General features: G+C 42.6%; 3 protein-coding genes across 10 annotated transcripts in view; 2 read left to right on the top strand and 1 right to left on the bottom strand.

Annotated features, from left to right (window-relative positions):
* Nucleotides 1-3,770, bottom strand: part of klhl36 (kelch-like family member 36) — a 4,936-nt gene extending 1,166 nt beyond the window's left edge. The window contains exons 1-8 of one of the 5 annotated variants that reach the window (XM_031737979.2): nucleotides 3,424-3,770; nucleotides 2,818-2,895; nucleotides 2,158-2,352; nucleotides 1,833-1,955; nucleotides 1,143-1,364; nucleotides 750-1,055; nucleotides 318-545; nucleotides 70-227 (exon numbers count right to left, since the gene is read on the bottom strand). In XM_031737979.2, coding sequence (XP_031593839.1) covers nucleotides 70-227; nucleotides 318-545; nucleotides 750-1,055; nucleotides 1,143-1,364; nucleotides 1,833-1,955; nucleotides 2,158-2,352; nucleotides 2,818-2,895 — 1,310 coding nt within the window. In that variant the 5' untranslated portion in view covers nucleotides 3,424-3,770. Of the gene's footprint in view, nucleotides 1-69; nucleotides 228-317; nucleotides 546-749; nucleotides 1,056-1,142; nucleotides 1,365-1,832; nucleotides 1,956-2,086; nucleotides 2,353-2,463; nucleotides 3,363-3,423 lie in introns of those variants that run through there. The other 4 variants (XM_039614332.1, XM_039614331.1, XM_031737980.2 and 1 more) reach the window with 4 other exon arrangements.
* A 3,950-nt stretch (nucleotides 3,771-7,720) lies between these two features.
* On the top strand, nucleotides 7,721-22,182 carry cotl1 (coactosin-like F-actin binding protein 1). Its single transcript, XM_031737984.2, has 4 exons — nucleotides 7,721-8,144; nucleotides 8,957-9,039; nucleotides 16,472-16,629; nucleotides 20,643-22,182. Exons 1-4 carry the CDS (start codon nucleotides 8,068-8,070, stop codon nucleotides 20,751-20,753), a joined length of 429 nt encoding a protein of 142 aa, XP_031593844.1. The 5' UTR covers nucleotides 7,721-8,067; the 3' UTR covers nucleotides 20,754-22,182.
* A 17,345-nt stretch (nucleotides 22,183-39,527) lies between these two features.
* Nucleotides 39,528-53,873, top strand: meak7 (MTOR associated protein, eak-7 homolog). Of its 4 annotated transcripts, none has more exons than XM_039615793.1 (9): nucleotides 39,528-39,674; nucleotides 43,051-43,200; nucleotides 43,473-43,736; nucleotides 43,814-43,958; nucleotides 44,059-44,270; nucleotides 47,927-48,113; nucleotides 50,339-50,457; nucleotides 51,412-51,591; nucleotides 53,052-53,873. In XM_039615793.1, exons 2-9 carry the CDS (start codon nucleotides 43,057-43,059, stop codon nucleotides 53,175-53,177), a joined length of 1,377 nt encoding a protein of 458 aa, XP_039471727.1. In that variant the 5' UTR covers nucleotides 39,528-39,674; nucleotides 43,051-43,056; the 3' UTR covers nucleotides 53,178-53,873. The 4 variants fall into 4 exon arrangements, with proteins under 4 accessions (XP_039471727.1, XP_031593850.1, XP_031593851.1 ...); XM_031737990.2 differs by lacking the exon at nucleotides 39,528-39,674 and adding an exon at nucleotides 41,207-41,294; XM_031737991.2 differs by lacking the exons at nucleotides 39,528-39,674; nucleotides 51,412-51,591 and adding an exon at nucleotides 41,207-41,294.
* The last annotated feature ends 16,939 nt before the right edge of the window (nucleotides 53,874-70,812 follow it).

Here is a 70,812-nt window from a genome sequence, read left to right as displayed (position 1 = left end):
GTAAACGCAGTCCTCACAGCTCAGCTATCAGAGATATTCCTCAATAAAAGAGGCGGAGTCAGCAGTAACCTGGGCAGTCCTGCCACGTAAGACCAGCAGTCCTCAGCAGGGCAGTAGACCTCCACTGACGACAAAGCTCCGGTGTCATTCCTCCCTCCCACAGCGATCAGGTACTCTCCCACGGTCCCCAGGTAGAAGTCCACGCGCCGCTGGTTCATCGAAGCACCCTGCAAAAACACGCTGTTCGTGAGTCTGGGCTGCTAAACGACCTCACACTATCAAAGCGGCTGAAGGGAGGGGACTTTTCTACACTCTACCCTGGTCCACTGGTTGTGGCGGGGGTCGTATCTGTACAGAAGGTTACAGGCAGCGTCTCCACCGTTGTCCCTGGACGAGCTCCCGCCGGTGGTGAAGATGAAGCCTCCCAGGACTGCCAGGCAGTGGTGGCTCCGCTGGGCCGGCAGCTCAGTCTCCACCTTCCAGCTCCCCGTTTCAGCGTCCAGACAGGAAACGCTAGCGCTAAGCTCCTCCCCACGCTCGGAAACCTCAAAAAACAAGAGAAGTCTAGCTGTGAAGCTTCCAGGTTTCACTTTTCAGACAGAGGTGGAGACGCATCTTTATATTTTAAGTCTCAAGATTAAAATACTAACACTCAAATCACATCACAGTAAGTGTCAGGTGTGAAGACATCAGGTCTAAAGCAGGTTTAACATGATGTTCACGTGAAATCATGAAATCAGCTTCTGTACCTCTCCTCCAATGAGCAGCAGTCTCTCCACTCCCCCCCTCACTGTGGTGCGTCCAGTTTGCAGGAGTGGTTGAGCGCTGGTCCTGGCGTGGTACGCCAGCGCCTCCTCCACCAGGGCCTCACAGCCGGCCTCCTCGGGCAGCAGAGCTCGCACGTCCGGAAGCACCCTGCTCATGAGGTCTGCCACCGGGATCAGAGAGAATCGGATGTGGGAGAGGAGCTGCCTGGCGTGGGAGGTCCGCTCGGGCGTCTGGCTGAGCCACTGCAGCGAGGCCTGGAGAAGCGCCTGCTCGCTGTCGTGCTGAACCTGGCGATGAAGAAAGGGGCTCTCAGAATGCTAACCGTGCTTTTGATTTCAGCTCGTCTGCTGAGCCGTGGTGAGAACTCGTCTCACCTGGCCACTGGAGAGGTAGGAGTTGAGTTTGTGGAAAGGAATGTTGCGCAGGAAGTCCGGGGTGAAAGAGAGCGTGGTGAAATGTTTGAGGATGAAGTGGTCGATGAAGGCGCTGAGTCGCTCCAGGCTGTAGAGCAGCGCCAGCTCCTGCAGGTACAGGTAGTTGTCCTCGCTCACCTCCGTCTCCAGGAACTGGCAGCAGAAATCCACCGCTCGCCACACCTGAACAATGCACGAGTTTTTATAGGTAACATTAATTATCACCAACAATTGATTCTTAACAGTTAAACAGGTGATTTTAACAGGTGATTAAACCTCTCGCACTACAAACACAGAAATTCTTAGACATATTATTTTCCTGATAATTTAGTTTAAATGCTCCAAAAGGAGAAGTTCAGTCAAACAGGTCACCCCTCTAACTTTAAGCCTTAACAGTATCTAAATTGATGAGCTATAACAAAAATCACCTACTGTATATTTTTCATGAAGAGAAAACTACTCGTGGAGACCATTTTTTGTACCAGGCTGTAAACTATTTTTAATATGGGAGTTTACTGAGATTGACTCACTTTTAGGGTCAGCCCCAAGTGGCCATCATAGGAACTGCAGTTTTTGGCCCTTTCCCTCATCAGCCCCAGAAGCTGCTGCTTGGCCTGCATGGTTAAACCTAACAGCTCGCTGGTTTCTTACCTGCAGGAGGTGAGCAGCTTCCAGCACATAGTCAATGTTTCCTCCGTCCAGTGGCAGCTCGCCGCTGTACAGGAAGTCCACCACAGCCTTCAGACCCATGAAGGACATCCCGACCAGCTCCACCTGCAGACAGGAAGAACACGTGTGTACTTTATTCCATTTACAACTTCAGTACAACCAAGATAGAAACAAAGGCTCCCACAAATGATCCACATTGTTTTTAATCTGACTTTTTAATATATTATTTTACGTACATACATAAGCTAATTTCCTGAAGCATCCATGAAACATCTGAAAGCTTTTTTTCACAGCGTCGCCTGCATACCTCCTGCTGGTGCTCCTCCTTCATGCCCAAAGTAAACATAGCATTGAAATACGGGCTGGAGACCGCCAGCAGGGCTCGGTGAGCGGGGACGCGCTCGTCTTCAGCCACGAGGACCACGTCGCAGAACTGGCTGTGCTGCCGCTGCTCGTCGAGGCCCTGCAGCAGTTCAGCGGCATGATCCACCCAGCGGAAAACCTGCAAACACAGCACAACATCACCCTGATCACAACTCTTTACTCCAAACGGCTGTGTCGCCGACAAAAAACAGCAAAATCAGCGCCTGCTCCCAGGAGCCTCCTCAGAAACCTTGTTGAAAAGAACCAGGCTGCCTTTCTTCTTCTTTTTGCCTGCTTACTTTTGCACATTCCTCCTGATTCACACCCCAGATAAAGCCAACTGCTGCCAAACTTCAGATGGAAGTTTCTTGGCACTTGCAGTGTTTATACTGTACAAGCAGTAGAGAGAGATCTGCTGAGGTTTCCATCGTCTGATTTTGTCTCTCAGGCTAGAAATGAGCTGACTTCTCAACTTACCAGAGGGATGAAAACAGTCCCCAGATCCTCTGCACTTTGGATAGACAACTGTCTACAACTATTAGTCGATTAACCTGAAGCTACTTTACAGACCATGAAATTAATTTTTAACAATAACAACACTGACCTTAGACGATTCGCTAATCAGCTGGGGTCGACACACTCGGCTCGATTTGTCCATTACATCCCCCCAGGAAGGCATCATCTAAAGCGCACACACACACACGTTTTACTGTAATTCTTGCAACTATTAACTAATTAATAAGTTACTCAAATAATGCATCAGATTGATTAACTGATTCAGTTATTTTCAAGGAAAACTGGAAGAAATGTTCTCTTTGGAGTTATAAGCCAAACAAAACAAGAGATCTGAGGATATTCCCTTCAGCTTTGACACTGATGTTTGATTTATTGCCCAGTAATAAAGAATTTCGTTCATAAGCGTGTGGGGGTGGCTGCTTTTAGTTTTACTATGTGTCTGGAACACGCTCAATAATCATGTTGGTACAGGACCTGTAACAGTTCATGAGATGAACAAGTCTTTGGTATTTGATGTGAGAGCTGAACGAGCACGCTGGAGTCTGAGTCTCATTTGAAATAGGAGCTCTGATGCTTTAGATCACAGATATTATGAACTACACTCAGTTGAGGGTTCACGGCCCTTCCTAAACACAGGAAGTGGAGACAAGCTAGAGCCGCGGCTTTCAGGCCTTTAGCGAGATGAGATACATACAGCTGAAAAGCCCAGACGAGAAGCCGTGTCACTGCCTCAGAGCCACTGACAGCAGCGCTTACACGCGGACCTGAGGCGGGTCAGAAGGCGGCTGGCTCCTCTGTTATTCCGTCAGCAGCAGCATCTATGGGTCCCGCAGGACAGCCGAAGAACAAACTGCCGCATTTTATCCAGGAAACAATAAAAATGCTTCAAACGCCGCTCTTCGCCCACCGTCTTCTTACAGAGACTTATTGCCGGTGACACATGCTGTATTGGACCACAAAAACAGCTGGAGCAGGCAGCCAGAGGGACATAGCTTAGCCGCAGGTTAAACATCAACTGAACTTCCGGTTTGACTTTTCAGAATACACTATTGGTGGTATTTATTTATTGGTGGTTTACGGTTACAAGCTATGAGCTTACAGATAAATAGAAAATATATATTTATGAATATTTGCTAATTTTTGTTGGAAGGAAAATATGTACTTATTTTGTGTATTCAAAAACCAGAGGTCTCTGAGAAGCTGAAGAGATCTTGAAATCTTTGGAAACTTTTGGACCTGCATCAAATGATAATAATAATAATAATAATAATAATAATAATAGTAATAATAATAGCAGTAGTAGTAGTAGTAGTTAGTTCGATTTACCAGACAAGACTGAAAGCTAAACTCAGTGTTCAAAATTTTGTTTTATTTTGAAGTCAACGACTTTCGGCCGGATGTTGTTATTTACATCAATATGTCTGTGAAGGTTCTCAGTCATCCAGGTCATCGTAGTCAAAGGAGTTTGCAAAGAAAAAGCGTCTGGACTTCTTTAAGTTGCTTGAAGACGTTTCACCTCTCATCCGAGAAGCTTCTTCAGTTCTAAGGTCAAATGGCCGAGAGTCCCAGATTTAAACCCAGTGGGAGTATCCCCCCAAGGAGGGACAAAGGACCCCCTGGTGATCCTCTAATCACATGCGCCCAGGTGTGAAAGCGGGTGTGGGACCTAATCAGCCAGGGTTTCGGGTGAGCTCATTGTGAAACCTGGCCCCACCTTGTTATGTGAATTCCTGAGGTCAAATGGCCCAGGATGTGAGTGGGCGTTAAGGCGTCTGGGGAGGGAACTCAAAACTGGATTATAGATGGCAGACAGATGGTGTCGTAAACCACCGCCTCTGTTCAAAGATGGTCGCTCACAGTGGACATAGATGGCCTCTTTCACTCCTCTTTCAAACCATCTGTCCTCTCTGTCCAATATGTGAACATTGGCATCCTCGAAAGAGTGACCTTTGTCCTTAAGATGCAGATGGACTGCTGAGTCTTGTCCTGTGGAGGTGGCTCTTCTATGTTGTGCCATGCGCTTGTGAAGTGGCTGTTTGGTCTCTCCAATGTAGAGGTCTGGGCATTCCTCGCTGCACTGTACAGCATACACCACGTTGTTAAGTCTGTGTTTTGGAGTTTTGTCTTTCGGGTGAACCATTTTGTGTCTGAGTGTGTTGCTGGGTCTGAAGTACACTGGGATGTCGTGCTTGGAGAAAACTCTCCTGAGTTTCTCTGATACACCGGCTACATAGGGGATGACAACGTTATTTACATCAACACTTTATGAAGCCCATTGAGTGACAACGCCAAACGGTACTGTGCAAAAGTCTGGCGCCACCCGTCTTTTCTCTACGTTATACGAGTATATCGGGAAATAGAAAGAAAGGAAACACGTTCCTAAAGATCCCCTTTCAAAAATATTACAAGTATAGCTCCTTTGAAACAAAAGGAGGTGGTTCAAGACTTTTGCGCGGTACTGTAGATAAACAGCTGCTAAATGAATGAATGAATGAATGAATATATTAAAGAGATAAACGGAAGCCTATCGGGTGGCAGGACTGTCACAATGACACCGTTTTATGACACAGTTAACCTCGATTAATAATCTGAAAGAAAACAATATTAGTTAAACAATGTGGGCATGAATGTCTGAGTGCAGCACACTGGTGACCTGTCCAGGGTTTACCCTGCCTCCTAAATTTATCAAATAAAGTTTGTCCCGTTCATGGAAAATGAGTTGAACAGAGAAACGAAGCTATTGATAAAAGACATGATAAGATCATTTATTTTTATTCATTTATTTTTATGCATAATATATTTATTCTGAATATGTTTGGTACACAGTTAAAACATGGAGCAATTTTTCCTGTTGTGATGATCTTTTACATCATAGAGTTGACTGCACATCAGCTAACTGGAGACCAGGTAGGATCAGGGTGCCATATGGGAGGAACATGAACAGGTGGATGAAGTGCGATGCTGTGGGGAATGTTCGGCTTCGGCTTTCGATTACTGTGATGCAGTAACTCCCATCATGGCAGCAGTGTTCCTTGTGCAATAATGTTTCTAGATGCAAACTCTATCACAGCAAAATCTCCAGTGTTAAATTAACACTACAGAGTGTCTATATGTGTCCACACTGTTGAGTGTTAAATGAACACTTTTGACAGTGTTGTATTTTTAAAAGTAACCTAGTCAGTTTTCAAGATTTACAATGAATAAAACTGAGCAGTGCTGATTTTCTGAACACTGGAAAATAACTCAAAATGTTAGAAATATTCCAGTGTTAGAAAATCAGCACTGCTCTGTGTTAGTCATTGTAAATCTTGAAAACTGACTAGGTTACTTTTAAAAATACAACACTGTCAAAAGTGTTCATTTAACACTCAACAGTGTGGACACATATAGACACTCTGTAGTGTTAATTTAACACTGGAGATTTTGCTGTGTAGTCCACAGCAGCCACTTCTTTTTTTAAATCAGTGTTTCTGGTGCAAAAAGTAGCTTCTGTAGTGAAAAGCAAATCTATGAAAACTCTCCGAAATGTGATGTTTTGAACTTAAGGCTAAAAAAAGATAAAAGTTATGAACAGAGCACCATTGCTGTTTGGACAGCTCCTTGGTAGAAAAGCTGCTCTGAGAACAAAGGACTTTACAGTTTCTTTAGCAGTGGAAAAAATTAAAGGAAGCAGTTCTGTGAGAAGGCCTTTCTGTCATTAAAGTAAGGACACAACATTTATCAAGCTGTCATATTCATATTTAGGATGTTTAATAAGGAGAGAACATTTTCTCTCTCTCTCTGCAGCCTGCATGTAACAGCAAGTGCAGACTGTGAGACAGACAGATGGAGATGAAGCTGGAGAGACAGAAGACATAACCAACCCCCCTCCTGCAGTCTAACATTGGACCGTGTGGTTATTGCTGACCGCTGAGTCTAAGTTTGCAGGAAAGATTGATGAAAGCTTGTGACTGACTGCAGGTCGACCAGCAGGTGGCAGGATGATGCAGGCACAAACAAACCAGGAGGTACACAGCTCAGTTGGGCTTATGCCAGTGTCAAAGAGTAGAGACTGGCAAGAGGAGAGAGATGACCTTTGACCTCTAGCTAGCCTTCTATTTGATCAGTGGATTTAATGTTTTAAGCCCAGCTCCTAGGTTCACGGTGTAAGTTATGTGAGTGTAATGACCAGTGGCTTTGTGTCAGACTAGTACCTGTTCCTCAAATTAATTCATCTGCACTCTGCTCTGTAAAGTTGCGGTGGTAGATAAGAGAAAGACCGGAAGTTGATCGTTTTAACTTAAGAATAAAAGTATCTATTTAAAATAAAAATGAGCAAATGCCAAACAAAAGCAAAACAGTTGCTCTCATTTTCATGTTATTGTATACAGCTTCCATTTTTACACCTTTTCCTTTGTGAAAGTTATTTTTATTCTACTGAATCATTTTTGATACACTGCTACTTTTTTCATGTTTCTTCAGCACTTTGGTTGTCAATGTTGATAAACAGAGCCAATAAAAATAATCATTCACTGTAAGAGCAATTAAATAAGAAATGTCAATCTGGAATCAAATCCCTAAAAGATATATAATGTGTAATATTAGAATGAGAGAAAGAGAATTAATATTTATTTATTCCCTCACTTTAACAGGAAGAAATCTTCAGCACAACCAGGCTCACACACGCAGAACCAGGATTACTGCCCACGTGATCCTGAAATATACAGAATTATAGAAACAGAAAGTTTCTGTTAATTCAAAGAAAATCTCTTGTGGAACTATGTCCACAAAAAAGGACGTTTTACCTATAGTGATTACTAATAGAAATCTATAATAATATTATTATTTATAATAATAACATTTCATGGTAATGCAAAATGTGAAATGGCTAAATTTGGTTTCAAGTCACTTTTGAGAACTTGCTGCCTTTGATTTTATTTAGAAAATCTCTTCCGGAAATTGTCGCTGCCTGTCGCGGTTGCCTTGACAGCGCTTCTTTTGCTAAACGCTCATTGACCAGGAGGAGGTGAACACAGCGTCTGGGGGAGCTTCTCTGTCTGTCTGCTGGCAACCTGATTGACTAACATCACCCACGCCCATAAAGTGGTAACATACAGGAAATGAACCGAGCTGCTAGAAGAACAGCCGTCTTTTCCCGCTGAATCTGACCGGTTCGATCGTTCCAGTGCAGTGGTCGTGATTTCCGACTGAAGCCCGCTTGTCACGCTATCGGTTCTAGGTCTCTGATGTGTAGCATCCACTGTGCAAGTTAGCCGCTTTAGTACCGTGTAGCTGGCCCTCCCTGGTTCAGACCCATTCAACGCTTATTTTGCCTGCCTGACACTTCTCCATCCGAAAAATGGCAACCCAGATCGATAAAGAGGCTTGCAGAGAGGCTTACAACCAAGTGAGGGACGATAACACTGACATCAATTGGTGAGTGTGCGAGCACGGTTACTAACCCATACTCCATTGAAGATTGTGACGGTTTTATATTAACGCTAAAATTACCGAAAATGAATGACACACGCACATAACCCTGCACCTGTCTGGTGGTATTCTAGCCGCCATCTACTTCGGCGACCAATAAAACACCAAACAGAGTATATATTTGATGTGGTGTTAGTTAAAAATGTATTTCACTCTGTCTGTTACCGCCCACTGTTCCGTCTTTTCAATGAGGAAGAGCGCAACATGAAGAGACGGACTTGCTTTTGAAAAAGTTCACATTGTGTTTAAATAAGCGTCGTTTGAATAAGCGGATACATGCCGAATAGAAAACTAACTAAAAAATGCTAATAAAATGTCGTCAGCTGTATGATTGGTGGCGTTTACTTCTGCACTTCTGCACCAGAACTTTAAATTGCTCTGTGATCCTATGCAGTTACGCCTGCTCATTGCGAAAATGCGCTAGAACGGCACATTGCGGACTGTTTCTTGTAGAAAAACTGGCCAAAATACACGCAGCGTTCGCTGTCCTGTCCCTCGGATGTGGCTGATCTGTATTCTGACTGTTCAGCGGTCACACAGCGCACTGTTATCAGGCCCGGCGGGGCATAAGTAATTTCCTTTGTCCTGTATTCAACGGGGAAAATGTTATAGTGGTGACACTTGCAGATGGCTGATACACAGCTGCCACCTTCCATGGGCGTCTCAGGCATTTTTCTGCAATGGTTGTTGTTGTTGTGTGTGTGCATTATGCGAACTCATGTGATCCTGCAGTAATTGGCCCACTGTGCTCCTTCCAGGGCTGTGTTTAAATATGAGAACAACATCATCGTGCCTGGAGGACAAGGGACCGACTATGAGGACTTCAAGAGTATGTGCACAGGTAAGACTGAATCAGTTTTAAACGCAGGGCTGTAGCTGTGTAGCTGGCTGCTGTAGATTTTGTAAAACAGCCTATATATCAGGCAGCTTGACTTGGCGGGACACTAATCTTTTAAGACTCTGTGCTCCATCACCCAATGAGCCTTGAGCCTGTGACTAGGCTGTCAGAGCACTTAGCTGTGTGTTCACTGCATTGCATAATCTTTTTCACAATATCTCAAGTTTTTTACTACAGGGTGGCCTACATTTGACTATTGGTGCAAACTACAGTGGAAATATGTGAACTTTTAGCTTTACTCCTTCAACGATCTGACATTCATTAATATTTCACCTGCCTCTAACAAGAGAGCCTCCAAGCTTCTCCCAAAGCACAAACTCCCATAAGCCGCTGTGGTGTAATGACTTGCAGTGTGCAAACCTTTTATGTATAGATTTCAAAAAAACCTATCTCACTCCGGTGAAGTTCCCCTTTAGAGAGAGTGAAGCATCTGCTCAGATGATGGGTGTGGCAACTGCTAATGCAAGCTCTTTTTGTCTTTAAAGCCTCAGGGCCTCCTGTGTCTCTCTGCTTCCTGATGTCTAGAGCTCACATTCCTATGTTGAAATCACTCCTTTACAACAGTGCTTTACATGTAACCGCTCAGCTGCTGCGTTCGCTATTGGTTCCTGTTCAGTGATGACACGCGCATCTCCCTCTGTGGGCTCGTTTGCCTTATTTAGCAGTGAAGTTGTAACCTGCAGAAAAAAAAACCCTGTGCGTATGCGCGTGTGTGTGTGTGTGTGTGTGTGTGCGTGCGTGTGTGTGTGTGTGTGTGTGGGAGGAGCTGCCGCAGACTTGAGTTTAGTGAGTTTAGATCAACTCTTGTAGAATATTGATCTTAAACTTATACTGCAGCAGGAAGTGAAAAAAGAAGATACTGCATGCTGGGGTATTGTTTCGCCAAGATCTGGTTCCTCATTTCTTTTGTAGTTTAAGACTTTTTAATCCTAGTTTCTTCTGAGAAAATGTAACCGCAATCAATGACTTATTTAGTTAGAGCTATATATTATTGATTGCATCCCACTAAAGGATGAGCTCTAAGTAAACTCTTCACCATGTTGTAAAGGAGATTTTCACTTTTTAAGTCGTCCAAATATATATTTTAAAAACTACAATCAACTGTAAGCCAAAATGAATGCCTGTATAACCACCAGAAGATGGATGATTCAGAGGTGTATTGAATTTTCATCTTTCTGTGCATTACTGTGCAGTTAAATTCAGGTGGTTCTTGTTTTCAGAAGATGAATCCTAACCAGCTTGTTAGGTGAACTTCTAGGAAGTATGTTTCACACTGTTAGGTTCCCCTCAGGATGAATTATGAGCATAGGGTGATCTGTGTCCAGGCATAAATTGGTTAAATATTGGATGGATTCCCATCAAACATAGTTCAGAAAGCCACGATCCCACCAGAGGATACATTTTACTGGGTTTGATCATCCAGATTTTACTGTAACACCTCCAGCTAGCCAACACTTTTACATAGCCCTAAAAATATTTGAAGATCTGCTGACTCAACTCGGAAAAAGGTCTAGTGCAGACATTCATAGCCCCCAGGGGACAAATCATAATTTCACTGCAGTTTTCTGGACCTTTAATCCGTCTATGGATTTGTATGGATTGCTGTCTTAAAACTAAAATAAAGATTTCTTTTTGTCTCATCAAATGTATTTCCACCTGTGTCACGGTGGTGCAGTGGTGTCGCCTCTTTACGAGAAGGTTGTGGGTTCAAATCTGTCGCTGAGCACGAGCTTGCAGCTTCCTCCCACAGTCTGTAGGCATGAATGTGAATTTAACTGGTGAGTGTGGATGTGGGTGTGAAGCTTCTCTCTCTCTGTGATGTCCTACCCCCACATGCTGCCACGTATCTTCCGGAAATAAAAGAAGATGCACATCTGTACATTTTTAGCAATTTCCAAACCTGAGGTCTGTCCCCCTCGTGAAATGAATGTCGGCTTTGATTCGCTGGTGATTTTTCCAGTAGGGATAAATGTCTTTGTCGCTACTGGAATGAATTGCAATTTCTTGACTCTTTGGCTTTATTGCAACTCTGAAGTTGGTATTTTGGGTTCAATTTATAAATAATCTTTTTAATCAGTTGTGTACAAATAGCTCAAAGTGCTAATTATAAAAGATGGTGTGAACTCATTAGGGGGATTCCAGCTACCTCGACCTCACCGTCCTCAGGCCTCGCTGTTAGCATAGATTAAAAACACCAAATTTGGACACCGGCGACATGCTGGTAACACCACTCCTTGCCAGATCCACCTGACACCGTCCACAGGAGACGGCTCTGGTTGCTTTCAGAGGGACCGGACGGGTGCACTCGGGAAGGCAGGGTGTCGCCCGCCAACTGCTGAAATGAAGGCACTTAGTGCAGAACAACCTCTGTCCCGACAGGTCACTGTTTTGCCTCCTCATCATGTTGTAGTTTCAGTGCAGATTTGTCTGCAGAGTCAGCATGGCTTTAAAGGAAAGATAAACCAGGAAGAGCCAGGCAGAAGGAGGAAGTGGGAGGGTGTGGTTCAGCGCCAGGTCGGGTGAGGATTTGTGTCTGTACCGGTTTTCTCTCTGGTGGCTCAAACCATGATGAGAGCCATGACAAAGAGTTCATAAATATTGGTTCATAAATCGCTATATAGGAATATGTTGGAAGTGAAAGAGTGAGTGATTCACAGACATGCTAAAGTTGTCCGAGTCAGGTGACTGCTTGTGCAGTGAGGTGTTGACACGAGGGATGTCCTCTGTGGCTGATAAGACTGTTTATAGTGGCTGGTCCTGTCCTGTATCAGCTGCTTGAATGTAAAGATAAGACGTTTGACTGTGAAGACTTTAACACAGCAGAGACTTAAAATAGCCAGGTTTACATTTTCAAACCATTTCATCCTCAAATCAAAGCCACTGAATTTCCTGCTGAAATGCTTCCTCATCAGGACATCACCACTTAATAAACCTAAAGATAAAATCACTCAATGTTGTGTTTTTACAAATATTTGATTGAAGATATCAGAATACACACATCCAACCTTTTCCACTTCTGATCGGATACACATCAGTTTCAGTTCAGTTCAGTTTTATTTGTCATATGCAAGTTAGCACGGGGTCAACATTGCAATGAAATGTGTTTGACGAGCAGCAGACAGTCAGTCAGCAGTGTAGTAAGAGCAAACTGTTTATAAAATATAGTAAAAAAACAAACAGTGTCTTTGGGTCGATACAGAATACTGATCAGGCACCAGTGTCCATCCTAAACTATATCCCTCACTGGAAATCATTCTTTCATATATATATATAAGGTAGCAAAATATAGCAATAAATATGGAAAAGGACATAATCACATGCAAGTGCAGTTAAAGTTTCCCAGCACGTGGGTTAAAATGATCATATCCTAAATATAGGATTGGTGCGTCCCAGCAGTGCAAGGAAGTGAGGAATGTCCTTTCAGCTCTTTATCACAATAACTTCACACAGATAAGCACCACATGTAAATTTGTTGATATCAGCCAACATATCTGACATTCAGCCAATATATCAGTGCAACCTTTTACTCTCCAACTTCTTTTAGAGAACCGAGGTGTACGTCAGGATTTCTAATGAACCATTTTAAACTTTATTCGAATAGAAAATGAACAGAGTTTAGCTTTTTTGCTGATGGCAGACTTTTTATAAAGCTGTTGGCATCCGATACTCCACTCCACTGGTGACATTTCCAAACCAATAGCTCACAGGTGGAGAGCTGCAATAACAGGAAGTTGAAAGAATCAGAAAACTTTATTAATCCCAGAGGAAATGATGTAATCACAGTCTTGGATGAAATTAAAGTGAAATTAGAGGATGTGGAATTCAAAGGCACTGTAAAATATTAGGGACCTTTACTTTCCTGGCACATGCACAGATGCAGTGCGCTGTCGTCACAGAAAGGGGTGACTTTCAAACAACTTTTAGTGAAAGTCGAGGAGAACGAGCCTCGGATATTATCAAACCCTCCCCGCAGCCAGCGGCACTCACAGAGCCGGGTGGAGGGACGGTGCTGTTGATGCTTCAGGGCGCTGTTGCATCTAAATGCTGCCTGGTGGAGCTTTTAATCTGACACTGAAATATTTTGGCTGTTTTTGTGCCATCACATGCTTCCATCAACTTTTATAGATATTCATTCAGTCTTGAATTGGTTTGCACCTGATTCTGTATGTTTGCAGTGCTGTTATTCCCAAAATGAAACGGCTCTTTGCCCTGCAGCCCACAGAGAACAACATCTGGAAGATGGTAATGAGTAATCTGTGGAGCACCTGAAGGCAGGGCGGATAAGAGTGTGTTTATTGGACAATGTGTTGACATCCTGCAGGAGTGATAAGGCGTCTGCACTTTCCTTAAAATTCAAATAAAAGTCATTTCCACATTCTCTGACTTCTTAGACCAAACAACAGTCCAGCAGAGTGGTATGCTGGATTTATGCCTCTGCATTGGTGTTTGCTTGTGGCTCTTTGGGCCTTAGAGAGGGGCATTGTGGGAATTCAACCAAAGCAGATGCCGCACAGATGCACTTGGTGTGCAGTTATTTCTAAAAAAGCAAACGGCAGGTCAGCTGACGGTGACGATGGTGTGGTGCTGATTGGTTTGAAAAGTTGCTTTGAACAGCAAACGAGGACTATTTAGTTCACCACGAAGAGGAAGAGAGGCTTTTTCTTCTTTTTCTTTAAGCACGTAAAGACACGTTTCACTACTAACACGTTGTTAATACTTTCATATTGCATTGTTCTCCATGCTAGTAGCTAAACTACAAGGGACTACAAGAAGATTAGTCGTCATTACCGGTTCTTCCACATTTTTTTCGATGCTGTCCCCTTTTGACTGCACACGCCTACAACATGTAGATGTGGGTCCCACAGCTACAACAGGGGTGGGGAACTCCAGGCCTCGAGGGCCGGTGTCCTGCAGGCTTTAGATGTGTCCTTGATCCAACACAGCTGATTTTAAATGGCTTTATTACCTCTTCAATTTGTCCTGAAGTTCTCCAGAGGCCTGATAGTGAACTAATCATTTGATTTAGGTGTGTTGACCCAGGGTGAGATCTAAAACCTGCAGGACACCGGCCCTCGAGGCCTGGAGTTGCCCACCCCTGGTCTACAACATGCAGATTTGCAAAGGAAAACCACTGGTCTTCTCCATATTTAGGTTTTGCTATTTTTTTTTTTTTCTGGTAAGAACAGAGAAGACCACCAGTAAAGGAAGCATCTCCAAAAACGATATTTGTATACGTCTTCTGATACTTGTTGATTTATAAGCCAGGACAGAGAAGTTCCTGTGAAAATTACAGATCATGTAGCTATATCACTGGTCTCTGTCCTTCAGCCATCACTTATCATTTTGTAGGTAACGATGAGTCCTAGCAGTCATTCTCAGGTGGCTTCTTCAGAGTTTAAATAGGTTTAACTTTGTATTTGAACCACTAAACTTCCATGCAGTTATGGTTTCTGTTTGTCAACAGAGATTAAACTCTGATAGGTTCTGTGATTGTATTAACCATTTCAGTTATTTTCCAAGTACCAGTGCCAAATATGTGTCTTTGGGTTCTGGACTGTTAGTTGTTGAAAGTTTGGGAAAAACTGAACCTCCAACTTTTCAAACTTCTCTGGAGGGGCAGCCAATCAGAAGAAAGTTTGCTTAACAGAAGGGGGAGGAGCTAAACTGTTTGTTTTTGTCAGGATGGATTGAGGGGTAGCACCAAGGCCCATTAAAAGATAAATAAGGACTATTTTTGAGTTATGAATAGAGTTCAGAGTAAATGTATGGATGGCAAAGAAACCAACCATGATTTTATCAAGGGAGCTGGCCTCTCCCTTAGAGATAGGGTGAGAGGTTCGGCTATCCGGGAAGGGCTCAGAGTAGAGCCGCTGCTCCTCCACATTGAAAGGAGCCAGTTGAGGTGGTTCGGGCATCTGACAAGGATGCCCCCTGGGCGCCTCCTGGGTGAGGTGTTCGGGCATGTCCCACCGGGAGGAGGCCCAGGGCAGACCCAGGACGCGCTGGAGAGATTACATCTCTCGCTGGCCTGGGAACGCCTTGGTGTTCCCCGGATGAGCTGGAGGAGGTGGCTGGGGAGAGGGAGGTCTGGGCTTCTCTGCTTAGGCTGCTGCCCCCGCGACCCGATCTCGGATAAAGCGGATGAGGATGGATGGATGACTTGTCATTTTGTCTGTCAGGTACCAAAACGTAATGAAACATGCATCTTGTAATTGACCACATCTTGTGTTAAGGTCAAACATCAGTCCAAACAGGTAAAATGTATTCACTTTAATATCCTCTGAGGAAAAGAAAACAATGAAATCCTCAAATGAAGAAGCTGAGGAAAGAAGGGAATTAGGAAGGAGTTGGAGGTTTTGAGCAAAATGTTTGTATGGCTGTCTCTGTATATATCTGTACATATGACAGATAACACACTGTCTATATAAAGTTAAAGAGCTGACCACAATGGAATAAAAAGCTTAAAGACAAAAAAACCCCAAACAGATCAGTTAATTTCATTAAGATTTTTTTTTTTTTTACCACCAACATTTATACTTGATTTTTATTCTTAGTACAGAAATTCTGAATTGGTGCATGCCTGAAATTATTTGTCCATCCATTCAAATGAAGTGACCGTTTCTTAATCTCTGCTCAGAATCTTGAGTTAGCAGATGAAGAGCACATTCATGATTTTCTTAAGATTTGGTGGAAGCTGCATCTGAGCGGAAACCCAGGATCCCGAGGCGGCGCGAGTCTGACAAAAGAAGCAGCAGCAGAAATGTTTTCTCGTTCTTCTCGGCGTGCTTGTTTGTATTCGGGCGTTATTCTCAGATTGCAGTGGACCACCGTGACAGTGACAGGCGTGGTCACTGGGAGGTTTGCGACACAACCGCAGGGCTCACAAAAGATTTTACTCATCTAGTCTACTGACCTGAATACTCCCCGGCTGCACAGACGCGCTCTCACAAAGCGTCCCTCTGGTTTGGAGTGCTGGGACTGTGCCACTGGGACAAAAGCGCACAACTCTGCACAGCAACACTTGAAATGTAAAACTGTAGATGAAAGCACAAACTCTTCAGTTACAGTATTAACTGAGGCCAGTTTTGAATAGGCTAGTAAAACTTTGAGTGGATAGCATCGGGTCACTTCCGTCTTAAATAAATAAATATCCTGTGATGTGTTTGCAAATATGAAAATGGCAATAAGTTATTATGTCCACATGACAGCAGTCCAAAATCTAAAGACCATTAATGCTTAATTTGTTGTATTCCTTTGATTGTGCTTCTTTTATAACTCCATCTAGTCAGTGCGATCCTTTCTTCCTCACTGATTGGTTTGTCGATGTATTCGGCTTTAGTCTGTCTTGACTCATGCATTCCCCGTCTTCCCTCAGACGACGCTCGTCTGTTCGGCTTCGTCCGGATCACGACGGGAGATGCCATGAGCAAACGAGCCAAGTTCACCCTCATCACCTGGATCGGGGAAAGCATCAGCGGGCTGCAGCGTGCAAAGATCAGCACGGACAAGACGCTGGTCAAAGACATTGTGCAGGTCAGTGACTCTGGAGAAAGTAGCAATTAAAATAATGGTTCCTTTGGGGAAACTGGTGGCTTTACGTTCGCACGATGCTGAATTCGGTGGAACAAAAACAACCGGAAGGATAAATGTGTTATGCACTCTTTGTATTTCTGAGGTTATATTTAAAGGTGGACACGGGCACTCCGAGCCAGTATCAGTTTTGACAGAAATTTTAATTTAGTTTCAGTCATAATGTAGACATCTGAAGACTGTAGTCGTCCAAGTCTAAAGTTGATTCATCCATCCATCCATCCATCCTCATCCGCTTTATCCAAAGTCGGGTCGCGGGGGCAGCAGCCTAAGCAGAGAAGCCCAGACCTCCCTCTCCCCAGCCACCTCCTCCAGCTCATCCGGGGGAACACCAAGGCGTTCCCAGGCCAGCCGAGAGATATAATCTCTCCAGCGCGTCCTGGGTCTGCCCTGGGCCTCCTCCCGGTGGGACATGCCCGAACACCTCACCCAGGAGGCGCCCAGGGGCATCCTTGTCAGATGCCCGAACCACCTCAACTGGCTCCTTTCGATGTGGAGGAGCAGCGGCTCTACTCTGAGCCCCTCCCGGATGGCCGAACTTCTCACCCTATCTCTAAGGGAGAGGCCAGCCACCCTTCGGAGGAAGCTCATTTCTGCCGCTTGTATCCGCGATCTCGTTCTTTCGGTCACTACCCACAGCTCGTGGCCATAGGTGAGGGTCGGGACGTAGATCGACCGGTAAATTGAGAGCTTCGCTTTTACACTCAGCTCCCTCTTCACCACGACGGGACGGTGCAGCGTCCGCATCACTGCAGCCGCAGCACCAATCCGTCCTGTCGATCTCCGGCTCCCTTCTCCCATCACTCGCGAACAAGACCCCGAGATACTTGAACTCCTCCACTTGGGGCAGGAACTCATCCCCGACCCGGAGTGGGCACTCCACCCTTTTCCGGCTGAGAACCATGGCCTCAGATTTGGAGGTGCTGATCCTCATTCCTGCTGCTTCACACTCGGCTGCGAACTGCTCCAGTGCGAGCTGGAGGCCCCCACCCGATGAAGCCATCAGAACCACATCATCCGCAAAAAGCAGAGATGAGATTCTGAGGCCACCGAAGTGGAAGCCCTCCGCCACTTGGCTGCGCCTTTAAAATCCTGTCCATAAAAATTATGAACAGAATCGGTGATAAGGGCAGCCTGGCGGAGCCCATCACTCACCGGAAACAAGTCCGACTTATTGCCGGCAATGCGAACCAAACTCTTACAACGGTTGTATAGGGATCGAATGGCCCGTAGCAGTGGGCCAGACACCCCATACTCCCCAACACCTCCCACAGGACACCCCGAGGGACACGGTCGAATGCCTTCTCCAAGTCCACAAAACACATGTAGACTGGTTGGGCAAACTCCCATGCACCCTCAAGTATCCTCGAGAGGATAAAGAGCTGGTCCAGTGTTCCGCGACCAGGACGAAAACCGCATTGTTCCTCCTGTATCCGAGGTTCGACTAACGGACGAACTCTCCTTTCCAGCACCCTGGCATAGACTTTCCCAGGGAGGCTGAGGAGTGTGATCCCCTGTAGTTGGAACACACCCTCCGGTCTCCCCTCTTAAAGATGGGGACCACCACCCGGTCTGCCAGTCCAGGGTACTGCCCCTGATCTCCACGCAACATTGTAGAGGCGTGTCAACCAGGACAGCCCTACAACGTCCAGAGCCTTCAGGAACTCGGGGCGGACCTCATCAACACCAGGGGCTCTGCCACCGAGGAGTTGTTTAACTGCCTCAGTGACCTCGACCCCAGAAATTGGCGGGTCATTCCCCTCATCCCCAGACTCTGCTTCCTCCTCGGAAGACGTGTCAGTGGGATTAAGTTGAGTTGATTCAGCTGATTAAAATATAAAGTGTATAAGTTTATTATGTTTTTACCAGTGCGACTTTACAGAGTGTCTTAATTTGCTTGTCCACACTTCTCTTCCTCCCATGTGTTGACATTTTGTTGTGTTGTCATGAGAAACGGCGAACATGGGTGCTAACTTACTTAAGCTAATTAACTTAATTAGTGCTGATTTATTTTAATTCATTGTGTCAGTACTTGTCATTATAGTTTTTGCCCTCACACGTAAGACTTATTTGGCTATTGTCAGAAGAAAGGGTCGTTGACGACAACTATGATGAATTATTGGTCAACAAAATTAACACTGTTATTAGGTAAGACTATTAAGCGTGACGTAGAGCTGCATATATGAACTGTACAGCTGCAACGTGAAAAACTCGGATGCCCGCTAATGACCGTTTAATTAGTAACAGACTAATAAAGTTCTTGCATTTAGCTCGAGCTAGCGGTGGTGAAGCCTAGCAAGTGACCTTTGGACAAAATTATTAGTATAGGTGGAGGTTTGGTTTCTGATGACCGTTGTTCAATGTAACCTTTATTTGGCTTGTGTCTTTGGGGTTAATGAGCCCTCCTGTGGGGAAACCTCCCACCAGAGGAGGGTGGCAGTCAGTCCATGCAAATGAAATGATGCTGAAAACCAAGTGATGACATACGGAAATTCAAGGGAAAATATTTTCCTACATAGTGAAATCAGGAAAATGATCCAAAACAAAAACAAACAATGAGGTTACAGGATACGGTCTGTAAGGGACATGCTGAATTCAATGAAGTGTGCATAAACTTTTCTAAATCACAGAAGAAATTCAGCTTTTGCCGTAGGATTTCTGTAGTATCACAGTAATGTAGTTAAAGCTGTCTGTGCATTCATGAGTTCTTAAGAAACGTCAGCTGTTAACGGCCGTTTCAATGTGACAAAAAACAAACAAATCCAGTGGACTAGAAATGCTGCACTCACCTGTAGCACAACAACACAGCACATTAATGAGCTTAAAGGGTGCGGCTCCATTTACCAATTACCAAAGAGGCTTATATGTTGGTGTTAACAACATCAGAGTGGCCAAAACATTTTTAGCTTTGAATTCACGCTGAGCTGATAAAACGCGCCAGGTTGCTCAGGACGAGCAGCCAGTTCGTTGGCAAACAGGAAGTCGATTCAGCTGTGGTTATTACTGCAGAGGAGGTGAAGAATTACAGGATTAAAACCAACAAGATAGTGTTGAAATAACACCTCGGTTCAAAAATAATATGGCTTGCTGAAACATGTGATTACCTCGTGCTGATGAGCTCCAGCAATGGAACATGCTGCATGACGTGTTTTGGATGAAGAAGACTGCGTTAGCTGTAATAATACAGATAATATCAGTGCCTAAATTAAACTTGTTTTTGACACTTGCAAGAAATGAAGCATTGCTTCGCCAACCTACACAGGAGCTGATGATAACTCAGGGGTAGCCTGTCTGCAGCTGCTGTAAGCTGCTTTGCAACCCACCTCCACTCCAGAACCTCCTTTATATGCTGTCTCAGACAGCTGCTTTCCCTCCTCTTATGCATTCAATACATCTTCATGGAGGGGCGGGGAGGTCCAAGATGAGAGCCGTGCTGCCAAATACTGAGGCAAATGTCAATCTTAATACCAATTTGTCATTAACTTATTATGTAATTTATTTTTTCCCCCTATTTCCAGCTTACCTTTTAATTTGTATTAAACTGTGAAGAGTTTATTGATAGTCTCCTCATAATGTGCATCTAAATACCAGCTGCTTATCGTAGGGATGCACGCCTATATCAGGCAGATGATATGGTGTTCATTATTGTCAGCAGGTCATATGTATGATGTGGCATAAGCATATTGATGGCTATCGCCAAAATTATTTCAAACATCTCCATCAGTATCGCACCAGAATTTCACATTCAAAGCTTCATGTTTTTAGAAGATTTTAAAGAAAGTTGTCTCTTAGATTAACTGCAGGACTTTATGAGCAGCTTTTAAGAGAAGTATACATGCGGTCATAAAATATGCTCGAGTAAAGTCCTGTTAGCTTTGTGTGTTCTCATGTAGACGTCTGTATTCTGGTAGCGCTGGTCTTCTCTGATCTTCTCTTCGGCCATTTTCTCTGTGCAGAACTTTGCCAAGGAGTTCATGATCAGTGACCCGCGGGAACTGGACGAGGACTACATCCGCACAGAGTTGAAGAAGGCCGGCGGAGCCAACTACGACGCCCAGGCCGAGTAAAGAAGTGCCACTGGAAGGGTCGGGGTCAGGGGGGAGCGGCTGTGGGTGGCGGGGTGGGGTTGGGTTGTCTAAATGGGGGGGTGGGGAGTGTTGGGACTGGGCTGCTACCTCTCGGGGAGAGGGCAGGGCAGGATGGAGAGGGCACTAGTGACAAGTAGACCGTCACAGGAAGCTGAACCAGCTTACTTAGGAAAAGTCTCTTTGAATGTGTCCACATCTGTATCAGGGTGCTTCTATGATTGTAGGATGAACAGCTGGAACCAATGCAGCTGCATAACAGAATATACAGGTTAACCACCACAAATGTGTACTTAAAAGCAAGCATATAAGCACTCTCAAAGGTGTCCTCTCCTTTCTGACGCCCTGCCCTCTCCCCAGTCAGCTCATGGTTGGTTATCTACTGTGCTGTGCGTTGTCATCTCACGCTCCTCGTCTCATCTGTCGTCTGGCTTCAGCGCCATCTGACTGAAAGCGAAGGAGGAAAATGTGGAAAACTGGAGGGCTTCACTTCAAAGATGCTGTGAGTGTGGCTCATGTTATTAAGACTGTTCACCGATAAGAGCACAGCAGACACCCCTCGCTTGCAGGCATGTGTTAGACACCAGAACATGCTCGTAGTCTTAATACACTGTACCTCCAGGAGGAAGAGATCTCCATTTTCCCAACAGTATCCTCAGTGATGGTTGGCGGCTTGTTTTGAGCAAGCTTAGCGTTTCTGCTGAGTACACATTTAACCGCCTCTTCATCTCCAGCCAGACAGCTGTGTTTGGATTACAGCTTCAGAGTTCACTGTAATTGATCCTCCTCTCTTCTTCCTCGTCCTCTGAGCTGTGGAGCCTTTTTGTCCCTCTAGTTTCTGTTTGTCTTTATCCGTGTCAGCTGAGATGGCAAACAACCATGTTCCTGGCTTTACCAGAGGCTTTGGCCTGTATTTTGTTATAGAGGCACAAAGGAATGACTAATATATTGATCTCTAAGCATCCGTTGCAGTCAGCTATTGGCTGTTCCCCTCAACCTCAGAGGATAGTGAAAAATGGAGGTCTTTTCTTCTGGTGTCTCATCTCATCATCTACCACTGAAAGGTATCCGTGCATACTGTAACCTACTGTGTTTGACTGCCTTAGTCTCCCATGGAGAGAGGGTCATCATGGGAGCTTGTGGACACTACACTGTGATTGGCTGTCTTCTTTTACATGTGGGCGGGATGTGGGTCTGAGCCCGTCGTCCCGACCCAGGAGCAGCCACATCTCGGTTGTAGCATCTGTTTTTATTTAGGTTCAACCCTCCCTTCCCCCCTCTAAAAAGGATAAAATAGGATTTTATTTCTTTGTACTTTTCTTGTTTTTGAGATGAATTTTATTTTCTCTGGAAAGTTTTACTTGATCATTTGTCTTGTTTGGTTTTTTTGTTTTGTTTTTTTTTTTTTTTTAACATTGGAACAGATTTTCAAAAAAAAAAAATCATGCAAAATTGAAATAAAACAGAATGGGCACAAGATCGGTCATTTCAAAATAAAATTTGATGTTTTTCCAAAACCTGCTTCTCAAAGTGTCTTTTGTGTCTCTTAAGCTCCATTTTTATTATGACAGTAACCCAGCAAACACATCTATGTTGGCCCAGAGTCGGTAGGTGTGGGTCAACAACAGGACTGTGCGTGGAGGCCAAGACCACACTCATCCCACATGGGCCCAAACTGGGTGTTCCCACACAGGGCCCACGCCAAGTTTGCCCTGTTGGGTCCTAATGAGAACAACCCACAGTGGGCTTGTCCACAGAAAACCCATATAGGGCAAGACTGGACACATCCACCCACACCCAGTCCACATTTCCTCGGTGACATTTTAGTCTTGTTTGTTGTTTATTAACATTATGTGAGTCTTACCATTTTAGTCCAGTTTTCCTAGACATCAGTCACTCCTGGTATCCCATTAGGACCACAAAAGTTATGCATATCAAGTTCAGTGAAATATAACCTTTTGTCAGGAATACATTTGAAGATGGGCCGAAGCTGAAACCTGAGCTTTGTTCTGGCCGATCAGAATTTTACATTCGTTGTAATCATCAAAATTGCATCCTCCTCCGTGTGTCACCAGCACCAACATCTGTGAAGGCCTGATTGTTTCCTGAATAATACACATCTGCCCCCGTTCAGGTGGCCTCCTTTTGTCTTGCTTATTTCAGCAAGATGATGCTAAAGCACACTGTGCACGTGAACCGTTAGCTTACGAAGGCTAACCCGCCGTGCCTGCAGTCCATATCAGTCTGTGTCCAGCACATTATGAAATTAAAAAGGAGACACAACGGAGCAAAGGCAACTGAACAGCAAAAATATAATATGATGCAAGAATGGGAAAATATTTTTCTTTCAAAAATGCTGTAATTAGTCTGCCCAGTTCCCAAAAACTGTTTGTTAAACGAGGTGACGCAACACGGTCCAAAGATGCTCCTGCCTCAGCTGCCGGCATTAAATCAAAATGAGCTTTCCCAGTTTCAACTTTTGATGTTTAAATGATTAAAAATCATCATGTTTATATAAGAGTTTTACACACCTCCCCCCGCCACTTGTATTGGTTGCTCTTTATCGAACATTGCTTCGTATTGATTCAATCGTCGCAGTCTGCAGTCATGACTTGGTCAGATCTAGTAAGTCAGCATGTTAACGGAGAATATCGATGCCCGATTCGCACATTATCACTTTCAAAAGCAGGTCTGCAGCCTGAGTGACAGCTGCTGGTGTGTAATAGGTCAGTCGATGGCTCCCGGCTGTTCCAGCCCAAACACTGTCTGCATGTGTGTGTGTGTGTGTGTGTGTGTGTTGGTTATCCTGTTACAGCTCCCTGTTGAGTGGATGACTGTTTGTTTGCCGCTGATCAAACACGGATTCTGCTGAGTGATTGTGCATACAGTAGGCTGGTGCCTGCCTGCTGGGTGGTTGCAGCAGTGTGTAAAGACTAATGGCAGGTTTCATAATGACAGAGCTGTAAGGAAGTGAGTAGTGGATGCAATTTGAGATGTTTCACCATCAGTGTGTGGGAGCTTGGGCGAGTTGAGACAGGCGCGCTGGGGACCACAGTATTGAAGCTGATGTTCTTAAGATTTAGATTAATTTGCATTAAAAATGAGTGGATGGGCTTTTCTCAGGGCAGACTTGTTACAGCAGGTCAATGAAGTCAGTCAAGGAGGAACCACTTGTGTCTGTTGTGTAGTGCAATAAAGTTTCTTCCTTTATTTTCAGTTCTCTTGCCCACAATCGAGGTTTTAAATGGTTGTCAGCATTTTCCCCACGTGTCTCTGTGTTACACATTATCATGTAAAGTGTGTGAATGCTGCTTAAACCCAACACAGAGGCTGTGGCGCTGCTTTAAAGAGGACCCGCTCTGCTCAGTGCTAACTCCATATAGGGATTCTTTTAGTTTTGTAAATTCACAGTTTTTTTTAAGCTTATGCTGGTGCTTGGTGCAGCCCCTCACTTCTTCCTGTGTCTGACACAAGCGATTCGAGCTCCTCCCTGTTTAAAGGGCACCTTAAATAGAAGAGGGCGGGTGGGGCTTCTGTGCTTACAGACAGGAAATTGCCTCTCAGTGACACCATACAGATCCAAGAGTAAAAAAAAAAGGATCTGTATGGTTGGTTGGTATGGCGGTTTGAAGAAGGAGATTTTGGCTTTTGGCTGATTTGTTGGGGGATTTCCCCCTCTGATCCTCGGCTGCTGGATTATGTTTATCCCCACACCCCCAAGAGATTTCCAGACATGTAGGTAAAAGAGTCTCAGCACGCTGCAGATGACCCCTCCACAGGAACATTCACACCAACACGGCGATAAATAAAACAAGCCTGAAATGAGTCACAAACATTTCTCATTCTGAGCTTTTGTTAGAGACCCACAGCACAGCTTTATGCACAAATACAGGATCATGGACGGGAGCGTTTATGGACTTTACGTCTACGGAGAGCTCCTACTTTTTACCCACAGTGCACTAGAACCATGATCCTCAAGGGAATTCCATTTTAATTAAAATCTTCAGTCCAACTAATTAACAACGCTCAAATGAAAAAAGAAAAACAGTTTGTTAGAAATGTGCTGGTTCAGTTTTGTGCATAGTGACTTCCACAGTGGTGTTGTGATTGTTGGCCTCCTCTTCCTTTCACTTTTGTGTCTTGCATGTTCTGACAGCTCCAAGCAGAGGGGGCCAAAGGTAAAAGCATGCAGAAGCATCTGTCACTTTCTTTCTGAAAGGGATTTTCTTTTTTTGTAAATGTTCCTTTAACCAGGAAGTACAACTCCTTTTCTGGTGTGTGCCTGGCCAAGACAAGCAGCGTTAACTGAGGATGTTTTTGATAACAGGAAAAGCCTCGGCTCTGCGAGAAAACCTGCACAAACACAGGAGAAGCTGCAAACTCCACACAGACGGCTCGAGCTCGAACGCAGCTCTCTCTTACTGTGAGCAAACTGCTAAGCACTGAGCCACTGTACTCCTTCATGTTAGCATGCAGGACTGTAGGAGTCTGAACAAGGACTGTCAGATCAGTCCCTGCAGAGCTGGCACTCCAGTCCTTCCTGCATTCTTCAGACCTCCTCAACACAGCAGCCCACACAAGTCATGTGCTCTGAGAGAGAGAGAGAAAGGCAGGAATTGTCCTCCAGTCACCCCACATATCTAAATGTTTATGTCATGATGCTGTTGTCTTTTTGAAAGTTAATTATTCTTTAATTATTCACCTCTTAAACATCAGTTCCTGCCTTTTAACAGCTCAAGTAATGATTCAGACTATTCCAGTTCCAAAATACTTCATAGTTTTATGTTTTGGAACATAATAAATAAAAAACAACTTCAGACGAACTACAACACATTACATATTTATTTATGTATTTCACAAAAACTAAATCAGAAGCAGGCCATGTCCAAGCATCCAAGACACTTGGCAACATTTCCAGAAGTGGACGTCCCAGCAAATTCATCCCAAGGTCGGCCTGCGCAACCCTCAGAAAAAAACAAAAGAAAACACAGGAGCTCCATCTCAGGACTCAGTTAGCATGTTAAAGGTTAAAGTTCATGAGACTACAATTAGACAAGGACTGTACAAACATGGCTTGTTTGGAAGGGTTACCAGGAAGATGTCCTTTGGAATGTCCTTTGTCCCTTTGGAGAAAAGTAAACACCTCATACCAGCTGTCAGCACGGCGGTGGAGGGATGATGAGTTGGGCTCCTTGCAGTCACAGAGTATACCAAAGTGTCAAATGTGAGGCCGCATGTCGTGCAGCTAAAGCTCAGACCAAACCGGGTCATCAACGGGACAGTGATCCAAGCACAGCAGCAGATCTCCAACAGAAAGGCTGAAAAAGAAAAGATGGTCCAGCCAGAGTCTGGACCTCAACCTGACTGAGATGCTGTGATATTTAGAGAGCTGTGCATAATTGAATGCTGCAACCTTCAGTGAACTGACCCAACAATGTAAAGAAGAGTGGGCCAAAAATCCTCCACAACGATGTGACAAACCTGCTAAGCAGCACGCGATTGTTATTTCTGTCCTTATATGTAAAACTTTAGAATCGAAAGAGGACTTTTATTTTTAACATGACTGCACGCTAAACAGGAAAGTGAGAACAACTGTGATCTCTGTCTCTAACACATAATGTGCGTATAAAGTTTCTTTGACTTTATGATAAAATTTGAATGAGTCATAAGTTAATAGTGCCTGTCAATTTGTCTCATGTAGTAAATCATTATTATCTGCTGTGTAGTTATCCATTAGGAATCAAACTAGCTCCCAGTTTGTTCTTAAGCTGTTTAACAACTAGGTAATCATAAAAGGAACTTACTGCGTGTTTCCTTGTTTTCTGTCACGCTCATATTTTAATAAGGAATCAGGTCACAGTTTGTGCAGGTAATCCCTCGGCCTCTACTTCTGTTCAGACAGGTTTTTCTACTTTTGGATCTGTAACATCACAGACAGGAGATATCCATAATGTGGTTATGTAGGGACTTGCTGTGTGGAGTGGCAGCTCTTCAGAATAAAGTTGTTTTAAAAGGAGGGTGAAGGATGCTAAAGCAGTGTGTTCAGACATGGACTGAGGGGTGGCACGAGGACCCGGCATATGAAAGAGGATTGATACTGTGTATCATGTGAAACCACTAAGAACAAAGGTACAGAGCTGAACAGGTCCATCTTAAGTAATGGTTAGCTGTTTTACATTATCTGGATACATTTTTATCAGCAGTTACTGATTAACTAATAATTAACTGGCAGTTTCTCATTTGTTTCCTGCTTATTCCCAGGTAGCTGTGGTTGTTGGTTATTTTAAAGGGCTGATTAAAAAAAAAGACCCTGATTTAAATTTAAACATCTCCACGCCACAAGCGAGGCGTCTCCGAACACTGAAAGGCTCAGACGGTTTGCATCGGTGCTCAGGACAGACATTTAGTTTGAAGTTTCAAATTAAAGCTTTTAACGTTTGGCTCCTTTTTTTTCCAGTTTGTTGTAAGTGCTGCTGGACTGATTCAACATTTGGTTAGTGACAGCTCAGAGGCCTAAATCCAAACAGACTCAGATGCCTGTGTGATAACATCTGAGAGAAAGAGGCAGGCAGGGACCCTGGGAGTGTTCAGAGAGGGGAGCTCTTGTTACTCCCGATGAACTCATCTGCTAGAGACAAATCCTCATCTCAGCTCATCTTCTGCCACAGCACATGTTTTATGTTTTCCATTGTTTTAAAGGTGTGTCAGTGTTTCCAAATGTAGCCTCAATCAGTAATAAGTGTAGCGATAACTCTTATTAGCAGCAGGATCCTCATAGCTCTGTCACTTTCATGTTCTCATTGTAGAAGCCAGGAACACTGGAAACCAACCAACGCTCCATAGCTGGAATACCAGTTAATTAACAGATTTTAAAAATGTATTCATCATTTGAAAAGGTTTTTTAAGGACAGTGCCAAAAATGATAAATATGAGGTGTTCCACTGCAGGGATGAGTCAGAAACTGGATATGTGGCTTAGAATTGGGAGACTTTCTCAGCCTCCTGAGGGTCATAAGTCTACGTCTCTGCAGAACTGATGAGTGATCCTCAATCAAAGTAACCGTGGCGTTAGATGTGGCTGGGCTACATTTGAGGCAATGTAAGTATTTCCAGCCAACCACATCTAACAGCTGACAAATGCCTACTTGTGGTCTACAGACAATCTTTGGTCTTGGATCAGGTGGTGTAGCCCTTTACTTATACCCAGTGATCACTTTTGCATGTCCGAGACTATTATTTCAATTTCAGATTACAAAAAGGAGTCATTCCAACCCCGACCTCTGAGCTTTTCTTTTTCTTTTTGGTTTCTTGTCACCCAAGAACGGACTTTCTGGAAGCCTAAATGAAATGTAGACCGGGAAGATGTTGGAAACCTCATCAGACTGAGACAAAAAGAGGAAAGAGAGATAATGGTTGGTGGGAGGCCGAAGAAGGGGGGCGAGGGGAGCATGGAGATTCAAATTTACACGAGTGAGCAAAGCAAACGGGGGTGGGAGGTGGGGCGGTTCTCTTTTCAGATTCTTCCAGGCCATGTGAAAAGCGAAGACAGAGAGACAGAGGGGGGAATGCGAGCGTAAATGAGTCTGTCCTCAGACCTACTGTGTGCCTGCGCTGCGCGGCGTTGGCACAGAGACATCTTTGTCAGAGACTAACGAGCTGAGGGCCGCTTCATTCTCCCACCTCAAATGAGCATCTGTTTACAGAGGGCCTTTACACTGAACGCAGGCTGACAGTCAGGCATCTATTTGCTGTGATGTCAGACTGTTATTGCTTCTCTATCACCACCGATAATCAGTTAATCACCTGTCACATGACAGGCGCAAATACAGTTCCAGTAATTATTATGATATAACAACTCTGCTTTACCCAAATACGGCTTAAAGTATTTGGCAAAGGACAAGTCATGACACAAAGACAAGTTCATGAAACCAAAAACTCTCACACTGCAGGCTTACTTGTTGTTCCTAGAGTATTTAAAAGTAGAATGGGAGGCAGAGCCTTCAGTTTTCAGGCCCCTCTTCTGTGGAACCAGCTTCCAGTTTGGATTCAGGAGACAGACACTATCTCTACTTTCAAGATTAGGCTTCAAACTTTCCTTTTTGCTAAAGCATATAGTTAGGGCTGGACCAGGTGACCCTGAATCCTCCCTTAGTGATTTGGTGCTATTTTGGCACAGAAATTGCTGTTGCATTTGTCTTTATGGTGTGCCAGAACTAGCTAGCAAAATGTGAGCAAAATCCAGTCTGATTTACAGAAAATTAAAATAAAAGGTGCAGATTTGTTACACTTATTTCTTATAAAATGTAGTTTGCTTTTCATCTCAGTCGCAGTTATAGACAGCCACAGTAGACAGCTGGGGAAAGTAAGCAAACCTCTGTTGTCATCGTCACCAAAAGTTGCTTGGAGTCAGGCGTTCCACTTAAGGAGATGAGATGTGTGGATTAGAGCTATCCCTCTCTAAAAACAAAGTCTGGATGCAAATTTTTGGATCATTGATCAACCTCCAAAAGAACTTTTGTATGAACATCAGGCTCGAATGCTTTGCTAAAAAATATACTTAAGGAAAAAGTTTTGAATCCGAGTTAAAAGTTCACAAGTGCACGAGTAATGAAGCTTCTTCAGCTTCATGCATTCCAGTATGTGCTTTAATTGCAAGTGTATGTGGAAAGAAATGAAACCATGTGTCAGACGACTCCATCAGGCTCACCAGGAAGGGAGGAGTGTGAAAGAAACTGAGGTCTTGTTGAGTTTGCCAGCAAACAGGTTAGCTTCACAAAGTCTGTCACCCTGGCAACTGACCTGGGATTTAAGTTAGCTCTACTTCTTTCAGTAAACTGCTTCTGCTTTCTGGAACAGGTCCAAGCAAAGGCTGGTGGGTGAAAAACAGAAACGAACAAATCTCCTGAGCTACCCCCTCATTTCTTTGTATTTCACTTCCAAGGAGCCAGACTTTCTTGTAATGTGTTAAAAAGTGGCCTCGAGCAACAGTTCTCCAGTTTTCTGAAGGTCTTTCAAAATGTTCTTTGGACATCGGCTGCTTTTTTACTGATTTTCAGTCCAGACCTCGTTCCTCATTTGCAGAGGAATGTCTTTTGTTTGTTAAGCCATTTACTGACCCATAAATCATTCAAGTAAAAACAGAAAGAAAAGCACCTAACAAAGGGTGAAAATGTGAAAACTTACAAGAAATCAATTTTAAATTGAAAAACATATCATTTGTTCCCATTTTTAGATGATTCTACAGAAAATGACAAACATTGCACAATGTCACAGAAATAAAATAGTATTTTTGCACCAACGAGGTGATTCCCAAAGAGCTGTTAGCAGAAAACTGAACAAGGGGAGGACAAAAGAAGACGCAGCTGGCCTAAAAACTATCTGCAGTAGATACATCTGGACCGTCAGCTGATTCAATTCAATTTTATTTTATTTTATTTTATTTTATTTTATTTTATTTTATTTTATTTTATTTTATTTTATTTTATTTTATTTTATTTTATTTTATTTTATTTATAACAATTGCCCCAAGGTGCTTTACACTGTAAGGTAAAGACAATAATACAGAGAAAACCCAACAAGCAACCAACCTCCTCTGAGCAAACACTTAGCAACAGTTGGAAGGAAAAACTCCCTTTTAACAGGAAGAAACCTCCCACAGAACCAGGCTCATGGAGGAGCGGCTGCCTGCACGACCAGTCGTTGAGGGGAGGGAAACGGGAAAAAGACACCTTGACCCGTCGTAAAGAAGGAAACGGAGAAAATGCTGAGGTATGCCACATTACACAAGAACTGGTCTTAAAATCATCCCCCCACAGTCCAAAGACATGCGGTTAGTGGGGATAGGTTAATTGGAAACTCTAAATTGCCCATAGGTGTGAATGCAGAAGTGAATGTGAGTGCAAATGGTTGTCTGTGTCTATCTGTTAGCCCTGCGACAGACTGGCAACCTGTCCAGGGTGTACCCTGCATCTCGCTCCAAGACAGATGGGCTCCAGCCTCCCCAGGCAGTCATACCAAATATTGACTTGTGTGTTTGTTAGAATTGTACAAACTCTGTTTTTCATTGCATTCTTCTCATTTATTTCACCTATTTCCCATTTTCCTAGTAAAACATAAAAAAATGAGGACTGGCCATACAGAATTCTTTTCTTAATACTCGGTTAAATATTACCTAAACAGCCCTGCATGATGAAGCAGGCCAGTCCAACAACAACAACAGAGATAAGAGCCCGAGAAAGACAGAGGAAAAAAACACAGGTAAAGGATATGACTAATAATGGACAGGTAAACCTAACCAGATCCTAATAGGGGCAGGAAATGAACAAAGTAGGAAGTATAAACACAGAAAGCCTCATGAGGAACTAATCTTCAAAATAAAACAGGAAGCAAACTGAAGAGCAGATATGTAGAAGCTGAAGAGGCTGAGAAACACAGGGACAATACAAAATAACTATTAAGAGTTACAGCCAGCAATAAACAAGAGATATGGCAAAGATTATGATAAAGAGAGTCATTTCAGTTTTTCTTTCTGCTGCTGCGTTTCTAGGAAGCCCCTGTTAACAGCTGAACATGAATTGAAACTGAGCAGAAGTCCTTATCTGTGTCTGTGTGTGAGGAAGTTGAAATATGTAGCTGGCTTCCTGCTGCAGACACTATTTCAAAGAAGGCTGACCAATCTACACCGAGCAAAGGAAGAGATGTAAAGATGCAAAAGCCCAAATCTGATGAGGTTAAAATGGTTAAACTTTACAAAGTCTTTAAATAGTTTAAGAAAAGTCACGAAATATTAATCTCCCAGGAATCCTAGAGGATGCTGTGGTATGTAGATCACAACACTGACATTAAAACAAACAGGAAGCATCAGCGTATTTCAGTACATTGCTCTTCCCTGGATTCAGCTGGATTCCCAAACTAGTAAAGCTGTTTTCCTGACTTGCTTGCGTTTTGTCTATTTGCATGTGTTCTTTCCAATTTCAGAGTGTCGAGCTTTCTAAGCCACCCTATATAAAACATTTGCATCCAAAACAAATAAGGGGAATTCTTCTCCAGAACTTCGAATGGTGATGATGCAAGTCACTGTTTACTGTATGCAAGTGCTACCATTCAGTCAGCTCTCCAGTCTAAAGGCCCAACACAGATTCAATGAGACTGAAAACAAACTGTACCGTTATGAAAATGAAAACTCACAGCGCTCATAAAAGACAATGAAACAAACCCAAACCCATGTCTGAAACATTTAGCCTAACCAACAGTCCAGAAATGTGAAAAAGTGTTAACTCTTCTTCACATTTCAACAAACAAACTGTTCCTAAAGAAATTAAGTATTTATGTTTTATAATTTGATTAAATAAAACACATTAGAAAAGTAGCTTTGTGTACTCATACATTAATAACTGTGGCAGTGATTCGAACCTCCTGAGGGAGTGGCAGGTAGAGCGTGTCTTATTTAAACCTTTAACAAATTGGCTCTTCTGTTGTATTTGCTGTCCAAGCGCGTGGAGTCAGCATGCAAAGATGTGAAAGTCTTCATCAGGTCCTTCATCAGAAAAGATTGTGCCTCTGGCGGGAGATTAAAAGCTATTCAAATGATTTCAAAGTAATGGTTACGAAGCTCATCTGTCGTTGGATTCAAATATGTCAGGACAAGAGCAAAAAGAGTCTCCGAGGACATCGAGGATATGCGATTAAGTGACGTGAATGTCAGATAGAAAAGCACTTGTATAGAAAATGAAGTGCATGTGTGAATCTGTGTGAATGGGTGAACGAGTCAAGTTGTATTTAGGCAACACGTATCTCTCTCCCTCCAGTGTGTCGAACCACTGCTGACCCGCTTTCTGCCATCTCCCTCGGTTCTGTCTCTTCCTATCGCTCCAGTCGCTCATGTGGCGTGCACGTCTATTTCCTTTTAATTAAACCATAACTCTCAGCTCTTCGTGGATCAGTGACATCTGCTAAAGCAGTTATCCATTCGTTAAGGCCACAGAGGTCACAGCGAAAGGTCAACTGCCTCTGTGCTCTTTATGAAACAGATGGGAGTGGCTCTGCTCTTTAAACTGCATCGATTACAAGATGAGTTTTTTGTCTTTCGTTTTTTTTTTTATGTTGAAATAATTCATAGCTTCACACAGTGATCTGTAAGTTATGCTTCCATCTGCTTTATTATATTAGGTCTGTTGTAGAGACCTCTTTTATCTCAGCCTCTAAATAGGAGCATTTGATCATTTCTTGCATAACCAGCAGAGTCGAATATGTTCTTTATATCCTGCAGCTCTGCTGCTCTCTCACTCTCATCGTCTGTTTCTCACTGATTTTGTCAGGACCTGCAGATCTTACACCAGCTGCTGAAATCAGGCTGTAAACATAGTTTCTTCTGTAAAGTCTCTTGGGCTTGAACACAAAGCATATACAAAAGATGGCTACAGCCCTTGTTATAGCGCTCACTGATTTCTAGACTTTGTATTCTGATGCCCACAGTTATCATTTTGACCACTGCAATGTTCCTGTTCTGGAGCCAGAAGTGACCATGTTTGGGCAAGACCCAAGCAGCGCCGTCTGACACTGCGGCGTCGGTATTACAGAGGAACATGAACAGTAAATGTGACTCCATACAGCACGGCGCAGTAATGTATTGCGAACGTAGCCTATGTGCACTGTGTGAGTGGTGGTAACCACTGCATAGCTAAGATCTACCCCTCAGAAGGCACGGGGTGAATATGTAATAAAGCAACAGACCTTTCAGCCCAATTCTATTTTTTTTATGCATAATCCATCATTTAAAATGTAATCAAATGAACAATTCTCTTTTTAAAACTTGTTTTATTAGTTTTAATTTTTTAACTTTATGCACATTGCGTCAAGCAAAAGTTAAATTATATGCAACAGTCTTTGACTTGAAGAAATTGTTTAACATTTAAACCTATTTTCTGCATATATTTATATGCTATTCCAGCATATAAAATAAAATAATGTTTTGTCTTTACACTCACTCTTTCAAATAGATGCGAGTAAAATAAATTAAATTAAAGACTCAGCAGCTCTGAGTCCTGTCGCTCTTAAATCTATTGTCAGCTGTTTAGCAGGGGTGGAGCGGGTGGAGGTTTGCCCACAGTGGTCATGTCAGTGGGGGGATCCGGGGGTTCCTCTGTGAGTGTCACATTCCTGTGGCAGCGTGCTCGCTGCTCGCTCAGATTTGAAGTTTAATTTTTCGCTGTAGAAAGTTTTCTTCCCACGCTGAGTGTCCAGCGGACGCTGATGTTTTTGTCACTTTTTACGGAATCAAACTTAAAGTAATATAAGTACGTCCACACTTTAAACGTTGCACGGTCGTACTCTCTCCTGCACTCCATATTATCCACTGGTGATCTGCACACGTCTGTTGCTGCCACGGGCGTACGTCATTGTCATGAGACACTCTCACACACAGTTTAGTAACGCAGCGTGCTTACAGGAAAGTAACAGTAATCTAATTACTTTTTGGCAATAGTAATCTCTTACATTACTCGTTACTTGAAAAAAGTAATCAGATTACAGTTACGTGTCACTTGTAACGCGTTACTGCCCATCTCTGCTTGGGTGCATGAGTAGTGTATCTGGAAAGTGTCTTTGGAACAAGAGTTTGGGGTTCAAATCCTGACCAGGGCATAAATCTAATAAGAGTCTTTAGGATGAAGCATACCGGTTTGGACGCTGCCTGGATTAAAAAGGTCTGTGTCAGTTTTTGAGTAAGTAAGATGTACTGATGAGAAGCAAGCTATTGGAATGAGTATATGCAATGTGGATGGATGGATAATTTTTCAATACTGAACAGATAATGCTACGTTTTTTGGGATGCATCACACAGCTGGGAAAATGATGTCCATGCTGCCTAATGTGGGCCTAGTCGGATCGTGCAGACAGGGACAGAGGTTGTTGCTTGACACATGAGTGTAGTGTACATGAATGCTCAACATTTTCAGGTGCATTAAAATGCTTGCCTGTGTGGAAAATGTTGGCGTCTCAATGCACTGCTTAAATACTCCGGTCGTGTAGGTAACTTTCTTGTATATTCCCCAATCTGTCATGCGTGGGCTGATCAGATTACCCAAAAAAAGAAAAGAAAAAGAAAAAAGAAATGGGGGCAAACGCTGTGTTTATGTGACATAACGCTGGACATGTTAGCAATACTAGCATGCTATGCTAACATAAAGATAAACTAAAGTATGGTCTTTATATGCTCCTGTATTCTCTTCTATTTCAGTTATTTCAGTTGCATTTCTGTCTGGTAATCATCGCTGGGTTTTAATAGGGATGAATCCATACATTGTTGTATGTTTTATTAGCCATATCTGACAATTTTAGCATTTTTTCAGCCAGCTATGATGTGCTCTGCTGCTCCGTGCCATTTTTTTGCCTTGTGTGAAACTGTAGAGTCAAAAACTGCATTTGCCAGTATAAACTGCTGATTCATTTCTTTGTGATCGTTTCCATCTTATTTATTAAAAACTGCAAACCTTAGACTTTTGGTGACTTTCCCATTAGACCGACTGTATTGCTTCCTTCACATGCACCAGTAAAAGTCAAAAAAGTGGACATCCTGCAGAGCCGGTGAAATGTGGGACACTGTCTTGATATATGGGGGCACGGGGACAAAGGCATAAAAATCCTGTGTAGTCCCACATAAGGAGGGACATCTGATCATCCCGGTCATGTGTTAGTCAGCATGGGTAGGTAGTTGCTTCAGTTACTCACCTGAAAGCTGAGACTAGTTTAACTCTTTCCTGCTTTGCCTGTTGTTGTTTGAGTTTGCCGAATCTTATTGACAATCTGCGGTTTCTGTCCATCACATCGCTGATACCATCGTCCTGTCTGCATGTGGTTAATTACACTCATGTATCCACATTTCTCCGTAGTTGTTTTGCTACTTCATGAAAATAATTCTTCTTCTCCCGTTTAGTTTTTTTTGTCTTTAGTTTAAGAAACTACTGGAATCGTGTGAATCCCCCTCGTTTTCCAGAGTAAAGAAGTTGAAGACCGTTTGGTGACTCTGGGCTCGTAGCTAGTCTTGTAGGATGAAAAATTACAGCCAATTTGCACACTGCTTATGTAACATAGTAAAGTACTGCACCTAGTTACACCTGTGTTTGACAAGGTCACTTCATCTATACGAGCAAGCGCAGAAGAGCGGATAAAGCTGAGAAATTCAGTCTTTCCGAGTATGCGGTGTGTGGCTTCTTTTTTTTCTAACTTGGTAGTCAAATGATAGATTTCCCACACAGTCACTCGACAGTGACGCTTTTACCATATAGGGACTCAGCTCAGAGGACGGGGCAGAGGGTAAAGGGAAACGAAGTCCAACATGCAAAAGTCAAGCCATATGTTGCATGCAATTTTTTTGTCCCCTTGAAAGGTCTGCTTGCCTTGTGGAACCGGTCTTCTTCTTCTTCTGCTTTTTCACAAGGTTAAACTTTACAGTGAAACCGGCAAGCAGAAGTCGCCACATAAAAGACTCAGCAGCATCCTGATTCTCTCAGAATGAATCGAGAGCTGCTGCAGAGACCAGAATGCACTGAAATGAGGAAGCTTATTGTAATTGCAATGAGATACGATTCTTTGTTAATGTGTAGGTATATTAGCCTGGTGTTAACGGAAATACTCACATAAGTGACATTTTTGCCAAGGTGTCACTTCTCTGACAGCTTTGAGCTGGCACATTGTGGTCCGTGCACACACGCACAGGAAGCTGTCAGAAACAAACCAAAATCTCATTCAAATGCTTTGGTGGTACACACATGCAAAGCAATCAAGAAGAGGGGACTGTTTGCACGGCAAGACCCGGTAAACACACAGTTCCCCTTTGTGTTTAAACCTCAACAGAAAACCTCTTCGGGTGACGATTGTTTCCTGCTTGTATGAATGAAAACTTCATGGGAGCGCTCTAACCTCTGCACAAAGTACAAGTGACTCCAACAAGTGCAGAACAGCAGATAAAGTTGAGAATTTCAGTCTTTGCGAGTGTACAGTGTGTGGCTTCTTTTTTTCTAACTTGGTAGTCAAATGATAGATTTCCCGTGCAGTCACTCGACAGTGACGCTTTTACCTTATAGGGACTCAGCTCAGAGGACGGGGTAGAGGTTAAAGGGAAAAGAAAAGAAGAACTAATGAGGCTCACTTCTCAAGTCTGAGCTTGCTGACAGCTGAATCAGTACAGATGAGTGAACACGCAGGCTGCCAGAGATAGCGATCAAGCCATGTTTTTCTTTTTTTATTGGAATGTGTGCAAATACATGAACTGTGTGTTTTGCTGGTTCTGTTCGTACCTGCTTGAGGTATGAGGCGGACGAAGTATGACAAATGAGGAAACAAAACGGAAAATAAAAAGAGCAAAGATTATAAATTGTAATTGGTGTGGTTGTACCTGCAGGCCCTACAGCTCAGCGCTCTCTGAAATCACTCTTTATGTTTTAACTCAGAGGTCAGAGTGACCTGATCCAGCTGTAACTATTGGCTTTATTAAAAAGGAACGTTTTAATCTTCAAATAGTGATCAATGGTGGGTCAACGACCCTCTTAAGGGACAACTCCCACTAGGGTTTAAATACCAGGGACTCTCCACCATTTGGTCTAAGAACCGAAGAAGCTTCTCGGATGAAAAGTGAAACATTTCTTCAAGAAACTTAAAGAAGTCCAGCCCCTTAGATCTAATCTTCAAAGTACAGAAACTGGGAGCTGGTTCCAAAGGAGAGGGGCCTGTCTCGTATTCTACTTTTAGACCCAACAGCAGCTTGTGAGACTTAAAAACACTGAACTTTTGTGTATGTGCCAAAACTGCAGTTCCTCTAATGGCCACTTGAGGCTCCAAAACAGATGTAAGACTTCCCATGGATTCCCATGTTAAAATGCCCACCTTCACAGCATCAAAACGTCCATTTACAGCCTGGTACAAAATTTGTTTTTGGTCTCTTTGGATATTTTTTCCCTTTATTGTTTTTCTACTCAATGTTTTTGTGCCTTTTGGAGCATTTGTGATGTAATTATTTGACAGACAGCCTCTCCGAGCAGTTATTGCTTCAGTTACAGTATCAACTTTGGAAATTACTGGACTGGACTTGTATATTTGTGTGTGTGTGTGTGTGTGTGTGTGTGTGTGTGTGTGTGTGTGTGTGTGTGTGTGTGTGTGTGTGTGTGTGTGTGAGCCTAACCATAACTTTTATGGCGCTGCACAGGTGAACAACAACAGTCAGTTTGGGTAAAATGAAAACTTCGGTCAACATATGAACACCAAACTGTTAAAAAAGAAAAGCCCACTACTATCACGCCCATCCCCTTTAGCCCAATGAGGCCTGCTCTGTCTTATTGTTCCTCTTTGGCAGGATTGTCATTTGGTACGAACCACTAACAGCCACGAGTTTACAGAGAAAGTGTACAGATTTGTTTGATACTCAGTTCAGGAGAAATGAGAAGTGCGAGCCATAAACTGTGACTTTATGTTCAGCTTGTTTCGTTAAACTACAACACATTCTCATCCCACGGCGTAACATACCGTCGCATGTGACAAATGGTTGGTTTGTTACACGTTGGGAATAAGAATGCTCTGACGCAGACTGAGACTTACTGACTTAAACAGGTTGTACTGAAACAAATGAGTACATGAAGTGATTTTGCTTAAGCAAATGACTTTTTTTAATCAAATACGTCATTGTTTATATTATCATATGACCCAGGCCTACAAACTCTCCTGATCCTGCATCATGTTGAATGGCTGTATATTATATTTAATATATTTCTATAAGAATCAATCACAAAAACTCTTTTAGGTTCAGGAAGATATTTCTGAAAACTTTCCAAAAGACAGTTATTCCTGCAGCTTTGCTGTCTGTGTTTGTGCTTCTGTTGTGCATAACAGTACACAATCTTCATGGCCTTCGCACAATTAAAAGTAGTATTTTTCTTTGCAGATTGCTGCCTTAAATAGCTGCTGTATAAATTCTAAACAAGGCTTGGACTTTGCCACTGTTCCCTTTATTAGAGGATTATTTAGAGAACTCTGTCTGCACTGTTGTGTTGAAACACAATAAAGAATGATGCAATACACATGTTGTAAGCTACACAAGCTTAAAACTCTAACATGGTGAATACACAGTCCTACTTGACCGATCAGCTACAGCTACAGCGGATATAGTACAGTTTTTGGTTTCCCCTGTAGAAACCTGGATCATGTTGTCCACATAAAGAGCCAGCTATAATGTTTAATCCAGTTATCAAAAATGGAGCCTTCCAATACATCTACAATCCTTCTTCTTGGAGCTTCTTGGATATTCTAGAAAGTTTGAGACCACTTATTAGAACCTTTAAGCGAGTGTGTACATATGGACTGGAGAAAATACAAAATAATTCAAACTTGTCCACAGTTAAAGTACAAAGAACATAAAGATTATTTGAATTTATAATTATTTATAACTAAGTAATTAATGCATATATGTTTATTTGTAAGAGTCTTCCTGATAGAAGTTCACCCCAAAATCAAACTTCTCTTTCCAAACATCATGACTTTAAAAAGATCCACAGACCCTGTTAACTTTGAAGTACAAACTATTTTCTTCCTGCTGAACTACACCCACCTAGAAAGAAGCTCGCCCTCACAGACGTTACACAAGTAGGCGTCTCCCTCGGCTGAGCTGTAATGTGAGCTTGTTACATGCTTCCTTTGATTGGTCGATGTAGAGACTAGAAAGCAAATGCTTCCTACTTGAAACTGCTCACACCATGGTTTTTGGAATTTTTTTTCCTGTTCTTGAGAAACCCAGACACAGTTTCTGTGTCGCTGCTGAGCTTTCCCAAATGTGCTTTTTGCAACTTTAAACACTTTATGGCAGGTGCCATCAAGTTCCACTACAGTCAACAGAAGTTCACACTGTGAATGTGTGTGGGTAAGTCTTTACTGTGAAGTAGAGCAATGCAGAATCAAGCAGACATGAGAGCAAAATTGCAGAAAGACTAAGAATCTGGAAGGTGTGGTTCTAGGACTAAGGAGAAGCCTGGAGGCAGTGAGGTTCAAATTCAGATGGAGGCAGGTGGAGGTCCAAGAGAAAATGTACCTAAGAAGCCCTTTTGCTATTTTGCTGAGCTTCAGATGAGTGATGATAACTCCATTTAGTATTCGTACTACCAAAACTTGACTGAGTCATTCAGGTTTATGACCCAGTTGTCTGTGCCTTTATTGCAGTGGATGCACTCCGGTAGCTCCAGGGTTGGTCTCCTAACTCGCAGGTTCTTCTTATACTGCACTCTCTGCTTTGCCACCATATCCTGTTTATGTGACGCAAGCAGATGGCAACGCGTCACCTTCATATTCAAAAGTGCCTGCTTTCCTGCAAGCCCTCATTACAATGCAACACACCCAACTCAGAGCACTCACACAGCAAATCTTATGCCCTTAAAAGGCATTTTTCCAACTGCCTGCTGTTTCTGCAGAGGACCTTCCCGTCTCTCTTTAGTTACTCTTGTGGCCCCTCTACTGGTGAAAGAGGGGATGAGAGCATGAAAACAATACAAGCTTTTTGTGAGGGCTGTACTGTGTATGAGTCACACATTCAGGTTTGAGACAAAAGTAAGAAAACTGGATAATAAATTACTATTTGTTTCAGTTTTTCAGAAAGAGGGAAACTACAGAAACTACAGAATGAGTTTTCTTTAAAAAAAAATATCCTTGAGATATTATTTACCAGACCTTTGTATCATTCACTTTGTGGGTATTTTGAGAGTTTAGAATCTCTTTGTAGTTGTTTTTATTCTTCCTTTTTTTTTGTCTTTATGGGATTGATTAATAGTTGTTTTGTGTCTTGTCATCGAGCCGTGTTACTTCATGTATATTCTAAAAATCAGGAGCCCTCTGATGTGACGGGCCCCAGGATCTGTGTTCTGTAATCCATTCATGTAAGAGTGTGCTGAAAGAAATGAGATATGATGCAAGCCTCTTTATGTGGTATTACAAAGTCTTTCATTTGATCATTTGATAAAGTCACATTCACAGCAATCTCCTGCCTATGAAATTATGAAGTTTTTTTCAAGGATAAATATAACCTTCATTGGATATTTAAAAAAAAACCAAAACTCCACAGATAGTTTTTCGTAATGCTACAGATTTTAACTTTATCATTTCATATGCACATATGATAAATACCTGCTAAAAATAAATGTTTCAATATTATCATACCCATGTCAGTTTATGTAAATATTTAAAAAAAAAAAGATGTGCGTCGTACAAATTGCTCGAACAGTATTTATAGTATACCATTTATTTTTGAGTATATAGTATTATCTATCTGATAATCATGTTCAGAAATATTGTATGAATACAACTGGTATTCTGGTATTTCAGTATTGTACCTGTTACGTTTTGAACGCACCCAGGCTACTCACGCGCATTGTCTCCGCCCCCTCCCTGAAGCGCGTGGACATTTCGCTCTTTCATTGGCTGTTGTTCCTGTAAGACCCGGAAGTTTTGCTGTCACAGGATGGAAAGCTTTTAGCAGCTGTTTCATTCAAAGGTTAGCGCCTCACAGACACATTTAATGTCATTGTCGGAGACCGCGATGCATAACATCTGTCTTCGTTAATCAAACACGACGTTTTCGGTGAAGGATAATCATGAAGCAGTGCTGGGCTCTGTTACTGTAACCCCAGCCTTCATCCAGGTGTCAGCTAACCACTGATGAAAAGTAGCCTGGCTAGCTTCGTTTTAAACGCTCTTAAATCATCTCTGTGTGTATGTTTAGACTAGCCAAGGACTCCTCTAATCATCGGGTGGAAAAAATATCCTGTCAATGCAGTGATAAAGAGTAATTTTAAACTCCTTCCCGCGTGTATCTGCGATTCCTGAATCCAAACAAAGATGGCTGCGTCCACAGAAAGCAGTTAAAACTGTCGCCGGTTACTCAGTGAAGCTGCTGTTGTTTATTCTCGGATGGTTGGATTAGTTTTTCGGGAATCTAGAAACGCCTTCAGAAAGACAAAGATCTTAAACGTGTTTTCAGGCATCAGCAGCTGATTAAGACAGAGAAAAAAAGCCACATGTAAATCCATCCGTTCATGTGTGCTGGACTACATTATAAAAACTAGCGTTTCTGCTGTTGTGTCCTTTCCATTCATATTCATCGGAGGGGCATAATATGCAGGCCACTATAGAGTCACCACTAAATGATAAAGCTTAATCAGCACTGGGAGTGCAACGTATTCACTGCTGAGCCAGTTAGTGGCCCCACAGTGGCGTTTACACATCTGCCTAACCAGAAGAGATCTCAGGAGGAGCTGCTGTAGTGAAGCAGCTGAACATAATGTTTTATTAATCAATGCTGCTGCTCATTGTGTCCCAAAGCCCTGCAAACCTGGTTCCAGACATGCCTGTTACAGGTCTCGATATTCACTGTTCAGGGGTCATTCTGGTTAGAATGAACTAGGAGCTTGCCAAGTCCCCTCACGCCACCATGGGTAGTCTGCCCCCTTCTGTGATGCCTCTGAAGACTGAGCCCATAAATTCTCCAGAAAGTGTTTAATGAGGTGGCTTCATAAGGGAGCAGAGTATGATTTTCCCTTAGACTTCTATGCAACCAAAACTCTTTTTGCAACCATGGGAGTCGCCCCCTGCCACCTTTGCAGGTGCACATTGGCTTCACTTTTTAGGCCACAGATGTTGAACTCCAGGCCTCAAGGGCCGGTGTCCTGCAGGTTTTAGATGTGTCCTTGATGCAACACAGCTGATTTAAATGGGTAAATGACCTCCTCAACATGTCTTGAATTTCTCCAGAGGCCTGGTAATGAACTAATTATTTGGTTCAGGTGTGTTGACCCAGGGTGAGATCTAAAACCTGCAGGACACCGGCCCTCGAGGCCTGGAGTTCAACACCCCTGTTTTAGGCCTAGCTACATTTTAGTCTTTGGTACAATATGTATTTTTTTAAATTTCTAAACTTGATTAATTTGCTTGGAATACAGGAAGTTTTATAAATTTATCATCAAATTTTTTTTCATTTTAACTTCTTTAACTAAGTCCATAAACTCATCACAAAGTTTAGCTTCTTTGACTTTTAGCCCTGTGACTGACTGGTGACCTGTCAGGGTGTACCCCGCCTCTCGCCCAGTGGTTAAAAAAATAGCTGTTGCTCCTGTTTTCATTGATATCGATTTATCTTTAGGTTAGTTCAAGTGTAATGTTGCTTTGCTAGTCTTTGCTTTGAATCAGATTGCCTGGCAGTACGTACACACAATGATGATTTGCATTCTGCTGTACTTTGTGTGTGACTGCAGAACATCATGGGTAATGCTGAGAGTGTGGTGGTGCAGAAGCGGCTGGCCCGTTTCCGTCCCGAGGAGCGACCTGTGGTCGAGGGGGTTTTTGACAAGCTCCAGGGTGCTGGGGCCACCGCAGGGAAGACCATAACGCTGGAGATGCTGCAGGTGTGGCTGTGGAAGCAGTACTAAATATTTTCAAAATAAGACTTAAAAGTGTGTCAGCAGATGGAACAGGTAAAAGCCTGAATAATAGTTTCTAAATGTAATATCACGACTTCATTACATCAGGTTTCACATTTTTTAGGCAGTCCAGTTTTCCATTTGCACATCTACAAGCTTTTCCTATCAGGCAGGATTTGTTTTTGTGACTATGATGCTTTCAGTACTTGCTGTAGAGGTGCTTTCTGTCACCGGGTTTCTTTAAACCTTTCTCCCAGTCGTCAGTGGGCAGCATGGCAACGGACTCCATGGTGAGGAGGGTCTACCAGTGCATGTCCAGCATCGACCCTGGCCTGGCAGCTCCAGCAGCCTCGGGGAAGGCCAGACACGCCAGCCCCTCTGGAGTCAGCCGAGAGCAGTTGATCGTCTTCCTTGCAGACACCCTACGGGGAACTGCAGAAGAACGTGCCCCCCTCGTCATGGCCATGTCCCAGCATGCGGCAGGGGCGGCAGCGGTTGTCACATGTGAGCAGGTGGTGGAGGTAAGTAGAGTGTAGTGTTGGTTTCTGCAGCACTTGACGTCTGTGTTTCTTACAGCACTCCTGCTCTTTCACCAAAGTTCCTCCAGGACCTGGTCTCTGCTGTAGTTCAGATTTTGGTCCACAGAGGACGCCTGCAGGGCTGGAAGCCAGAGAGGATGGGTGACGTCTCCCTGGGTGTAAAACTCCTGGCAGAGCAGATGTGCTCTGAGCTCAAACCATCAGGTAGAGCTGATTTGGAAGTTCTTGAATATTTTAGACACTCTGACTTCTACTTCTCCCACTTAATCTACTTTGAATCTACTACTTCCCTTTTTCTCATTAGATGAGGGGGCTTGTGATGTTTCCTGTCTGGAAGACTGGATCTTCAGGGTACAGCAGGTGTCACAGTACCTGGAGCTGCTGGTAGCTGAGGGACTGAGTGTGTCTTTGAGTGGCCGGCCAGCCCCGACGCTGCTGCCCCCCTGCAGGGAGACGCCTTGGAATGAACTGAAGTGTCTACTGGACCTCCCCAGCCTCATGTTTCTGGCTCCTCAGGTCAGTATGTACCAACATATTTTTTTTTTGGTTTGTTTTTTCATGGAGTCAAAAAAAAACCCCCAAAAAACCTTTCAGACACCCTGAAACATTTTGGTGTTACACTTCTGTTTTCGGTCTCACAGAGAAAGAAAAGCAGCATTACTTAGTCTGGTTATGAAGCTGAACCTGTGCTTTAGTGCTTCATTTATACCTGAGAGTGAACACCTCACAGTCCTTCCTAAAAGTTAACAGACGAGTCTCATCAGAAGTTACCGCCTGCTTAATGAGAACTTAGTTGTGTTACTGCAGTGTAAACAGCAAACATATAAACTGTATTCAGGTGCTCTAGTTTTTAGAAACGCGGCGATCCAGATGATTCTAGTTCCAACATGAGACCTACACCTTGACATCAGTTATCTGGTGTGGCATTAATAAGCTGTTTCTCGGTGTGAAGATGACAAATCTTTCCTTTATTTGAATAGAATAGAATAGAATAGAATAGCCTTTTATTGTACATGTATGTACACAGCACATGTACAACGAAGTGTAAATCTGTAGCTACACTCGCAGTGTAACATATGCATGTTCAGTAAGTAGATCTTTTTACTGCACAGGTGTCGAACTCCAGGCCTGGAGGGCCGGTGTCCTGCAGGTTTTAGATGTGTCCTCGAACCAACACAGCTGATTTAAATGGCTAAATGACCTCCTCAACATGTCTTGAAGTTCTCCAGAGGCCTGGGAATGAACTAATCATCTGATTCAGGTGTGCTGACCCAGGGTGAGATCTAAAACCTGCAGGACACCGGCCCTCGAGGCCTGGAGTTGGACACCCCTGTTTTACTGGCTGCACCTGAAGTGGTCTGTACAGGTTGGTGCCAAGTAAGAGCAAAAACAAGATGTTATTCTCTCATTTTAGGATTTTTGTCATCCTAAATCAGCAAACTCATATCAAATGTAGCCAAGTGAAATTAACACTCACAAGGCTCCAACTATCCAAAGATGTTTCTCCAAACTTTAATTTTGCTCAGGTTGCTTTTGTCAGTTGGATAATTAACTCTTTAAACTTGCTGACTTGAATAACACAGGTCTGCAACCAAAAAACTGTGTAGGATTTTTTTTGACTGTTTCTTATAGATTTCTACTCACAGAAACCAGGAAAATTATTTTTTAAATCCAATGATGTCAGGTTTTCTTGCAAAACCCCCTCAATTTTTCACTGTAATTAAGTGTACAATTTCCCTTTTTAAACTGAAATCTGGTATCCTATATTGAGTCAAAAAAACATATCCAATAATGATTTCTTACATTGATTTAATATTTCTAAGAGTAAGACTCAAGAGAAATAAAGTGAAAGCATGTTCGGAGGAGAATCAAGAGACGAAGAAAAGGTTTCACAGACAAAAAGGTTAAACATGTAGGAAGGAACAGGTTTTTGTTTCTTTTTTCAATTATAAGAAAAATTATGCATAGTTAATTGTAATAAAATATAGATTTTTTTTCATTGCTGTTGTGCGTTTTTAATGTAAACTCCTCATGTTTTTTTGCAGACCTGTGTAATTAATTTTGTTCATCTGAAAACTAAATTTTTATATTGGTACTTGATGAGTTATGTGATTAAATTCCATGGCAACAGATCTGTCAATGTACCACAGGACACAGCCGAACACGTTTGCCGTCGCCATTCTAATATTTTTTTAAATCAGATGTAACGAGCGAAGGCTTGAGCGAACTGTGAAACTGCAAACTCATTAATGGCCTGTCACACAGAATGTCTTTACCTGCTTAATCCTCTCGTCTTAATTCAGTTCAATTCAATTTTATTTACACAGCACCAAATCACAACAACAGTCCCCTCAAGGCGCTTTAAACTGTAAAGTAGACTCTACAATAATACATACAGAGAAAAACCCAGCAATCATATGACCCCCTATGAGCAAGCACTTTGGCGACAGTGGGAAGGAAAAACTCCCTTTTAACAGGAAGAAACCTCCGGCAGAACCAGGCTCAGGGAGGGGCGGGGCCATCTGCCAGTTGGGGTGATTTTTTTTTTATCATTCTCCTCTTAGACAAGAATGATAAAAAAAAAAAAGTTACAAAATATTATTCATAGTGTGTCATGACAGTGTTTAGAGATCAAATGGGATCGCTGTTTTCTCATAGACTTCCATTAAGGTTTTGCAGTCACATGTTCGCTAATCATGTAACATTAAGTTGCCCGTTTTGCATCTAAGACGCTGTAAGGTCAAGTCACGCAGGGCTTGAGACCGAGCCACCAACCAGGAGCGAGTGTTTGCAGACATGCTGGCATCTTCCATGTTTTGCTGTAATTTTGTTCTTCGTGTTAGTAAAAAAGGAAAAACATTCAAGTGCGAAGTTTAGAGACCAAGACAAGCAAATAGCTCTGACATTTGGCTGCCTCCTTTTTATTCTCTTATTTAAGTCGTTTACAAGCTGTTTTTCTGTTGATTGGAGAAGGAATTACTTGATTAAATATTGCAACTCTAATATGCGTCTCTGGTAGAGTCATGAAAGCTCGGGGTGCTTTCATGTTCAAACAAGGAAAAGCCTTCCTGAAACCATTAAAACAGAAAGTAGCCGCCTACATAGTGTTCCTTGTAATTAACCAGTATCTGTAATCAGAATCAATGAATCGACTAACTATTGCAACACATTTATCACCACCAGCCTGTCAGAATTTTCTCAGATGTCTTGTATTGTGCACATGCACAGCTGTAGCCATGCAGGTGTCTCTGCTTTTACTGATATTGATCACAGGTAAATGTGTAGCTTTAACACTTGGGTGAATACGAGGTCCAAACAGAGATCGATGCAGGTGAAGGAGGCCTGTGTACAGAGAAAAAATGACAAAAGATGCATCACTGTCCAAATATGTACAATAAAAATGTACTCGCTGAATGTGTGTGTGTGTTCTTCTAAACATGGCCGTGCAGAATGGGGAGATTGTGGCTTGCAGCTTTCTCAAGAACTGCTCGCCTGCTCACGAGTGAGCGATTGAAGAAGTTTGTCACAGGAAACCAAAGACAAAAGCAAGTGTGTGAACCTGTCCGGCCATGTGTCTGAGAACTTGTTTGAGCTTCAGACAATCAAAGTCATTAAATGTTGTAAAAGAAATTTGATCAACTCTCATTTTCACACGCCTTCTAAAGGGCCCGTTTGAGGGCTAAGACTTGGTTTTAACTTCTAGGTAGAGTTAGTTTTAGGTTAGGGAGAGGCTGGGAGTGCATTCATTTAAATGAATGTGCCAAGCAGCCGTGCTTTTGTATTTATATACTCTACTACAAACAGAGTGGAGCGGGCAGTAGTCGCTGGCGGGAACCTCCAGGAACAGCCAAAGTATCTCTTTGAGTTGGGTTGGTCAGTGGGTTTGGCACAGCATTTACTCGTGTTTCCAGCAACGCACATGCAGAGTCTGGTGAATAGCTGCGAAGAATAGGGGGAGTGTTAGTGGGATAACAAGCACTAAAAGCACTGAGTCATGCAAAGTGGCGTAACAAGACATTCAGTAATCTGAGTAACAAGAGGGGAACAGGTTCTCCATCACCTTTCAGACACCCGATCCACCTCCTCTGTTGTAGTGTGACTTTTATAATAACAGCAAATCATTCATCGGATGTCACACATATTCTTCCACACCTCACTGTTAATCTTGCCAGTTGCCAGATGGCTACAGCGCCCCCTGGAGGCTTGTGTTTTCCACTCGGCTGCACGGGGAGAGCTTTACCAGGATGGTGGCCGGCCTGATGAAGCGAGGGCCCACCTTGCTGCTTATCAGAGACACCAAGGGCCATGTGTTTGGGGGCTTCGCCTCCCACACCTGGGAGGTCAAACCTCAGTTTCAGGGTATGTATGTCTGTATGACTTACACACCACAGATAAACTCTAATGCCCCCACTGCAAAAGAGCTGAAGTCCACCTGTTACACTCATCTTTATTCTTGCACTGTATTTGAGTAGCTTTGCATGATTCACAGCTCGAAATGATCCTTCTTTAAGTGGTATTGTCTTCTTTGATGAAGCCGCTCAGGGAGAATTTAACTGTGTGGTGATTTGGGGAGTTTATGTAGAGTCATATAAAGGGACAGATGCATATATGATTTTGGCACGATGTTACTTCATTAATGTCATTTTTTTCTCCAAGCTTTCCTGTTCCCTCTCCAATGTAAAAAAGGCAAAAGGCCTCCTCCCACAACGTGAATATTTTAATATTTTATTCTAACATTTAGCCAAGTGAAATAAATCATTCTGATTGTGGTCCTCCAAGAAAGGACCGCACAACTCACAGTGACCTGTTTTTGAGAGCTGCTGGCACTGTCATAAAACCAAGTAATACATCCAGATTCAAAAGAAAAATCAATGAATGTTTAATTTTGTTTCACGGATACGACTCATACCTTTCTGTTGCACAGCTTTGAGCGTGAGACTGAGTGGCCGAGCAGGAAGTTACGTTTTTTGAAAGAAAACTAAAAGTTCTTTGATGTTGTGGTTTAGACACGATTCACATGAAAGAAGCTACACATAAAAAGTTTGTTTGTAGCTGAATTTCTTCATCTTTCTGAAGCCCCTGTTCTCTAGTCTAGAAAAGAATATATTAGAATCACCAGTTTTGCACATTAAGCGTGATTTAGACGTTTGTGGGAGATCTACATCGTAACTTAAGATGTAACCTCTCTTACACCACACCATGACTTTCCACACCATCCAGTCAGAAGGTATGATGGCGATTTCTCTCTCAAGTATATTTCATTCATTAGAATTACATTTCAGTGCATTGACTCACCTGATTTTGCAGGTCTTTGCTCCCTACTGCTGTCAGACTCCACAGCTGACCAAACACACACATCCACATGTGTGGATGTGTGTGTTTGCCACATGTGCAGTAACACTAAGTGCAGTTCTCTTTTCTGACAACGTTGTATTTTACTCAGTTGTATATAGTATTTTTATTCTATTGTATATAGTATTTTATTTTATTCTATTCTATTGTGTACAGTATCTTATTCTTATCATCTTATCCTATTCCAATGTTTTTCTAATTTTTGCTATGTAACTTTGCACTGTCCACTTACTGCTGTAACAAAACAAATTTCCCACGTGTGGGGAAGGTTATCTTATCTTAACTGGACTAATACAATATTTGAAAAAAACACAGTAAATCTAAAAATTATAAAACTTTAAAAAAGCACCTAAGATAATTTTTAAAAATATTTATACATATTTTGTTATACTCCTTTAATATTTTATATGTAAATATATAAAATACATCTCTGCTGGTGTGTGGATTTTAGCATCAAAATGACAATGTGAATTTAATGGGTGCATAACTTTCTCTTTTTACCTGGTAAAACCATTCGAGCCGTGTTACTTGTCATCAGTAAAAAAGCTCCAGAAGGCACCAACATCACACAGAAATTATTTTTTTTAGTCTGCATTTTAAATGTTGTGAATTTGAGCAGTCTGTAGGCCTCGACGCATTTTTGAAGTCTGCATTAATGAGAGGAGCTGCAGTTCTTCGCTCTTCTACATTGGCTTCATTTTTCTGCCCCAGAAGCTGCTGCTCGTTTTGAGCAAAGAGCTCTTAATCAATTGCCGGTTTACTGTTTATGCTTCTGTGCCGTGGCTGCGTTTTAAACGCAAACCCCTCTGAAAGCCGGTGTGCAAAGAACAGCCGCATCCAAGCTTTTGACTCAAAATCGTGTTCTTTCCTATTGATCCTTTGCAGAACTTTTTTTTCTGTGCATATCTTGAGGCATCTGTAAATGTCAAATCACTGAACCATCATTTGGTTTTTCTTTAAGGCGCTCCACAGCAGTAAGTAATCAGATGAGATTTACAGCTCAGTAAAAAATTAACCACAAGAAAGAAAGTGTGTCAGCTCTAATATGTCACACAGCAGGTAGAGACTCATCTGAAAACACAGATGACATGAAACACTGAGGAAGTAACACCACTGGTTTGAATACTGTGGGCTGTCACTTGACTTTCCTCTCACATCTTCATAATTTGTATATTTGTGTGTGTTTGTGTGTGTGTGTGTGTGTGTGTGTGTGTGTGTGTGTGTGTGTGCAGGTGACTCCAGATGCTTCCTGTTCACTGTGAGCCCCAAACTGAGAGTTTATACAGCAACAGGATACAACCAACACTTCATGTACCTCAATCAGAACCAGCAGACCATGCCCAACGGACTGGTGAGACCACACTAGTTCAGCTGGAGAGAACTTATTAATGCAGTTCCTCAGGGCCTGTACTCATCACAGATATCCTCAGACATAACCCTCTTACCTTTACCAGAGCCTTAATATCTTTAGAGAAGCTGTATGTAATTTAGGGAACACAGCAGTCTGTGTAAAAGTGAATTTTAAAAAGCTTTGTTTTTTACCCTTTTATCTAAAAATTCTCCTGAGGTGTGTGCAGAGTATATTGTTTATCTCTGACCTGATGGTAGCAGTGTTGGCTCACTGATCCAACAGCTAAACTCAGAGTGATATAAGTGTGCACCTGTTGGGCTTGTTGTCACAGTGCAATGATGGTGTAGTATCTGGGCTTCAGGTGTAATGTAGAGCTGCACTGTCTTTGACATTTGAGGGTCTACAGATGACAGTAAATAAATAAATCTGGCGATGATGACTCAAATAATTGGACAGCAGAATTAAAAAGAGTAAAAGTCTCGATTTTGTCCAGAATCAGAAGCGTCCCACAAAAGTGCAGGAATATCTCCTGCTGTAATAACATGTGGCTGTGATGTGGTGTAGGTGGCGCTCTGTACCTCATACAAGCAGCTATGTTCAGTCTGACCTGACAAACTAAGCGCATCTTCTGTTCATTTAGAAATCATTTGAACATTTCATAGGTTCCTCAGCACAGACGCAGCAGCTCCTGTCCACGTTTGGACTTCTGTGTTTTGCAGTTGTTTCGGTTTTATTCCACTTGCTCAGTTTTGGTTTCACAGGCGTTTAACTTTGACTTTCACCTGCTGGTTAGATTTCACCATAGAAAAGTACTCAGTTGGTTTCCTGAACACAGCAGCTAAAGAGACTTATTTATTTATTTGCCCCCGAGTGGCCCCAAAAATTCAAATGATTTGTTTTGTGTGACATTTTTGTGTTAATTGACATAAAGATGTGTTGTCTGGTGTTCATCAGGGGATGGGCGGTCAGCACGGCTATTTTGGCCTGTGGCTGGATAGTGACTTTGGCCACGGTCATAGCCGGGCACGACCCAAGTGCACCACGTATGGCAGCCCTCAGCTCTCTGGAGACGAAGACTTTACCCTGGACTCCATGGAAGTGTGGGCTGTGGGAAAACCCCCAGAGCCGGAGGAGGTCAGAGTACTTGTTCAAATTCTTCTATAAACTCGGCAAAATAAAGAACCGTGCTGACCTAGAGTCAGAAGGTTTACACTGGGTGTTAGTCGGTGTACCTGGAGTCAACAATGTGTGGCTGTCTGAACACAAACAGCCAAATAACATCTCAGTCAAATGTTGTGTTTAAAACCAACGGAATACATGTTTGCATTTTGTGTGATTTGGACCTTAACTAAATTTTCTCTTTAGAGCCCATTTTTAGTGTTTGCAGCTTTGATGTCTAATCAAAAGAAAATTGCTCAGATAGTTTTTTCTTTAATGATATGGACTAATCTTGTCTGAAATAAATAAATAAAGGTAATGTTCCTTCCATCCGTCCGTCCATGTGTTGTGGGGGGGAGCAGCCTAAGCAGAGAAATCCTGACCTCCCTCTCCCCAGTCACCTCCTCGGCTTCATCTGGATAAAAACCAAAGCATTCTCAAACCAGCTGAGATATGTGATCCACACCCTGGGGGGCTCGCCCCATAGGCATCGTAGTCCATCCTAGTTAGTTGACTGAACCAGGAGAACAGGCTCTGCTCTGAGATTCCAGGGAAACTTCCTCCACTTCGGTACGCTTCTCTCCATAAAAATTCTGAATCGAATCGGTGACAAAGGGCAGCCCAGGAAAAGTGCAGCACCCACCGAACACAGACCAAACTCTCACTGTGGTTTCACAGAGACCAAATCGCTCATAGCAACCAGCCAGATGGTCCAAACTTCAGAAACGCCCCCCCACAGGATGGAATGCCGACACCACGTGCACGTGTGGATCGGTTGGACAAACTCCCACGCACATTTGAAGCTCTTTCAAATGTTTTCTTTGGACATTGGCGGCTTTTTCTGTCCTCTCCTTGTACCTGATCAATTTCACATTTATGTTTTCTTTAGATTTCTTTCAAATTAAATGCTTAAATGACATCTTTAGGCACTTTGTCACTGGCAGCCTGTCATAAAACACATCATTTGTTCCTATTACTTCTGTTGAATCTACAAGTAATACCAAAGATAGCACAGTTTGACAGAAATAAAATAATATTGTGCAGCAACAAGGTGACTCCCACACAGCTATTAGTCAGGTGGCTTTGTCATAGACACGGGCCTCTTTTAGATCTCTGTTATTCTTATTTCTGCCACGCCCACCACTGTAACCAACAGTCAGTAATTAATATGCACAGAGTACTAACTTTTTGTGCAATTGTATATTGCAATAATAATATATGGAGGTGACAAAATTTCACACAGCAGAATTTGTCTAATGGCACACCCACACTGAGGACTATGTTTTTTATCTGATAGATTTCGTTGCACTCTAATGCTGATCTGTGCATGCACAGAGCATGCACTGCACCACAAGAGCTGCAGCTCTTCTGCATGAACCCGCTGTTTCCTTGAAAAACTGTGTTTTATTTTCTGTGCCTTTTATTTTGCTTTATAGGGTGAGGAGGGCAGAGGTAAGAAGAGCATCCTGGATGTGGATCCAGAGGCCCAGGCCCTGATGGAGATCACAGGGAAGACCATGCACAGTCAGGGCCTCAGAGAACCAGAGGATGACCAGGAGTGACTGTAAACACACCCAGCTATATCGCTTCCATTCATGCCCCACCCCCCCAGTCTACCCAGTTACTAATTCCTAAGTGGATTTAAAGGGAGCTTAAAGGTGGTCTGCACAGTGTGGGTTGTCACCAGTGTGCAGGTTTCAGGCCTGCTTTACGTCAGCGAGAGCACAATGGACGTGTTCACATTTGAGCTGCACTCGTGTGAATTCATTTCATCACTAATAAAAAACACAAAGTGAAGAATCAGAGACGTAGCTTGGAGGAATAATTCAGGGTATTTACAACACTGGCTATCACAGCTTCTTTTTCCTTCCTTTTTCCTTCCGATAAAGTTCACAAAGACAAGAAACAGAACCTTTGATTACCTGTTTTACAAACTGGACACATACCTAGATTTATTATTCGTTACCAGTTGGCACAAAGTCCAAATCCTGACCTGGATTCTGGGCAGATAAGCAGTAATTAACAGATTAAGACAAATAAACAAAGACTGTGGAATGCTGTATCACAGCAGGCCTGTAACGCCTGTGCAGATGAGATACTGTGAATTTCATCTTTTAAGTCATGTGTGATTTTATGGTTCAGTGTCTTAGACTGATGAGCGGGTCTGTGGTTGATAAGCAAGAGGATCTATAAATCTCTATTTACTCTGTAATCTAATCTGTATTATATTACTTATAAAGTGAAATATTTCAAGCCTTTTTTATGTTTTACTTGTGATTATTATGTCTTATAGCTCATAAAAACAAAAAAAAATCCAGTATTTCTGAAGATCTAACAATGAAAAAGAGATTAACAATATTGAAATGTCCAACGAAGCATTGGAGGTTAGGTGTTATTTTCCTTCTGATCCATATGAACAGCTGAGTGAGCTGGTCCAGAGAAGCTGCAGGACTTTACTTGTTGCACTGACTGACGGCCGGGCAGGGTAAAGTCTCAGAAAGAAGTCTGCTTGAATAGATGCGGACTATAGAGGGAAAACATCCTCCAGCTCCCTGGATCTGTGTCCTTGCTAAACACTTCCAATGTGTATCTATTGTCTCAGTCACTAGTTTGAGGCCCTAATAAATAAAACACAGTTATGGTTCCCAATAAGGTCACAAGGAATAATAAAGTACGGTGTACTCTACCATGTGACTAAGAAGCTTCTTCAGAGGTTGCCACTTGGCAGACATCTATCGGCTATAGCTTTTAGTCCCAGGACTGTTGGGATGGTCAGTTATTGCGACCACACCCCAAGTAGGTTTATGGCTGCAGCTTGCTATCCAAGAATTGGCTGATAGCTTATCTTTCCACCCACAGTTGGCAGCAGACAAAGGCTTTGAGACTTCAAAGTTCAGACTCACTATTGGAGCCGTCTTTGAGGGGCCACGAGAGGATCTGCAGAGAGTTCTTAGGCGCTTCCATTCTGGCTTCTTTTATCAGTCCTGTGGGTGGAGCTTGTTAGTTCTGCTCACAGACTTCATCCATGTGCTGCAAAATGAGGCGAGCTTTGTTAATGTTCAGGTTGTTTAACGATGGAGGAAAACTACTAATGACATTTGTCCTGCAGTCTCATGCTTGTGACTTCATCTGCAACCAAAATGAGTGCAGGTTTGAGTCGCTATCACCTGAAGTCGCCCGTTTACAAGACACGCTAGCTTCACTTTGGCATCATCCATCTTCCGTCATCCATATTTAGGCAGTGATGCAGACCTTTGCGTGAGCAGCTATGGCATTGACTCATGCTGTGGTTCAGTGCGTGGTTACGCTGATAAAGATCAGTATTACTGTGGAAGAACTAGCTGGTAGTCAGGCCGTACACGTGTCCTTGTGCAGTTGAAAATAATCCACAAAGTCTGCTTGTAATTAAAAAAAACAAACATGCAAACATTTATTTCCACAGTCTTGAATTACAGTAATCTGTCTGAATGTTCCTGTACACTGCCAAACACGGTAAGAAAGAAAACTGTTTGACTCCACAGCTAGTTAAAGTCCTGTTACTCCACAGTGCCGATGGCAACCGCTCCCCCTGTGCACAATTATCATGTATTAAAGGAACAGTACGTAAAAATTAAATAAGGAAAGAAAATACAATTTAACAATAAACATTACACTAAACAGAATTGTAAAGTAAAAACTGAAATTCCCCATTATCTTACACTTTATCCTCATCCAAAATAATTCAGATCAAATTATTAACAAATATACACTCTGTGAAATCTGAGTAAAGTATGATATATTTAGACCTTTATCTTATACATTCCTGGCCCCTAATTGTTCTATAGACTTATAAACAATTACCAACAATTTTAACACAATGATCAAGTTCAGCAGCATAGGCATTCAGTCCTTAGAACATAGACCTTAGTGATCGGTCTATGCAGTTTACTGATCTTGGTCTTCACATGAACCCTGCGAACAAGTCCATGTTCATCCAACATGGCCTAAGTGACTCTACCAATGAGCCAAGAGTTTCTCTATGCAGTTTCATCCACGATCAAAACGATGTCTCCAGGCACAAAGTTCCTAGACACCTGTGTCCACTTCTGCCATGTCTGAAGCTGAGGCAAATATTCTCTTACTCAGCGCTTCCAGGAAAGATCTGCCATCTATCGTACTTGCCTCCATCTTCGGCGAGCATGGATGTCCTCCCTCTGGAACAGTCCTGGGGGAAGAGATGCCCTTGTTTTCAGGAGCAGGAGCTGATTTGGAGTGAGTGCTTCCAAGTCATTAGGGTCATTGGAGGGTGTAATAATAGGCCGAGTGTTGAGGATCACTTCGGTTCCACAAAGAAATGTCTGAAGGCTCTCCTCATCCAGATTCTGAGTTTTAAAAGTGGCACTGACGATTTTTCTGATGGATCTAATCAAACGTTCCCATACCCCTCCATGGTGAGAAGCAGCTGGTGTGTTAAAGATCCACTTAATTCAATTCAATTCAATTTTATTTATATAGCGCCAAATCCCAACAAAAGTCGCCTCAAGGCGCTTTATATTGTACAATAGATCGCACAATAATAAATACAGAGAAAAACCCAACAATCATATGACCCCCTATGAGCAAGCACTTTGGCGACAGTGGGAAGGAAAAACTCCCTTTAACAGGAAGAAACCTCCGGCAGAACCAGGCTCAGGGAGGCGGGGCCATCTGCTGCGACCGGTTGGGGTGAGAGAAGGAAAACAGGATAAAGACATGCTGTGGAAGAGAGCCAGAGGTTAATAACAGATATGATTCGATGCAGAGAGGTCTATTAACACATAGTGAGTGAGAAAGGTGACTGGAAGGAAAAACTCAATGCATCATGGGAATCCCGGCCCTCACGTCTATTGCAGCATCACTAAGGGAGGATTCAAGGTCACCTGGTCCAGCCTAACTATATGCTTTAGCAAAAGGAAAGTTTCAAGCCTAATCTTGAAAGTAGAGATAGTGTCTGTCTCCTGAATCCAAACTGGAAGCTGGTTCCACAGAAGAGGGGCCTGAAAACTGAAGGCTGGGAGGCAGAGCCTTCAGTTTTCAGGCCCTCTTCTGTGGAACCAGCTTCCAGTTTGGATTCAGGAGACAGACACTATCTCTACTTTCAAGATTAGGCTTGAAACTTTCCTTTTGCTAAAGCATATAGTTAGGGCTGGACCAGGTGACCCTCAATCCTCCCTTAGTGATTTGGTGCTATTTTGGCACAGAAATTGCTGTTGCATTTGTCTTTATGGTGTGCCAGAACTAGCTAGCAAAATGTGAGCAAAATCCAGTCTGATTTACAGAAAATTAAAATAAAAGGTGCAGATTTGTTACACTTATTTCTTATAAAATGTAGTTTGCTTTTCATCTCAGTCGCAGTTATAGACAGCCACAGTAGACAGCTGGGGAAAGTAAGCAAACCTCTGTTGTCATCGTCACCAAAAGTTGCTTGGAGTCAGGCGTTCCACTTAAGGAGATGAGATGTGTGGATTAGAGCTATCCTCTCTAAAAACAAAGTCTGGATGCAAATTTTTGGATCATTGATCAACCTCCAAAAGAACTTTTGTATGAACATCAGGCTCGAATGCTTTGCTAAAAATATACTTAAGGAAAAAGTTTTGAATCCGAGTTAAAAGTTCACAAGTGCACGAGTAATGAAGCTTCTTCAGCTTCATGCATTCCAGTATGTGCTTTAATTGCAAGTGTATGTGGAAAGAAATGAAACCATGTGTCAGACGACTCCATCAGGCTCACCAGGAAGGGAGGAGTGTGAAAGAAACTGAGGTCTTGTTGAGTTTGCCAGCAAACAGGTTAGCTTCACAAAGTCTGTCACCCTGGCAACTGACCTGGGATTTAAGTTAGCTCTACTTCTTTCAGTAAACTGCTTCTGCTTTCTGGAACAGGTCCAAGCAAAGGCTGGTGGGTGAAAAACAGAAACGAACAAATCTCCTGAGCTACCCCCTCATTTCTTTGTATTTCACTTCCAAGGAGCCAGACTTTCTTGTAATGTGTTAAAAAGTGGCCTCGAGCAACAGTTCTCCAGTTTTCTGAAGGTCTTTCAAAAATGTTCTTTGGACATCGGCTGCTTTTTTACTGATTTTCAGTCCAGACCTCGTTCCTCATTTGCAGAGGAATGTCTTTTGTTTGTTAAGCCATTTACTGACCCATAAATCATTCAAGTAAAAACAGAAAGAAAAGCACCTAACAAAGGGTGAAAATGTGAAAACTTACAAGAAATCAATTTTAAATTGAAAAACATATCATTTGTTCCCATTTTTAGATGATTCTACAGAAAATGACAAACATTGCATTAATGCCCTTTTGCGTCAACGTGCTTTCTATTTTGCAGGTGTTCCACTCTTGAATAGCCTTCATAAGTTCTCGTTCTGCACCGACAAAATTGGTCCCATTATCTGAGTGCAGCTCAACCACTTGTCCTCTTCTCGCAATAAATCTGCAAAGAGCATTGATGAAAGAGTCGATATCCAAAGATGCTGCTACCTCTAAGTGTACAGCTCGAATGGCCAAACAGGTGAAGATTACACCATATCTCTTCACAGTGCTTCTTCCACGTTTGACATCAAAGGGCCCAAAATAGTCTACTCCTGTTCTTGTGAATGGCGGTTTGTCAGGTGTAACTCTGTTTTGTGGCAAGTCAGCCATCTGTTGCTGCCCAATGATGCCATGCAATCGTCAACACACAGTGCATTTGGAAAGAACATTCCTGATAGCGCTGTTGGCTCCAGGAATCCAGAACCTTTGCCGTAGCTTGGACAGGACATGGTTGCGTCTGCTATCCTCCTGTTTGACAGGCTGCTTTCAGATTGTGGAAAAGCAACACAGCTTCATCCTCAGATCCAGCTGACTTCAGGCAGTCATCCACGTAAAAGTTCTACAGTATAGTTTCAATAGCTGTACTGTCAAACTGGTCCCTGTTTTCCTCAGCACACCGTCTCAGAGCATAGCCGGCACAGCTTGGTGATGATGTCATGCCAAATAGGTGCACAACCATCCTCTAAGCCACCAGAGCTTTGTTAATGTCTCCATTTGGCCACCATAAGAACCTTAAGAGGTCTGTGTCTTCTGGTGGAACCTTTACCTGTTGGAACATGGCTTCCACATCAGCCACGATAGCTACAGGTTCTTGGCGAAATCTTGTGAGAACTCCAATCAGAGTACTGGTAAGGTTCGGCCTTTGAAGAAGTTGCCCATTCAACGTGACCCCCTGATAAGCATCTCCGCAGTCGAATACAACACACATTTTGTGGCTTTTGGGATGGTACACTCCATGGTGTGGGATGTACCAAACCTTTCCATCCCTGCACTCAAGGTCTTTGTCAGGAACCTTCACGGCATAGCCCTTGGAGATCAGATCCTTCATGAAAGCAATATAATCCTCACAAAATGTGGGGTTTTTCATAAGCCTCTTCTTCAAATTTAAGGCACGCTGATCTACTAGCACTCGGTTGTTGGGCATTTGAATCTCTTTGTTCTTAGGAGGTAGGCCAATGCAGTAATGTCCATTAACCAGTCTGGCAGAATGTGTCACACTGTCCATGAATTGGAGATCTTCCCGATCTCCAGTTGCTCTTCTTGGTTGCATTCAGGAAAGTCGTATCTGAGCTGCTGTTTCCACAGGTCATCCAGTTTGGCCACGGATATTCGATTTGACCTGATAGTTACCGTTTTCCTCCTTGCAGCTCTGCAATTGCCATCCTGCCGCAGTCTATTCACTGTCCAGCCAAGGCTTGTTTTTACTGCATAGGGCAGGGGTCTGCAACCTTTTACACCCAAAGAGCCATTTGGACCCGGTTTCCACGCAAAAGAAAACACTGGGAGCCGCAAATACTTTTTGACATCTAAAATGAAGATAACACTGTATATATTGTTTTTTATCTTTATGCTTTGTGTGAACAACTAAGGTGTGCTGCTTATGAAATCCATGAAGTGCTACAGAGAAAATTAAATTATATTTATGTAATCAACACATTTTGAACTCTTAAAGAAATATAACAAAAGGAAAGACACCAACCTGAAGTAAAATGATCCATGTAGCAAACAAAAACTGTTGTCAGCCGCCACCCTTATATCGCCTTTGGGCTGTTGGAGCCTTGACCTGACTCTTAAAAAATAATTGGTAAAAAAGCACTATGCTGCTGAAAAATGAAAAATAGATATTTGCAAAATTCTGCCTGAATATGTATTTTACCTGGTTAATGCGTGCGGCGGGGCGTGGTTTGCAGCGCCGCTATAGGGGAGGCGGACGCACCTGAGCGACACCCGCAATCACGCCTCGCTGCCTTTACGTCTGCGCTATCTGTGCTGTTGTGTTGTTGGTGGTGTGTGTCGGGCTGTGAGCTGAAAAGCTACAGCCGGCTGTATGCGTACAGCAACCGTCTGTGAAAAGTGCTCAATAAAGAGATGCTCAAAAGCATGTTCATGGAAACATCGTCGGGTCTGCCGTGATTTGTTTACAATGGGACTTCTGCTCCTGAACCTTTGCGCACAGAGTCCGCAAATCGGGGCTATACGAAGTCAGTTAACGCAGGACTGTAAGCTGTCATCTGTCAGGCGTGAACGGTGTTTGTCTTTAACATAGTTCACGGTGGAGAACAGCTGCTGACATAATGTGGATCCGAAGATCCATAATTGGCCTACCTGGGGTTGAAAGTCTCGATAAATGCACGGCGTTTCGGCGGGTACACCGCTTCATGAGTGTGACTCTTATTTTGAGTGATGAAAAATAATAGAATATAATCTTATTTATATATTTCAATATCACAATAATCTTCCAATTTAGAACTACGAGTTAAAAAGAACTAACATAAATAAAATACACTTCAGCTAAATACTTCTAATTTATTTGCCCAAACCACGCGGAGCCGCAGTATAAGGACTAAAGAGCCGCAGGTTGCCGACCCCTGGCATAGGGTCTGTCATCTATGCTGTGAATTACTTCCTCTGGCTCCATAGCCCTTGGTGCATTAGTTATGATTAGCAGACCTATTTCTTCATTGATGTAGGGTGTTTGCACCCGCTTTAGATAAGGCCATCTGTCTAAGTCTGCCTGCAGTGGATTGTTCCTTTTGTCAGCTGGGTTGCCTTCTGAGAAAACACCTTCTGCAGCTCAAGAAAGTTGCAACTTTCTAGGCTGCTAACCTCTAGGCCTGTAACAAGATGGCTGCTGACCGTTTTATGTTGCCCCATTGTTGTCAACAGTATGTCTATTTTTTTTCAACTGAGATTGAACTCATTCATTAGCTTTTCGGTACAAAATGTTGCAGTGCTGCCTGGGTCTAAGAAAGCATATGTGATAGCCACCTTGTCACCTTTCTTTGCCTTAACTTGGACTGGAACAATAGCAAGGATGCTATCTGCGTCTCCGGCCCCAGTACCAGAGCTGTCTCTACAAACCCACTGTTCACAGACTGCTTCTCATCATGTTCTGGTGACTCCTCCTTTGGCGTGGCCTTATCCTTATCCTTATGTGCAACACAGTTGGATAAGTCAGTGAACAGAGCTCACAGTTTAATTTCTCCTCACAAGACTTACTCATATAGCCCTGTTTTAAGCAGCTGAAGTCCCTTCCCACAAAGAAATTCTAGTTTCTCTTTGTGTAGAGATTTCCTCAGTCTCTTGCATTGTGCCATGGTATGTTCACTGTGGCAAAACAAACATGGCTTGTTGAAAGCGGAGGTAGGATTAGTGAGTCCCTTTTTGCCTCCCTTTGCCTCTGCATCGATACTGCCTGAGCGGTTCACAGGTGTGGCCCTTGTTGTAAAAATGGTCTTGCCACTCTTCCTCCCCAAAGTGACATTTGGTGGAGACTTGGTTGGTGCCTTATTGCTGTCCTTTATATCTCCAAAAACTGGGTGCAATGCTACCTTAGCCTGCGTGTTAATAAACTTGACAAGGTCCATAAACTTAGGCCGCCAAGCTTCCGTCTCCTCTATTTCAAAGGCAACACTCCTCCACCTTGCCCTGAGTTTGTACGGTAGCTTATTCACAATGGCACACATGTTAGCACCGCTATCCAACTCCTCCATGTACTCCATGTCTGACATTGCATTGCCACAGCTAGTGAGGAATAGTGCCAATGCGCTGAGGGCTTCACCATCTTCTGTCTTTATTGAAGGCCAGCCTAGAGCCTTATTTATGTATGCCACAGAAATCCTGCATTCATTGCCAAAGTGCTCTTTCAGGAGCCTTTTTGCTTCACAGGAGCCTTTTTCTGGATCCATATGCAGACAATTGTGTATTAGCTCCCTGGGCTGTGCAGAAGTGTTTTGCTCCAAGAAGTAAAGACGATCCTTTCTGCTTTCTGTTTTACACTCTACTCCATGCTCAAAGGCTCTGATAAACAGTTTATATTCCAATGGATCCCCACTGAAGATGGAAATGTTCGGAGGAGGTAGAGTAGAGAGTCTTTGTTGCGTTGCAAGGACTTCTGCAATGTCGTTCTGTCGTTACATTACAGCTAACAACATGTGTGAAGGTTCTAAGCCCGCTGATTGAGAAGAACTGTTACCTGAAGAACAGTGGCTGTCTTTTCTGATAGCTGGCTGATTTACCTGTACAGTGTTAGCTGATTGAGGCATCCTGTTTTGCTCACTATCAGCACCACCACAATATCAGTAATCACTCCATGATGATCAATCTCTGTACCCCAGCTGGCTGAATCTGGATGGAAGATAATTTGTCATCTCTATGTGACACATCTGATCCCTCAAACCTCTGCAAAATCTCAAGTTTAGTATCAGCTGCTGCTAAAGCAGTTTGCAATTCAAGCTCTTCCTTCACAGCTTTAAGTTTAGCTTCTTGCTCCTCCAAAGCTCGCCGTTCCTTTAAAGCTGCTGCCTGTGCCAAGAGTGCAGCCTTCTCCAATTCTGCCTTCTAGCGAGCTGAAGATGCTGAAGATTGATCAGTGCTGCTTTTGGACATTCTAGACCTTCTAGATGCTGCTACAGATATGCTATCAGTGGGCTGAACACTCTCATTAGCCATTTTTGCTTCCTTCCTACGTTGATGGACTTCCTTTTTTTAAGTATCCACGTTGTCAATAAAGCTTCTCATTGCATCTGCTTTGGGCTCAAACCAATGCTGCTGATCATTATCCATGTACTCTCTTGACACAGATTGCTGAAATAGCCCCTTTACAGATGTATTCAATTCACAAAAGCTCTCCAAAGATGTGATTAAATTCCATAGCCAACTTGGTTTTAACTACTTCCACATTGCCATCATCCTCCATTAACTACAGCATCTCGTTCTTTTTCTCTGTTAGTTGACCCAACTTAGCTTTTCTTGAACCCATTTTCCTTTGTAATGCATCCTCCATTGCCTTAGCTGTAGGCTTCACCTGCTGCATTTCCATTGTTGCTGAATCTTTATCATCTTCCATGATTCTCTGATTAGCTTGTTCCACTTAGCTGAGAGCTCAATACAGCTAACTGCACCAGTAGCCTCAGGAAACACACAAAGGACAGCTGTTCACATGTAGTTAGCTACTTGTTAGCGGGTCTTTCGCTGCTAATTAGCATAACACTGTGTTGCTAATATGTCACATTTCACTCCCCTATCTCCTCCTCATCATTTCAATTCAATTCAATTCAACTTTATTTATATAGCGCCAAATCACAACAAAACTCCCTTTTAACAGGAAGAAACCTCCGGCAGAACCAGGCTCAGGGAGGGGCGGGGCCATCTGCTGCGACTGGTTGGGGTGAGAGAAGGAAAACAGGATAAAGACATGCTGTGGAAGAGAGACAGAGATTTATAACAGATATGATTCGATGCAGAGAGGTCTATTAACACATAGTGAGTGAGAAAGGTGACTGGAAAGGAAAAACTCAATGCATCATGGGAATCCCCGGCAGCCTACGTCTATTGCAGCATCACTAAGGGAGGATTCAGGGTCACCTGGTCCAGCCCTAACTATATGCTTTAGCAAAAAGGAAAGTTTCAAGCCTAATCTTGAAAGTAGAGATAGTGTCTGTCTCCTGAATCCAAACTGGAAGCTGGTTCCACAGAAGAGGGGCCTGAAAACTGAAGGCTCTGCCTCCCATTCTACTTTTAAATACTCTAGGAACAACAAGTAAGCCTGCAGTGTGAGAGCGAAGTGCTCTAATGGGGTGATATGGTACTACAAGGTCATTAAGATAAGATGGGGCCTGATTATTTAAGACCTTGTATGTGAGGAGCAGGATTTTGAATTCAATTCTGGATTTAACAGGAAGCCAATGAAGGAAGCCAAAACAGGAGAAATCTGCTCTCTCTTTCTAGTCCCTGTCAGGACTCTTGCTGCAGCATTTTGGATTAGCTGAAGGCTTTTCAGGGAGTTTTTAGGACATCCTGATAATAATGAATTACAGTAGTCCAGCCTGGAAGTAATAAATGCATGAACTAGTTTTTCAGCATCACTCTGAGACAGGATATTTCTAATTTTAGAGATGTTGCGCAAATGGAAGAAAGCAGTCTTACATATTTGTTTAATATGTGCATTGAAGGACATGTCCTGGTCAAAAATGACTCCAAGGTTCCTCACAGCATTACTGGAGGCCAAGATAATGCCATCCAGAGTAAGAATCTGCTTAGATACCATATTTCTAAGATTTTCAGGGCCGAGTACAATAACCTCAGTTTTATCTGAATTAAGAAGCAGAAAGTTAGCGGCCATCCAGGTCTTTATGTCTTTAAGACATTCCTGCAGTTTAACTAATTGGTATGTGTTACCTGGCTTCATGGATAGATAGAGCTGCATGTCATCTGCATAGCAGTGAAAATTTATGCTATGTCTTCTAATGATGCTGCCTAAGGGAAGCATGTATAATGTAAACAGAATTGGTCCTAGCACCGAACCCTGTGGAACACCATAATTGACCTTAGTGGGTGAAGAGGACTCTCCATTTACATGTACAAATTGGAGTCTATTAGATAGATATGATACAAACCACTGCAGTGCAGTACCTGTAATACCTACAGCATGTTCTAATCGCTCTAATAGGATATTATGGTCAACAGTATCAAACGCAGCACTGAGGTCTAGCAGGACAAGCACAGAGATGAGTCCACTGTCAGAGGCCATAAGAAGATCATTTGTAACCTTCACTAAAGCTGTTTCTGTGCTGTGATGAGCTCTGAAACCTGACTGAAACTCTTCAAATAAGCCATTCCTCTGCAGATGATCTGTTAGCTGTTTGACAACTACTCTTTCAAGGATGTTTGATATGAAAGGAAGGTTGGAGATTGGCCTATAATTAGCTAAGACAGCTGGGTCTAGAGATGGCTTTTAAGTAAAGGTTTAACTACAGCCACCTTGAAGGCCTGTGGTACATAGCCGATTATTAGAGATAGGTTGATCATATTTAAGATTGAAGAATTAATTAATGGCAGGACTTCTTTGAGCAGTTTTGTAGGAATGGGGTCTAAAAGACACGTTGATGGTTTGGAGGAAGTAATTATTGAAGTTAACTCTGTCACGGTGGTGGACGGACTCAGGCGCAGACTGAGGTAGCACGGTTCTACAATACTTTATTTATCACTCCGGTGCGCTATGCACACGTGAAGGGGGGGAGAAACACCAGGGTCCCGGGGAAACACACTTCTTCACACTGGAGTCGGCGGCAAGCACGGGAACAACTGATTCACAATGAAGCCAGGCAATACTGACAAGGGTTACTCAATATTCCAGCGACGAATAGCTCAGAGCCCCAGCCTTAAGAAGAGCCAGAGATCAACTGCAAATTACTCGAGATCAGCTGCAGGTGCGTGGGCCAAGGGCGGGAGCCCAGTCAGAGCTCCGCCCAGGCAGACAGGTAGGAGGGAGAGAGAGAGCGAGAGCGAGAGAGAGACAGAGAAACAACAAACACTTGTGGCCACACTGGGCTGGCCGGGAAGGCACAGGGACCATGACAAACTCAGAAAGACCAATTGGAGAAAAAGAGTCTAACTTAACATCAATGGTACTAAGAGTAGCTGTAGATAATATTACATCTGTGGGATGATTATAGGTAATTTTTTCTCTAATGATAAGAATTTTATTTGTGAAGAAGTTCATGAAGTCATTACTAGTTAACGTTAAAGGGATGGTTGGCTCAGTAGAGCTCTGACTGTTTGTCAGCCTGGCTACAGTGCTGAGGAGAAACCTGGGGTTGTTCTTATTTTCTTCAATCAGTGACGAATAGTAAGATGTTCTGGCTTTGCGGAGGGCTTCTTATAAAGCAGCAAACTATTTCTCCAGGCTAAATGATGATCCTCTAAATTTGTGACACGCCATTTCCTCTCCAGCTTACGAGTTATCTGCTTTAGGCTACGTGTTTGAGAATTATACCACGGAGTCAGGTACTTCTGATTTGAGGCCTTAGTTTTCAACAGAGCTAGAGTATCCACACAGCAAAATCTCCAGTGTTAAATTAACACTACAGAGTGTCTATATGTGTCCACACTGTTGAGTGTTAAATGAACACTTTTGACAGTGTTGTATTTTTAAAAGTAACCTAGTCAGTTTTCAAGATTTACAATGACTAACACAGAGCAGTGCTGATTTTCTAACACTGGAATATTTCTAACATTTTGAGTTATTTTCCAGTGTTCAGAAAATCAGCACTGCTCAGTTTTATTCATTGTAAATCTTGAAAACTGACTAGGTTACTTTTAAAAATACAACACTGTCAAAAGTGCTCATTTAACACTCAACAGTGTGGACACATATAGACACTCTGTAGTGTTAATTTAACACTGGAGATTTTGCTGTGCAGAGTCGTACGTAGTGAGGAGGTAAAATTATTAACAAGATAATCGACCTCTGTTGGGGTCGCGTTCAGATAGCTGCTCTGCTCTGTGTTGGCCACGAGTAACTGCACCTACTTTCTGTGCTGAGGGGCTGACTGGTGAATCCTCTCCTGGTATTTCATGTCCATGTATTGCAGTTAAATTTCCAATTGACTATGTGTAGCATATGCTACTTCCGGTGCAGAAACTCCTGTAGGGCGCTTCGTTTCCGGTGTGATATTCGCACCTTGTTTATGGTCCAAAATAAGTCAACCAAATGAATGAATCAAGCGGCGATTTACATTTCTCTGGATGTCTTGGGCATTTACCCAATATATCTGTAAATGATGTTCATCAACTTGTCGATAGTTTTTCCCCCACGCCTCAGAGCAAAAGAGAAAAAGGATTCGAATTTTATATTTCTCAGTATTGGTATAATTTTGAAGGTAAGTCACAACATACCCTTCGTAAATACTAATATATAGAGACCCTTAACAGCAATCGTCATTTATTTTTTTATATCCTGTGGCTTTTTTTCACGGTTTGTTGACATGCTGTGTAGGTGTCTACTTGACTGTGCTCGCTAAGTTGACTTTACGGGGGAAACATCTGGCTTTGACTAATGTTCACCTGTAGTACCTGTAGTCTGAATGCTGAACGTTTGCCTGTTTAAATCATATGAATTGTTACTATACAGAGATGTGCTTCTGAACATGGACAATGTGTCTTCTCATTTTGTAATGCAGTTCTTCTTGTGTTGAGTGATGTAAACAACCAAACAATCTACACTCTTCAAACGTCAAAATTGATCATTTGATTTTTTTAATGAAAACGTCTGCTTCAAGGGTCTATATATGTTTCTATTACAGTTTCTGTGCTTATACTTACCATCTAACATGTTATTCTATTACTAACTTTACTAAAATTGTTGTTTTTCTGCAGTGTCTGACAACGATCAGGGCTCAGGAGAGGTGGTGGTCAGGGCAGAGTGTCTATGAGGAAAACAGAGAAATCTCACAAACTCAGCGAATGATCATGAAAAAGAGGCAGTGTGAAATTGTTGGGTTCAGTGTATATAATGCATAATGTAATAGGCTGTAGGCTATTGATATTGTTGCTAGGATCTTCTCAGGCTGTCATATCAGAGAGCTGTTCAGAAATAAGGTGGGTAAACACGCTTTCTTTAGAAATGGATAAGGATATTCATTGATGGCATTAAATACATTGAAATATTGTACTTTGTAGGTGGTCCTAAAAGATTTGCAGCCTGTGCAACTGCTGCACTTCTCCTGCACGTGCAAGGCTGGAAAAGCTTTGTGGAAACTTTGTGTTGCTCTTCTGTTTCAATCTGCACACTATTCACAGTTGAAAGTCCAAGTCGTTCCTCCGATGTTAAGCTGCACTGAAGGTGAACAACAGTGGCATAAGCCCAGAGTTATGGTGAGTGCAATCATCGCAATATTTTTAATGTAACTTATTATTATTATTGCAACTCCCTCCTATTTGGTCTCCGCAATAAGTCCCTCCATAAACTTCAGCTTCTTCAGAATTCTGCAGTTCGGGTCATAACTCGTACTCCCTTAAGAGACCATATCACCCCAATTCTTCAACAGCTTCACTGGTTGCCCATAGAAGCCAGGATAAACTTTAAAAGTGTATTCATAACCTTGCCCCTCCCTATCTCTGTGATCTGCTTCATATCACCACAGTTTCCCGCTCTCTCAGATCTTCATCTGCCATTCATCTTGTTCTTCCTTCTGCTTCCCTTACCACTATGGGCCACAGAGCTTTCAGTTGCTCTGCTCCTCAGCTCTGGAACTCACTTCCTTCAGCCTTAAGAAATATAGATTCCCTTATCTAAGTCACAACTCAAAACCTACTTGTTTAAACTGGCTTACTTGCTTTAATACAGATTTTACTTGCTGTCAAATCGTGGTTTTTTGGGGTTTTTTAAATTTTTGTTTGTGGTTGTATTTTGCTGGTTTCTGTATTTTAATTTATTAGAATCTATTTTAATCTACTGTTTATTGATGTCTTTTCTCTTTGTAAGGCAAGGCAAGGCAAATTTATTTATATAGCACAATTCAACAACAAGGTGATTCAAAGTGCTTTACAGAGACATTAAAAACAAAATAGATAAAAAGCATGATTTAAAATTGATTAAGACAAGCAAACAAACAAACAAACAAACAAACAAACAAAACAGTATATAAAATCAAAAATCAGAACAGTAGATAAAATCAGTAGTTAGAATGTAAATTTTGAAATTTAAGCTTAAAAGTGTGGATTTGGTGCTTTATTCAAAAGCAGCTGAGAACAGGTGAGTCTTCAACCTGGATTTAAATAAACTAAGTGTTTCAGCTGATCTGAGACTTTCTGGGAGTTTGTTCCAGATATAAGGAGCATAAAAGCTGAATGCAGCTTCTCCGTGTCTGGTTCTGACTCTGGGAACTGATAAAAGACCGGATCCAGATGACCTGAGAGATCTGGAAGGTTCATACTGGGTCAGGAGGTCACTGATGTATTTTGGTCCTAAACCATTCAGGGCTTTATAGACCAGCATCAGAACTTTAAAGTCTATCCTCTGACGGACAGGCAGCCAGTGTAAAGACCTCAGAGCTGGACTGATGTGGTCCACTTTTTTGGTCCACTTTTTTTTGTAAGGTGACCTTGGGTTTTAGAAAGGCTCCCTCAAATAAAATGTATTATTATTATTATATTTTATAATTAAATTTATACCATATTGTTATAGGGGATAAAGCCTGGCCCTGTTGAGAAGATGGCTGTGCTCTCTGCCAAACCCAAAACAAGACAGACCACAGCGGGAGTGCGGTAAGTGCTTGCTACTGATGGGGTTTCAGATAATATCACAACATTCGATAGGGCAATAAGGGCAACTTAGTTAAAAGGCATATTCTAGTAGTAATATAGTGAGTTATAGGGCCTAGCAACTAATAAAAATGACTTGTTCCAGCATCTATGCATTTAAAGTTTTGTCCCCCAGTGGCCCTATGACATCATCACATTCTATCTGAATTCTAATTTGAAAACTGAAATTGTGTTTAAAATTATTATCTGTTTTTGTTACATATCATTCAGCAGGTGTCTTTCGAATTTTACACCTCTAATCATTAGTCATAATGTTCATTTTAAAACAAAATATTGCTATCATTGTACCTGTAATTGTAGTAGATTTCCTGTTAAATTTAAAATGTGCGTGTGTGTTTTCTTTAACATCCAGGAGCAAACTGTACAAAGGCCTTTACAGGGACCTTCCTGACCTCTCGGTTCTGCGGGTATCTGAAGTGTACCAAACTTTCTCTGATGCTGACCGGCCTATGATCTGTAGCATGGGAATAAGTGACGATATCCCACTTGTGGAGTCACTGTTCGGCAAGGTGCAACAAGGAAGTCCACTTTCTTATCAGCAACCAGCCAAAGAGAAAGTGCAGACCCTCTATAATGCTCCACCTCCTCCATCATTGCCACTGCAAGACTGTTCCAGGAAGCAACAGCTGCACATGAAAAGTCTGGAGGTGACCCCGGAGCATACGCGAGAGCAGAGTGAGTGTGCCGATTGGTATAATCTACGGAGACCACGAGTGACTGCATCTCGTTTTAGAGAGATCGGTCATGTGAGCAAGCCCTCTGAAGAGCTGCTGGCTGAACCCATCTTAAAAGGTACTCACCAGACAGGCCCTATGAAGAGGGGTTTAGAGTTAGAGGCAGATGCGATCTGGGAATACTGTCAGATAAAACGAGTGAGCCACTACAAATGTGGATTTGTGGTGCACCCAGATGCACCATGGATTGGTGCATCACCAGATCGTGTCATTTTTGACCCCTTGGAGCAACCTCAGTTTGGCCTAGTAGAAATTAAATGTCCAAACATTAAAAGTTATGTAGATGCACCTTACCTCAAGGTCATCAGTGGGGCATTGCAGCTTAAACCAACACATGCCTATTATTGGCAAGTTCAGGGCCAGCTGCTGACTACAGGTATGGTGCGATTTTGTAGTCTCCACTCAAGAAGATGTTGATATCTTTACTGTTATAAAACTCAAATTATGTCAAATACGGTTAATAATTGGAAATCTATAAGTGTTTTTCTTTCAGAATTCCAGGGAAACAGTATTGAGCATCTTTACAAAATCTATTGCAGTCAATAAGAAGCACACAGAACAGAGCAATAGACAATGCGGTTAAAGTAAGGCAGTTTTATTTGCAGAGTAACAGTAAAACATCAAGTGATTTATTATTGAACTTTAACCAGGAAAGAGGGTGTGTTAGCTGTTTATCAATTTTACTTAAGTAACTAAATTTGCTACTTCCATTGTTGGGGAGTAACTAAATACATGAATTTAGAATAATAACAATATTCTAAAAGCATTCAAAGTATTCAGAATACAGTATTCTGATTAGACAAAGTATTGG

The sequence above is a fragment of the Oreochromis aureus genome, linkage group 7 (assembly GCF_013358895.1).
Source record: "Oreochromis aureus strain Israel breed Guangdong linkage group 7, ZZ_aureus, whole genome shotgun sequence".
NCBI lineage: Eukaryota > Metazoa > Chordata > Actinopteri > Cichliformes > Cichlidae > Oreochromis > Oreochromis aureus.
Note: the sequence above shows the minus strand (reverse complement) of the source record. Positions and strands in the feature narration are given on the sequence as shown.

What these genes read in the sequence shown, in the direction of transcription:
- cotl1 (XM_031737984.2), top strand. Translation starts at nt 8,068, where the DNA reads ATGGCAACCCAGATCGATAAAGAGGCTTGCAGAGAGGCTTACAACCAA. An exon ending in GATAACACTGACATCAATTG is followed by an intron (nt 8,145 to 8,956) that starts GTGAGTGTGCGA and finishes TGCTCCTTCCAG; the next exon opens with GGCTGTGTTTAAATATGAGA. An exon ending in TGGTCAAAGACATTGTGCAG is followed by an intron (nt 16,630 to 20,642) that starts GTCAGTGACTCT and finishes TTCTCTGTGCAG; the next exon opens with AACTTTGCCAAGGAGTTCAT.
- meak7 (XM_039615793.1), top strand. Translation starts at nt 43,057, where the DNA reads ATGGGTAATGCTGAGAGTGTGGTGGTGCAGAAGCGGCTGGCCCGTTTC. An exon ending in CTCTGAGCTCAAACCATCAG is followed by an intron (nt 43,959 to 44,058) that starts GTAGAGCTGATT and finishes TTTTCTCATTAG; the next exon opens with ATGAGGGGGCTTGTGATGTT. An exon ending in TCATGTTTCTGGCTCCTCAG is followed by an intron (nt 44,271 to 47,926) that starts GTCAGTATGTAC and finishes TAATCTTGCCAG; the next exon opens with TTGCCAGATGGCTACAGCGC.